The 72,089-nt window shown below is 35.4% G+C and overlaps 1 protein-coding gene and 3 long non-coding RNA genes across 6 annotated transcripts; 2 read left to right on the top strand and 2 right to left on the bottom strand.

Moving 5' to 3' along the window:
• Positions 1-17,497: 17,497 nt before the first annotated feature.
• Positions 17,498-18,741, top strand: LOC110709932. Its single transcript, XR_002509065.1, has 3 exons — positions 17,498-17,750; positions 17,888-18,031; positions 18,174-18,741. It is a non-coding gene; the product is annotated as an uncharacterized LOC110709932 (long non-coding RNA).
• Positions 18,742-21,454: 2,713 nt separating this feature from the next.
• Positions 21,455-29,258, bottom strand: LOC110709899. The gene is made up of 10 exons (XM_021888159.1): positions 29,217-29,258; positions 26,616-26,692; positions 26,089-26,119; positions 24,440-24,655; positions 23,261-23,386; positions 22,640-22,985; positions 22,216-22,457; positions 21,888-22,103; positions 21,702-21,793; positions 21,455-21,469 (listed from the first exon to the last, which is right to left on the bottom strand). Exons 1-8 carry the CDS (start codon positions 29,256-29,258, stop codon positions 22,035-22,037), a joined length of 1,149 nt encoding a protein of 382 aa, XP_021743851.1. The 3' UTR covers positions 21,455-21,469; positions 21,702-21,793; positions 21,888-22,034.
• A 15,516-nt stretch (positions 29,259-44,774) lies between these two features.
• On the top strand, positions 44,775-50,099 carry LOC110709919. Of its 3 annotated transcripts, none has more exons than XR_002509058.1 (6): positions 44,775-44,863; positions 45,024-45,061; positions 45,283-45,379; positions 46,141-46,211; positions 47,090-48,312; positions 48,590-50,099. It is a non-coding gene; the product is annotated as an uncharacterized LOC110709919 (long non-coding RNA). The 3 variants fall into 3 exon arrangements; XR_002509057.1 differs by having other exon boundaries at positions 46,141-46,243; XR_002509059.1 differs by lacking the exon at positions 45,024-45,061 and having other exon boundaries at positions 46,141-46,243.
• Positions 50,100-50,603: 504 nt separating this feature from the next.
• On the bottom strand, positions 50,604-52,705 carry LOC110709918. The gene is made up of 3 exons (XR_002509056.1): positions 52,127-52,705; positions 51,669-51,714; positions 50,604-51,050 (listed from the first exon to the last, which is right to left on the bottom strand). It is a non-coding gene; the product is annotated as an uncharacterized LOC110709918 (long non-coding RNA).
• Between the last annotated feature and the right edge of the window lie 19,384 nt (positions 52,706-72,089).

Raw genomic sequence — 72,089 nt, 5'->3', positions numbered from 1 at the left:
ATTCATGTGCCCTTTCTAACAAACATGCAATCAATAGGTTTACCCTAAACCTGTTTAATTTATGTTGGTTGAATTTAATGCACATATAAATCTATTATTGGCGACCACTTGAATTATAATCAAATTAACCCTAAACAAGATTATTAATTATCTTATTAAGCGTGATTACAAGTACAAATTCCCTTTAAACATGCATAAAAGGCGTGATCAAGCAATAATAATAAATATATAATCAAGCAACATAATAATAATCATAAAAGTTATTATAATAATTATAAAAATAATCATAATAATAATCACACTCATAATCATGTTAAAGCATAATAATAGCAAGATCCTAGGCATGATACTAACAATATTAATAACAAACCCTAGCATGTCACTAAACATCAAAGATCAAATATATAGCCCTAACATGATACTATTAGGAACTTATTTTTTGTCATTCTAAACATCAAATTAAGAAAAGCATCCTAACATGATACTAGGAATCATAATAACAACCTAGACATGAACTCTATATCATAATATCAATAAAACAATTAAAGCACTTACTTGGATGTCTCGTATCTCTTTCTAATAACAAAACACACACGTTAGTAACTTCAAGGAAAATAATAAAATAAACAATTAAATTAAATAATTGAAATAGAGATTAAGAAATTTAGACTAGATTTGGGACCAAACCCTCAGAAATTAAAACCTTCACGTCTAGGGAAAAGGCAAATTCGAATTAAGCTAGGTGTGTCTAGTGCTAATGTATGAGGAATTGTGTTTGTAAAAATCTAGGCTTAGAAACAGAGAGAGAATCAAGAATTTCTTGATGAGAGTTGGTGATAGAGATATTTGATGATATTTTGATGATTGAAAACGGAGTTTTTAACAGGGTATTTATAGAGAAAATCAGCCAAAAATATAGAAAATTGAACCAGATTTCTGACGTGAAAAAACGGAGTTAGCGCCAAACGCTGACATTAGCGCCAAAAGCTGACGCTAGCGCCATGACAGGGTAAAGTCGTATCTCCTAATAAAAAGTAAATACCTAAATCCTCTAACTAAAGTAGATAGGGAAGTAGGGTCGATCTCCACAGGGAAACAAGTCGTTTTACTCCTAATTAATTATTATAATCTAAATTATCTAAGTAACCAATATTTATATTTGAGTATGAAATTAACTAAACTACAAAGAATAGGAATAGGGAGAAAACAATATATAAAAGGATCTAGGGCATAGGTTCACCAATAAATAATACTCCATGGTAAAACATAGTAATCAATCATTGACATTGCATAAATAACATGATTAACAGGCTCTCGTAATTTATTAATCAACATAGATCTAACAGGCTCTCACAATTTACTAGATCTAAGTTCTTATTGAAAATAGCCTTTAATATCAAATTAACATCTGCTCGATTCATCAATTCAATATTGCTATAATTTTACAAGCCGCAATTGTAAAGCGTTAAAACAATTCAATAAGAAATTATCATGTAATACCAATAATCAATAATAGTCAATCATCAATGCATCAATTAACCAGATTGTAAAGGGCTTTCGCTACGTATTACAATCACATAATTAATCTACCGGTATTAAATCTCATCTCTCGAATCTCGACTTAACCATTTATAAATTAATCTGCCTATTGAAACTAGACCTAAACATCAATTCTCATCTGTCGAATCTCGAATCAATATTGTTAAACTCATGTATAAAAGATCTGCGCAAATCTAGTCACAGAGCATTAAACCAATCAATAGGAAATTAATCTAGCATTGATAATTAACAACAATGAATTACCCCTTCATATTATTTATGGATCCCCATAAACCCTAGAAATAAAACTACTCACACATAATTAAAACTAAACTAATCAAGACAATTAGAGGAGACATGATCAAAGAAAGAGAATAAATTACTGAAATTAAACCAAGAGTTATATAGAGAGAAAATAATACTAAGAGTTTAAGAGGAGAGAGAAAGTCTCAGAAAAAATAAGAAAGAGTAAAAAGAAGGTAAAGAAGTACGAAATTCGTTTTACGGAGAAGTATTTATACTCCGTAAGAATCCTTAACTAAAACAAACTTAAACGACGCTAATCGTCTCCTAACAATAACACGCGCGCGATCGGGCGAGGCACCGCCCGATCGAGCGCGCCTTCGGGTGCCAGCCTTTGCTTCTCTCGCCCGGCCGGGCGCGCCTCCGGGCGCCAGCCTTTTTGGCCGGGCGGCTCTCTTGGGCCACTATTTGGACTACGATTGGGCTCCAATTCTTCGGGCCAATCTGGGTTTCCTCTTTGGGTCTTGAATACTCGGTCCAAATGCCCCGGTATCACCTATACCGAGCCCTTAATCACCGGTTCGACGGCTCTAACCGGCCCTGGGCTATAAAATATGGTCGTGCTTCTCCAATGCTTGTGATTGCTCCAAAATATCTCGGGAAAATACTCCAAAAGCATAAATCCCTGCAAAAGTCAACCAAATCTACGAAAACACTAGAAAACACCAATTAGTAATAAAAGTGGCTCTAAAGAGCCAAAAACACTACTAATTATGACCAAGGGACGGGGGTAAAATACTATATAAAATAGACACATCAAACTCCCCCAAGCCAAACCTTTGCTTGTCCCTAAGCAAAGATCTCATCAATGAATCAATAAATATGCTTCACCCCAAAAAGTAAAAATCAAGCACAAACGATCCAGGGTAAATCAAATAAACATGTTTCAAAATCAACCAATCAAATCCCTCTAATTACCAATTTTCCATAACAATTGTCAAATAGAGCAAACCACAAGAGCATATAGAATTCAAGACTAGTGCTCACGCACTCAACTCTCATTTTTGTGGCGAGTAAAAGATGTACCCGATCGCTCTCCATCCAACCCTTTATGTGAACAATGCCCTCCCAACTCACACTCTCGTGTGTATAAAACAATGAACGCTCAATCCTACTAGTCGACTCGAAATATGCCAAATCATAACTTGCATTGATAAACAACACTTTCACATTCATACAATTCTATGCACAAAGGTCGGAAGGTCTTTAAAGCTTGTAATGTAAGGATAGGGTAAAGGGTAGGATAAATTTGGAAATAAGTGAGAGAAAAGCTATGCTTAAAGGAGCCATATCCTAATAAAACCCATGATCAAAATAAATAATGATCATACATCTCCTACATAACCAACTCTAACATCAACCAAATATACTCCAATCATAATAAATAATCCAACTCTTACAATTCACTCATAAGATATAATAATGAAGTACTAGAGTGAATAAACAAACTTTATTTCCAAACTTGATTTTCTTCATTGAGGCTCAAAATTATTTTTCTTTGATCAACCTCCAACTAGAACATTTAAATATTTTTTTTTCTTTTGAAGTTCACTTATTTTTTTCACATTCTTTTTTTTTTTCTTTGAACTTCTCTTATTTTTCATAATATCATGCTTTATTTTTTTTCAAGAAAATATAACTCTCAAACTCATCAAAAATAAACATGAATAACAACAAAACAACTTCTCAAAGTCCCACCCAAGTTGTACAAATAATAAGCACACTACAAACTCCCTCACCTCACTCACTAATAGCTCCCCCAAGCCAAGCTTGGGACTAATAACCAATGGGGCAAAATAAGCTTGTAATGTGGCTAATAAACAACAAAAAGTCAAGGCAACATCATGGGTAGCAAGAAGGGAACATATGTATCTACAATATCTGGAGGCTACCTAAACGAACAAATGTCTTCGTCCTCCAAAATGTGCATAATAATGAATCATATAAACATTACTTATAGTTGCAAACCAATACTCAAATTCATTGACATACCAGGAACTATGGAACTATCACACATTCCTTACCAAATCAACTAGTCAAGCACTATATTCACAAGAAGTTGGAAAAAATTGACGCATGTTAAGGTTTCAAGGCAATCAAACATCAAATCATGATCAACTAATCCACAATGCTTATCATCAAATACCAAGATTCAAAACAATTTTCTCAAGTAAGGGGCACAGGGAAGCATGATTTACTATTCATTGGAACAAAACTAACCTAATAAAGTAATAAAATTTATACTAAAAAAAATAAAAATAAAAAGAGAAGAGAGAGAGTGAAAGATGTATCATACGAACACGAAAACCTCCCCCCAAGCTAAATCAGACAATGTCCTCATTGTCTTAAAGGGAAGCTAGTAGTCAAGGTGACTACTCTTCATCATCACCACATCAATGTCACCAAAGCCTCGAGGATTGCAATTCATCTCTTTGTAACAAAATTGGGCAAGAAAGAAACAAAGTGTTAGTGGGAAAAAGTTCAAATTTGAGTCAGGTGCACTATTCTGATCATAACTTTTGATATATAAATGATAATACAGTGATTCTAATTTCATTGGAAACTAGACTTGAAGAGATTTCCAACGATAGGTTACATGCAAAAATTGGATAAGAAACGCAAAAGTTATGGCCTGTCGAAGTTGACAACGTTTGCTGACGCGTACGCGCGCCCAATCGGGCGAGCTCTGCCCGATCGAATACGAGTGCAGTTCCAGTGTGATTGAAGCCTTTTCTAGCTCAAAATCTGCACAAAAATATACTCCCACAGCATAAGTTACACTCTCCTTACCTCTCTATAAAAAAAATAAAAAATAAAATAAAATAAAACACACACACAAAAATAAGAAAAAAACTAAACTAAAAAGCAATTTAAAGTACGGGTTGCCTCCCGCAAAGCACTAGTTTATCAAGGTCCCGCTCGACCATGCTCTTTCTCTCAATCGGAAGAATTCAACGCCTTGAGTAACTTATCAAACGCTCCCGCAAACTTTTCATTAAACACTATATAGGGCTTAATTGCAAGCACATTAATTCCTACAAAGAAAAGGTTAGGAGCACATAAAGAGAACTCAAGATAGAAGGAAAAATCAAAAGAGAGAGATGAAAATACACCACAACCTTCTACTTCCTCCTTTATAAATTTAGAATTAATAGAACGAACATGGAGGTAGTCATTGTCTTTATCATCCAATAATGACTTGAAAATTTCACCCTTACGAATAACCTCATCATCATCAAAGGAATTTTCAACCACCGTTTCTACAACTAATGATTTTTCAATCACCGATTCGTCAACCAATGATTTTTCAACCACAAATTCTATAACCGATGGTTCTTCATCCTCAATAACATTCATATTATTATAGTGTCCATAAACTTTTTCATCAAGAGCCTTCCAATAACTTTCATTAGCAACTAATCGTTTCCGAATATGATCATATCTATATGGAAAGACTCTAAAATTATCCGGAGCACGCACAAAAAACTCACTATAAGGGCATTCAGGATTTTCATGACAAAGACGTTGACAACTACAATGGTAAGGTGCTGCATAAAAATTATATAATTCTTGTAGTGACATAAGCATGGATATTTTCAACTCATAAAAAAAATTAAAGATTAAAAAAAATTAAATTAAAAATAATCTAGACTCTAATAGTAATTAGAAATAAAAATAAAGTCGTTTCCCCGGCAACAGCGCCAAATTTTGACAGGGTAAAGTCGTATCCCTTAATAAAAAGTAAATACCTAAATCCTCTAACTAAAATAGATAGGGAAGTAGGGTCGATCTCCGCAGGGAAACAAGTCTTTTTACTCCTAATTAATTATTATAATCTAAATTATCTAAGTAACCAATATTTATATTTGAGTATGAAATTAACTAAACTACAAAGAATAGGAATAGGGAGAAAACAATATATAAAAGAATCTAGGGCATAGGTTCACCAATAAATAATACTCCGGGGTAAAACATAGTAATCAATCATTGACATTGCATAAATAACATGATTAACAGGCTCTCGCAATTTATTAATCAACATAGATCTAACAGACTCTCACAATTTACTAGATCTAAGTTCTTATTGAAAATATCCTTTAATATCAAATTAACATCTGCTCGATTCATCAATTCAATATTGTTATACTTTTACAAGCCGCAATTGTAAAGCGTTAAAATAATTCAATAAGAAATTATCATGTAATACCAATAATCAATAATAGTCAATCATCAATGCATCAATTAACCAGATTGTAAAGGGCTTTCGCTACGTATTACAATCACAGAATTAATCTACCGGTATTAAATCTCATCTCTCGAATCTCGACTTAACCATTTATAAATTAATCTGCCTATTGAAACTAGACCTAAACATCAATTCTCATCTGTCGAATCTCGAATCAATATTGTTAAACTCATGTATAAAAGATCTGCGCAAATCTAGTCACAGAGCATTAAACCAATCAAAAGGACATTAATCTAGCATTGATAATTAACAACAATGAATTACCCCTTCATATTATTTATGGATCCCCATAAACCCTAGAAATAAAACTACTCACACATAATTAAAACTAAACTAATCAAGACAATTAGAGGAGACATGATCAAAGAAAGAGAATAAATTACTGAAATTAAACCAAGAGTTATATAGAGAGAAAATAATACTAAGAGTTTAAGAGGAGAGAGAAAGTCTCAGAAAAAATAAGAAAGAGTAAAAAGAAGGTAAAGAAGTACGAAATTCGTTTTACGGAGAAGTATTTATACTCCGTAAGAATCCTAAACTAAAACAAACTTAAACGACGCTAATCGTCTCCTAACAATAACACGCGCCCAATCGGGCGCGCCTTCGGGCGCCAGCCTTTGCTTCTCTCGCCCGACCGGGCGCGCCTCCGGTCGCCAGCCTTTTTGGCCGGGCGGCTCTCTTGGGCCACTATTTGGACTACGATTAGGCTCCAATTCTTCGGGCCAATCTGGGTTTCCTCTTTGGGTCTTGAATACTTGGTCCAAATGCCCCGGTATCACCTATACCGAGCCGTTAATCACCGGTTCGATGGCTCTAACCGGCCCTGGGCTATAAAATATGGTCGTGCTTCTCCAATGCTCGTGATTGCTCCAAAATATCTTGAGAAAATACTCCAAAAGCATAAATCCCTGCAAAAGTCAACCAAATCTACGAAAACACTAGAAAACACCAATTAGTAATAAAAGTGGCTCTAAAGAGCCAAAAACACTACTAATTATGACCAAGGGACGGGGGTAAAATACTATATAAAATAAACACATCACGCCAGGCGCCAAGCTTAGCGCCAGGGGCTACTGTGTGGCGTTACGCGCTAATCAGGATTTTGACGCGTTTTCTAAAATTAGATAAAATTTAACCGTAAAGGAGGATAAAATCATATTTTCCTCAAAAACACTTTTTTATTCTGACTAAAATTCCAAAAAGTCAACAAAAGTCAATTTATCAATGCTAATTGAATTAGGAATGACAAAGAATCTTCTAGAAGAATCTAGAAAACTAAAACCATTCCTAATTGCATTAGGAATGATAAATCCATATTAGGCCCTCCTTTATATCATTGGGCCGCATATAAGGCTCAAACTGGGCCCAGTTTAGTAATTTTGCCATAACTTCCTCATTATTCATCGGAATTGGACTTATAATATATCGTTGGAAAGCTCTTTTCAAACCGTATCAAACTACACTATTATTTGACCCATATCATGGTTTGCTGTTTTCTTAAAATAGGTTTTTAAAAACAGAGAGAAAAGAAAAGAAATTAAAATTATCCGCAACACTAGACTTTCCACACATTCACTTCATTCGATTATGATTCGACATGAAAGGTACTCATCGCCGGGTTTGGTTTTGGGGAGACACAAATGGGTGTCTACACATGTGTGTAATGCGATTAGGCCTCAAGAATTATGCTAGATTGCATTGTAATTGCTAATGATACGAACAATTGATTTTGTAATTGCAATTATCGATTGGTTTTGATTGTGATTCTCTTAGTTTGTTATTCATAGTGAACCCTAGTTTAACAATTAGGAGATAGCTCTTTGATTCCAATTGATTGCTCTTATCATTAGTTTTTCACAACCTTTGATTGGCATGCTTTTCTCAAGTTGTTGCAATTGACATGATTACTTGTTGATCCTCGTTCCTAGTGTTTTATTACCTTAATTACTTATATCGTTAGTTGTTAGTTTTCACTCTTACCTTCATTTTTGACCTAGCTTAGGCGCATAATTGAAAGTGCTTGAACATTATCGTTCCTTTGGGTTCGACCCTTGACTTGCCTCTATACTCGTATTTAGGTTTGTTAAGTGTTTATAAATTTAGTTTGACCGAGGGAAGATTAGATAACGACCTAGTTTTCCCCTCGTCAAAATGGCGTTGTTTCCGGGGAACGGTGTCTATGTTTGAGTGTTTTTTATTACTTGAGTCTAGGTCTTTGTGTATACTTTTCTTTTATTTGATTTTTGTTTGTTTTGTATAAAATGGAAAATACCTCATTTCCTCAATTAGAGGATGAACCATTTTGGGTGTACTTTAATAGACTAGAGAACTTCATTAGTTACCATGGTTGTGATATTTGGGAGGCTTGCGAGATTTGTTATCATAATTTGATTGAGCAAACTAGAGACATTGTTGAAAGCATGTTTAATGGTGGATTTCGGGCATTGTCAATCGATTATGCTTGGGACTTTTATGTATGGTTTGCTAGAGATAGTTGTGATCGTGGTCATGGTTATTTAAATGCTTCCATTGATGATTGTTATGGTCCATGTTCCATGAATGATGAACTTGCATGCCTACTTGTGCCCCTATTCCCCAATTTGATGATGCCACTCATATCTCTAATGTTGATCCTTGCATGCTTGCACATAATTCTTTCCCCCATGATGCTCCTCAATGCTCTTCATTTTTCCAATCTTTAGATCCTACCTTTGAGTCTTCTTATAATCAAATTGGTGGTTCTTTGAGAATATTGGAGATGAATTCTAATTTGGAACCAAATGAGATGAGATATTTGGATATTGTGAGAAGCCAAATGGAAATGTTGAAAAAGTTGGAAGAGAGTAATGAGGGTATTTTTAGGAAGAATGAGGAGATTGAGAGTCAATTGTCATCAATATTGAATGTAAATGAAGTTTCTACCACATTGGTAGGTATGGAAGACGATGATGATGATTGTTTTGAAAGCTCCAAAGTATGTGTGGAGGATGTTAGAGAGCCCATGAGTGAGGAAAAGGTGTAGAGATGGATGTTCCTAAAGAGAGTTTGCATTTTGAACCTCCTTCCAAATTTGAATTTCGTTCCATTGAGCCTTTAGATGGAGTTGAATAGAAACCAAAAATGTTGGCTTCTCTTAATTTTGAGGAAATGGTAATTCAAGTTATGAAGGATGGGACATTGCAATTTTTGAAGCGTAAAGATGAAGTTGTGAGGAAAGAGAGTAAGGACGAGGAGGATGAAGTAGTCTCCATTGGAGATTGGATGTTTGAGGGTGATGAGGACCAAGAGGTTTTGAGTGTTGAAAAACCAATTGGTGAGTCAATTCTCCCACCCACCTCCCTTGATTGTGATTTCATTCCTCTATTCCTTAATTTTGAAAACCAACCTTCTTCCACCCCATCTCCTTTGATTAATAACCATGGTTGCTTTGAGGGTGAGGCCTTGATCTTAGATGATTATGATGAAGAAAACGTCCCTTATGATAAGATTGAGGAGGTAGAGCCTACTTTTGATGATTATGAAGATGAGAGTGAAGTGTTTTGGTGAGTTTGAGTCTCCAACTCCTATCTCAAATCTTAAACCATTGCTTTCTTCTTTCACCTTTGATGATCCTTTCTCTTCTACATTTTCCACCATTGAGAATGGTGAGGCCTTTTTAGAGGGAGATTGTACTTCTCATGTTTATTTTGAGCTACCTCCCAAGTTTGACCCTCAACCCTTTCATGAGCTTCCTTTGAACCTTGATGATGATTTGAAGCTTTTGAGAGCTCATTTAGGGTGTGAAGTTTATTAGGAGGGTGTGATTGAGAATGAGCTAAATTTGAATTATGACGAGTTGGAGGAGAGCCCTTTGGATGTGAGTTCATTGGATGAGAGAGCTTGTGTTTCAATAGATAGTGGTGTAAGTGAACAACCAATTCCTATTTCTTTACTTTTTGCACCTCATTTTCAAGAAATCTTGATCTTATTCCCTCCTATCCTATGTCATTACCTTATTTTCTCATATCCCCTCCTCTTGAAAAGCCTTTAGTCCCCCAAGTGCCTAATTTGATGACTTTTGAGGACGATGGTGGGATTTCCAACCAAAAATATTTTGTTGAGAAGAGTATGCCTTCTTCTTTTTCTTTTATTTCTCTTCCTTTTTCTTATATTCTTGTTTTTCCCTTATCTCTTTCTTCTTCTTGGCATACTTCTTCTCAACTCCATAGGTGCGCACTAAGCTTGTTGCATGCCTTTATTTTGTCATGTGCATACTTACTTTCCTATGAAATGTGTAGTAGTGCATTTGACAAGCTCTTGCGTTTGTTGAATTATTATTTTCTAGAGCGGTCAAACTTGGACCTTAAGCAAGCCTTTCTCGGGAAGTAACCCGTGCTCTAAATTAGATTTTATTTTATTTTTAGATTAGATTTTCTCTCATGGAAATGTTTGTGTGCCTTTTTCTAGGTACATGACTTGATATACTTTGATGCTTCGATTTGGATCTATAATCAAGAAACCTTGACACCTATTTTTGCTAGCATATGGAAACAAGGTTCAATTCTTGAGAATTTAGCTTTGAAAGGTCTAATTGGGTCATTTGCGGGTATTTACACCCACCTAAAATCCGATAATATCCTTCCTTGCTCTTTCTCTAATGGTTGATGCCATGTTGGACATATGTTGGTTGGTTGGATTGATATCCTTGTTTTCCCCTCCCATGAATTATTTGATTTATGCTTGAGTACATAGTCTCATTCAAGCTTGGGGAGGGGGTAATTTATCATGTTTGATGGGATGTTGATTCATATATGCTATGCACCTTTGTATATGCTTTTCCATGTTCTTTTATTTTGAAAAACTCCAAAAAGATTTTTGTTTTTATCAAGGCAAATTTGCAATGTGTTTTGTTTTGTTCTTGCTTTGGACATAATAACTATTGGACTTGTAAACTTGAATGCTTTTCTTCCTAAGTGGTAGTGGTGTGCACGGTTTGAGAGTACGCTTGGTTGATTCTAGGATAAATCATGCTAAGGTAGTTGTCTAGAACTAGGGGGATCATGAAGCCGGATTCCACTTTTTTGTGGCATGATTGGTAGTTGCTCCCTATAGTCGATTTGACACCCATAGTGAGTTTTTGGCTACATCCGTGTGAGGTTCATTATTTTTCAAACCTTCAACATTTACTTGCATGAGCGGCATAGATCCTTGACTATTGCGGACCTAATCTAGAATCTTGACTTATGGTTCCCAAGACCGAGACCAAACCACCTAGGGAGGACAAAGGCATATTTTCGGGGTGGTAATTTTTCTTTTCTAAGATAGTTTTCATTTTCTCCGGTTTTTGGGTTTACATTTGCCTTCTTGCTAGCCTTTTGAGGCTTTTTCCCTTCTTTTCAAGCCACATCCTTAGCTCTTGAGCCTTTTGTTTCATTTTCATTTTCATTTTTGGTTTTTGTGAAGCAATGGTCATTGTTGTTGAAGATCGTGGTCTATAAGTTTGGAACTTGGTTCAAGTTTATGAGCAAGTTTGTGTTGTATATACATTGTGAATAATGGCATATGTCTAGTAAAAAGTCGTCCCAATTCAAAAAGGCAAGGACAAAATAAATGCAAGTTTGAAAATAAAAGTCGTCTAAAGTTAAAAGAGGCGAGGACAAAGTACTAATAAAGAAATATAAATAAAAAAAAGTGAAAAATGAAAAATGCAAAAATATTTTGATGTGAGTATTCTTCCTTTTTGAGCATTGAGGACAATGCTCCATTTAAGCTTGGGGGGAAGCGTTCTCACGCCTTTTGTGTATATGTTTATGATCGTAGCTTTGAATAAGCTTGGGGGTGTTGGTATTTTTGTTTAGTGATTACTTGATTATGGTGTAAAGAAATGCGCAATCTTTGCTTCACAATTTAGGTTAAACACCAAATTTTAAATTTAGCCTACCTTAACCCTTTTTGCCTTATGTTACAACCTTTGGAAGACCTTTTAACCTAAGGGTTGAGTCATTCATCGGTGGAGGGAATCATGGGTTATAGCCTAAGGAAAGGGGATGTGTAGTCAAGACGTCGAGTAGCCATAAATTTGATCTTTTTCTGGTTCCTCCGTGGAACTTATGAGATGCTCACTAAGGGGAGATATGAGAATAGTAGGGGGAACGCGGTAAGACCATTTGGGATGAAAGTGGAGTGTGATAACTAGTTATTATGCTTAGCATATTTATGTTTCAATCAACCTTACTTATTTAGAAAGATTTGCATTCATGTGTGCTTGTGCATTTTAAAAAGTCCATTCATGAACATTTGTTTGCTTTTCTTGTATTTTGGTTTCTTTTTTTTTATTTTCCTTGTTTGTATTATTATGAGAGTTATAGGTTAATCTCTTAGGAAACCTTTACGAGAGCATCACTCGTCCTCTAGGGCGATCTAGGGGTTTAAATGACTTGTCTCTATTTGCTAAAATTGACTGTGATTCCTACGAAAGTGAGTTAGTGTATATTCTCATCTTCTGTAATTTTCTTGATTCTTTCATTGCTTGAATAATGTCTTCATTTTTCCCTTGGGTTGGATTTTGTTTTACTCGAGGACGAGCAAAATTTTGACTTGGGGGAATTTGATTCCTGCCATTTATGGCACCTTTAGGCTATGTTTTCTTTATATTTCTATGCTCGTTTTTAGTATTTTATGTCGTGTTTTTAGGGAATAATGCTTGATTTGCGTGTTTGTGTGTTAGTTTAGACAAATGTGTGCTTTTAATGGTTTTCTTATTATTTTATTCATTTCTCGACTATTTCCCTCGCTTCTCCGTTTGTTTGACTTTTTTTGTAGGTGTGTCGAGCTTCCCGGGATTTAATCATCAAGGAGGGAGCTCAAGTGCATTCAAGGAATTTAACGGAGCCAAGTTAGGGAAGCCAAGCACGCAAGTCAAGCCAATCCAAGAAACAAAGGAAAATGAAGGCTTGCAAAGTATCAAAAAGGACCTTTGTGCATTGTTTCGGCCATATCACTGGTTCTAAAGATTGGATTGAGGTGATTCAAGTTGGATTGGAAACTAGACTTGAAGAGCTTTCCAATAATAGGTCGCACGCCTTCATACGATTCCTAGATTGTGAGTTACAGCCTTCCAAAGTTGGCCCTGCAAATCTGCCGCAACCTATTTAGTGAGTAAGATTTTTCTGCAAAATTGGTAATAAAACACTAGGAACGAGGATCAACAAGTAATCATGTGAGTAAGATTCCCAGTGAAATTGGTAATCTGAAAAAGCTTGAGCAGATTTTTCTGCAAAATTCTGGGGTTTTTTTTGGGGATTTTCCTGAAACCTTTTTGGGATTAAGTACCTTAAAAGTTCTTGATCTTTCTCAAAATAGTCTATCAGGTGAGCTTCCCAAAAAACTTGGTGCTTCATTTGTAAATTTGGTGTCTTTTGATGCTTCAGTAAATAAGCTTAGTGGGTCATTTCCAAATGAAATATGTAGTGGAAGATCAATATATATGTAAGGGTAACGTTGATTGTATCTTTGATTGTGCTTTCAAGGGATTGATGAGGAACGGCTTCTTGTTTATTTGGGTTAGTCTATGTTGCGATTATTTCTATCCTTGTCATACTCGTATGTCTTTTGCTTGAATTTTAGTGTAAATTGATTTGGATTTGTATGTGTGTATATATATATATATATATATACATACAAATCCATATATATATATATATATATATATGCTGTCGTTGATTACTTTGAATTTGTATGGTACTAGAACTGCTAATGAGTATTATACACTATTGTTTAGTAGCAATATTTGGGTGCAAACATAAGAATTTTGAGAAGCCTTTATTTCAGGAGTACGGTTTTATTTTCCGAAACTCTATTTCAAGGGGTGAATAAGTGGGTGAGAGTAAATTTATATGCTTCGGAATAAGGGTTGAGGGTAGTTAATGGAATCACGTATCGAATTGTTTTGGATGCTCGACTTCGTGATTGAATTATGAAAGTTTAACATATTGGTATTGGTCATTCAATGACTTGATCATTCATTTAATCATAATGTCGTGCACATTAGGCTAGAAAAAGTATCATCATATGATCATTAGTCTTCTAGTTGATGGGACTGAAATGAGCAAGAAACATTGTTAACTCAGGTCTGCATTATTGCTAATTTGTGGTCCTTTGTGTTTTGTTTGGGTGAATTCTTGTGCGCAAAGGGATTGATGGCTAATAAAGGATGTTTGGTTGTTTCTTGTTTATAATGCTAGGAAGTTATACACACACGTATATATTTCCTTATGTGGATGATCTGTGGAAATGGGTCACTCCTTTTAAACACAGCGGTATATAGGATTATTTACGAACTTGAGTTTTGGATATGGTTGTCTACGAACTTGATGACTGTAGGTCTGAAGTCTCATATATCTGCTTTCATATTGGGATGTCTATGGTTGTACCTCAAAGATATGAGCAACAATAAACTTGGAAGGTTTATTGCCTTTGTTTGATATTTTTCCTGGACTGGGATCACTAACTTTTGTCTTGAAATGCAGATTAGATGAATCTATGGTTCAGTGGCAGAAGATATTCTGACGGGTTTTAAGATGAATGCTGGTGGTTAGCGATCAATTTACTCTATGCCAAAGTGCCCTGACTTCAAAGGTTTTGCACCTATTAATCTTAAAGGTTAGGAGCTGAGGTACTAAAAGGTTTTGTTTAGTGTTGGTAGTTGTAGGGAATATTTCAAGTATTACCCCAAACTTGAACCCCACTGTAATCATACACTAAAGTACGGTGGCGTCCAAAGAGAAGGAAGCTAGAGCAAAAGAGTCTCCAACAAGTTTTAGGAACTTGTAAACCGTTCACAGGGTGAAGGTTACACCCCTTAACAATCCTGGAGATCGTTAACTCCAATAGGTCTGGAACCAAGACTAAAAGTTCAAGGATGAACGTACAAATCCAATCTAAAAGAGAAAGAACCTGCCCTATTAATAAGCCTCTACTTTATTCTTCTCGTATTCATGTGCGCTTTCTGACTAACATGCAATCAATAGGTTAACCCTAAAGCTGTTTATCTATGTTGGTTGAATACTAATGCACAAATAAATCTATTATTGGCGATCACTTGAATTATAATCAAATTAACCTAAACAAGATTATTAAATATCTTATTAAGCGTGATTACAAGTACAAGTTCCCTTTAAACATGCATAAAAGGTGTGATCAAGCAATAACAATAATAATATAAATATCAAGCAACAATAATAATCATAATTATAACAATTATAACAATCATAATAATTAAAATAATCATGTTAAAGCATAATAATAGCAAGATCCTAGGCATGATACTAACAAGATTAATAACAAACCCTAGCATGTTACTAAACAATAAAAGATCAAAGCTTTAGCCCTAACATGATACTAACATGCTATTAGGAAAGAAAATAGGAAGCATTATAGAAATCATAATTGATATAAGGAACTTATTGTTGTCACCCTAAACATCATACTAAGAAAAGCATCCTAACATGATACTAGGAATCAAAATAACAACCTAAACATGATTTCTATATCATAATATCAATTAAACAATTAAAGTACTTAACTGGATACCTCGTACCTCTTTCTAATAACTAAATACACACGTTAGTAACTTCAAGGAAAATATAAAATCAAACAATTAAATTAAATAATTGAAAAAAGAATTAAGAAAGTTTAGACTAGATTTGGGACCAAACCCTCATAAATATCAAACCTTTCACGTCTAGGGCGAAGGCAACTTCGAACTATGCTAGGTGTGTCTAGTGCTAATGTATGAGGAATTGTGTTTGTAAAAGGCTAGGCTTAGAAAGAAGGAGAGAGAGAATAAGGTTTAGCTTGGAGAGAGAAGAGAATTAGAGAGTTTTGGTTGAGAGTTGATTAAAAAACGGAGTTCTAATGACGCTAATTATAATGAAAATAGTTCGGATTTGATAAAAAAGAATCGGAGTTTGAAGAGGAATAAAATACAACGCTGTCGCCACAACTGCACTTGTCGTCGCGCGACAGGGCTTGTCGCCGTGTGACAGAGTCTGTCGCCGCGCGACAGGCTTGTCATCTGGCGCTGCAAGACAGTTTTTGTGGATTTTGTTTTTATCATATCTTTTGATCCACAAATCCAAATAAGGAATATAATATTTCATTGGAAATATCTTGAAGTTTAATTTCTAAACCAATTGGAATCAGATTAATATCTTTTGTAGATAAAAAGATATGGCTGAAATAGTGGAAGGGTGTTAGTTTTGGATAGAGTTTCGTATTCCATTCATATCTTTTTCGTTATAGATTGGATTTAATATTATAATATATCATTGGAAAGATAATTTCAAAATCTATCCAACCATATAAGATTTGGATAAATATTATGAGGCACGAAAATAATATTTGAACATATTCCATCTCGTACAAAACAAGGATTCTCAAAAGGAGTAGTTTTATTCAATTACAAACTCTTTGAAACATAATTATCAATCCTAACTCTATTAGGTTTCAAAAGAACCTTCTAGAGTATTCTAGAAAACTATAATCAATCCTAATATCTTTAGGAATGATAATTAATAATAGGCCCTCCTCTAGATCATTGGGCCATATGTAAGAACCAACCGGACCCAGTTTAGTAATTTGGCCATAACTTCCTCATTATTCATCGGAATTGGGCTTATAATATATCATTGGAAAGCTCTTTTCGAGCCCAATCCAACTACACTACTATTGGACCATTTTCATGGACCAAACTAAACTGGATTGGCTATTTTCATAAAATAGGTTTTCGAAAACAGAGAGAAAGAAGAAAATTAAAAACTAACCGCAACACTAAACTTTCCACACTTTCACTTCATTCGATTATGATTAGACGTGAAAGGTATTCATCACGGGGTTTGGTTTTGGTTAGACACAAATGGGTGTCTACAGTAGTCATTTTCAAGTTAATTTGAAGAGTGTAACTTTGAATCTTTGATGGAAGCTGCATTAGTCAGTTTGTTTACATAGTACAAAAATTTTATATCTACAAACTGTCCTGGGACTTGGCAGTTCAGACTCTAGCATTTAGGCCTTGACCACTAGGCCATTGCAAAGTCTAAAGGAATCTATAAGCTATAGTTTATCCTTGAAGTTAGTTTTGTGATCCAGTTTCTATCTTAAGCTCTTAACCTCCTATTTTGATGTTTGATCTATAATATCCGCCTTTACTCTCTGAATACAAGTTTCTTACTTTGCTGTTATTTATCTCAGTGATGATATTGAGAATGATTCTTCGATTAGTGCTGTCTTTCTTGCTAGCCTCTATTTATACTTAAATTTTAGTACTAAAATCTAATCTAAGTCCGGCTACCTTGTTCCTATTGATATTGTTTGAAAGGCTGTGCTAAGCAATAGTCTTATGGTTTAGAAAATTTTAAGGTTTGACTACTTATGTTCAACTTATTGGCTGACTTTAAACTTTTGGATAATTATTGCTCTGTTAATTTTCAACCCCTAACTTATCTTATCTGCCTTTTTTCCCCTCTCCTCTTTGCCAAAATCCTCTTCCTCATCAACAAATGATGCTTTGAAGGCATTCCTATTGAGGTCAGCTTCCAGCAACTCCTCCTTGTCTGCCTCTGGGAAGGCTTCTGACCAACCCAAGCGAACACTAGTATCAAGTGCTGAGATGGAAGCTATACTGGTACAATCACGTTGTCCTGAAATGAAACCTTTTTATCATTAAACTCCCCTCCCCTTCTGAACTCTTTGAAATCTCAACTTCATGTTTTCCTAACTACTTTGCATTCTCTTTTGCCTTCCTGTTATTTCTCTTTGCAGTTGGGTGGCTGCATTTAATCTCACTGAGTCAATGGCTATTTCTCACAATAACATTTTGGTGAAAAAATTGGTAGATTGGATTTCTTATAAGATATTGTTGCTGCTGTTTCAACCTCAGTAAAGATTAAAGAAGAGGCAGCATAGGTAGGACTGGTCAAACCAATACCATACCCATTTGGGATCAAACTATTGACTCGAGTTTATATTGTTAATAATGCTAACATCTACACAAAGTTTAACTTATGATCTGATATTCTGAATATAAAATGTCGATTTTGGTTGACAGATCACAAATCTGGCAACTATCTGGTTTATATCCCTCTTCTTATCCATCTTTTCAACGGGTATATTGGAGATGAGGTGGAGTGGTGTGGGCATAGACGAATGGTGGAGAAACGAGCAATTCTGGGTGATCGGTGGTGTTTCTGCCCCTTTGTTTTGCAGTGTGTCAAGGTCTGCTATCTAGCAGGTATCGACGCCAATTTCACAGTGACCTCCAAGGCCTCAAATGAAGACGGTGATTATAAGAGCTATACATGTTTAAGTAAACAACCCTGCTTATCCCACCCACAACCCTTCTGATCATAAACTTGGTAGGAGTAGTTGTAGGCATCTCAAACGCAATTGACAGCGGGTTTCAGTCATGGGGTCCGTTGTTTGGGAAGCTTTTCTTTGCATTGTGGGTGATTCTACACCTTTATCGATTGCTGTTTGTTATTTCTCTTGATTGCTGCTGTTTGTGCTCCATTGTTTACTAAATTTTGAAATCAATAGCGTTTTGGACTTCTCAATAGGTAAGTTTATAATTAGCATACAAAATTGGATTTGGTGTATATATTGTGTTTGATAATATGTTTGTGGCATGAAATATTTTGATTTGTTATAAATTATTATAATAATTTGGGTGGTAAATCACTACTACAATTTCCATGTTTTTGCGACGCTTTATAGGCTGTTTTTGGACGTATAAAAGCATCGAAAATTTTATTCTCGACGCTTTTCAAAAGCGTCGAAAAAAAGTTAGTCGAGAAATTTTTTGGACGAATAAAAGCGTCGACACTACGACGCTTTTTGGTGTCCAGATTATTATACGGTATGTCCAAAAATGGGTTGGTTCACGCTATCTTTCAATTTTGCGACGCTTTTATGTGTCTACTATAAATAGGATTGTGGACGCTTCTTGGTGTCCATATGTCCTTTTGACGTCTTTTGCTAACCATATATTTTGATTTGGGCGACGCTTTTTAGCATCCAATTTTTCTTTGGCGGGAATTTTTTTAAAAAATGCAAATCAAATGTCATTAACGTAATAAAAGCGTCCACAATATTTTTTTATAGTAATTTTTTTTTACGAAATTAAAATTACAATGCATGTAAATCGAATAAACACCACAACAATAAATTTATCAAAAAAAAGACATATATATATATATATATATATATATATATATATATATATATATATATATATATATAATTCAAACATAATAATAAATATATATATACTAAAAGATAAAGCTAGCTAGCTAGCGATTAGTCAACATTGTAATTTGTTCATAGTTAATTAAACTATCCAACAAAATAATTACAAAAAAAAACATCAGCAACAGTACATAATCGTCAAAAACAAAAACTTTAATTAGCCTCAACTAAAAATAATAATAATAATAATAATAATAATAACACAAAGACTAAACCCCAATTAGTTGCACTTGATAAATCGATGATGATGATGATGATGGATGATATCTTGGTAGTCGCTAGTTTTTTATGCTCAAATATTCGCCCTAATTTATTCTCCTGTATTCATCAAATTATCTTTTTCAACCTTCAAGATAAAATTAAAAAGTAATTAGTACATATATATAAATATTAAACATACTGATGATGAACTTTTCCTTAAAAATAAATAAAAAACATACTGATGAACTTAGCTTTTTTATAAACTTTATGACTAAAAATCAATGATATTATGACTAAATCAAAAAAAAAAAAAAAAAAAAAAAAAAAAAAAAAAAACACTGCTAAATCACTCGACAAATTACAGGAAGGACCATTGAAAATCACCGGAGAGAGAATCATTTAGCTAATCCTGCGAACCAAACAGGGGATAAAGATGAAGATTTAAGCTTGGTTCAACTAAATCAGTCTATGACTCTAAGCTACCAAAAAAAAAGTACTGCATGTATAATTGACAGTTAGGTTTCAATCGTATGTATGACTTTCACTTCCTCTACAGATTCAAAATTCTATTGATCTATTATTTTTGTTTTGCATCCCAAATTTGGGATCTAATTCAACAGACAAAATTCTCTTAGAGATAACTGAAAAGCTATATATATATATATATATACTCATACTGTGGCACTTAGAGGCATATACGCCATATTCAAGACTAATCAAATGGCTGCAGGGAGATCTAATAGGAGACTTCCATGTTTGTGACAAACTTACTAGACTTAGAAACCTTCTACCCAGTTTCTTATAAAGACGACCTTGAAATAAGTCTAATATGAGTGTTATTTTCAAACTAATCAAGAGAGATCTTCAAAAACCTAATACCTCAGTTCATTGTTAAAATAATAAGTCTAATATGAGTTTTATTGTCAAAATAATAGTACCTGTTGGTTTGCCATACCCAGGAATTGAGATGTCTTGTTAAGAAGATCTGGCAATATCAGAAAACTGTCCAACAAGCATTTTAAGAAGTAAATTACTTTGTTCGACCTTATCTTTTAGCTTTCCATTTTACTTTTCAAGCGTATCATTTTTTTCATAAATTCAATTTATCAAACCAGATTACATACACACAGAATCCAATTAATTGATTACAATTTACTTTTACATACAAGCTAAGGAGATTGATATAGGAGACGATGACGAGGTGTAATGATTGAGCGTCTTGGCTAGTGGTGACGATGAGGATGTCGGTGGAGCGGTGTTGGGTTGGTATTGAGATGGAGATGTAATGTTTTTTCTGATGGGGACTTGGGGAGGCAGGAAGTGCGGGAGAGAGAAACTAAAGGAGTTAGGTTTTTTTTTTAGTTTATATATGAAAGGCCTAAAGGTATGTGACGCTGGGCTTTTATTTTTGGGCTTAAATAAACAAATGCATGTTATTAGATTTGGTTTTTAGTTTGATTTTTAGATCTTAATCAGATTTTTAAATATTCATAATTAAATTTTTAACTAAAATAAAAAAAGTTTATATTTTTCTAAAAATACACTATATGTTTATATAGTGTATTAAATTTTGGGCTTCATCTTCGAGCTCTTGTTGTGTCTTTTTAGGATACAACATCCTCAACTCTTCAACCTTAGCGTTTACATCATCCTGTACCAAGTTTAAGTAATGAACACGGGGATTAAAAACAGAGCCACACATTTAGCAGACCATCTAGCATAACCAACAACAAGAGCAATGACTTGAACTTTATTAATTCATAATTTCTACAGTGACTATGTCAGGAATCATACCACAAAATATGCAGTGACGGTGTCGGGAAGAAAGCTTCCGTCCTTACCCGTATGAGCTTTTATCCAAAGAGATAATAAGCTCATTTTTTCTCCATGTTCATCTTCCTATTAACAATAATGACAAAAAGAGCATTGTAAGAGAAATCGACAATGTCAATGAGATGCATCATAAATAACACAATGTATATGAATAAGAGAAAGAATTATATTCATTTATATGTACTTTATTAGCTTATTTATGCTACAAATCTATATTGTTATTTATTTGATTTTATATTTTTTGAGACTAACACTCTTTTAAGTTAAATAAAAGGCCACATATATAACTAATCCATACATAATCAGCTTGTTGGTTTGCAAAGCTATAAGAGCTAGATCTGTGAAGCTGATTTACGAAGGCTCGTGCTTTTTTCCAGCTATAGACAAATTCTGCACTCATATTCAACCAATTAGTATTTGTCAAATAATTGAACCAAGACTAATTAAAACTTAATATATTAGTGGTAGTGAATATTTTGTTTACTTTCGCTTTCTCTGAATCCCAGTACTTCACCAACTTTACCCAATTGTTCCTGCTTATTCCATGCGGTGGTTCCTGATTACACATCTCTTCCACTGTTTTCTCATATGGCTTGTAATGCTCTTTTTTCAAAGAGAATCTGAACTGTCTTCAGAATTTATTGGCACGCTTGAGAGCTTGGTTGTCATATTCCACACCATTAGGAATCACAAAGTGGTCCTAATTATTAAGACATTATGAAATTTGTAAGTAACTTGTAACTGGTCTTACTTGAAAAAAGCTAATAATTGATCAGAATATTTTATGCAAAGCTAGTGTTCAATGTACTTACTCTCATATCCGTAACTATCCTTCCTTTTATATGGTTGTCGATTGCATGCCAATTTTTTTCTCCAAGTGGACAATGAGTCTCCATCTTTGCAATCATACCAATGAATTTAACCAATATATGTCCACCTTTCCTAATCGGTTGGCATAGATCATTGAATTCAACATAGTACTTGAGGTCACTATTGCTCCAAACGTCAATTGGCAGAATTATACCACTCACCAATGTAGTATTACCATTGGCGTCTACAAAAACAATAAAAATAAAAAACCATTAGTTTACTAATTGAAAAACATGATTTAGGGCTCTTGAAGAACTAATTTTGCTTTTAACTAACACCATGCAACTAATACTCATCTATTTTATGTAACCACACACAGAATCTCAATGATAAAGTAAAAAAAAATAATTAAGGTAAAAAGATTACCTATGGTCAAAACCTCCTCCTTATCATCAAAATCTATGTCTACAGGCCAATCGGCAAGTGACTTTGGTTGTAGAGACTTAGTTTTTTTCGAGATATCATTGGAAGTTTCATCACTTTTTTGATGTGTTTGATTAAACTGTGGAGTTGCTGCTGAAGTTTTCTTAGAACCTCCCTTCCCAGGTTGAGGATGCTGAAGTAGTTGGTGAGAAATAGGAGTTGCTGCCGAAGTTTTCACAGCACTAGTACCAAGGTTCTGAGAACCTCCCTTCCCAGGTTGAGGATGCTGAAGTGGTTGGTGAGAAATAGGAGTTGATGCCAAAGTTTTCACAGCACTAGTACCAAGGTTCTAAGAACCTCCCTTCCCAGGTTGAGGATGCTGAAGTGGTGGGTGAGAAGTAGGAGAGGAAGCTAAAGGGTTGTTAAGGGAGTTGAGTTTATTTGAATGTGGTACAATAGGTGGAGGTTTTTTCTAAATAGATCCTAGTTTGCTAGGTGTGGTTGTGTGCATTTTGTAGTTGTATAAAGTGGAAAAAATGGCCCCCACTTATCATTCTTAAGAACCTCAACTAGTGGTGACTGAACAACTTGTTTTTTGGTTGGTTTGGAAGCAAATTCACTTACATATGATAGTGGATCATGAAACTTAGATGCAGTTGTCTTTGGTGACTGTGATGATTTTGGATCTTGTGACTTAGCTGTGGCAGCAAGTATTTCCCTTGTTCTCTTGCTTCGATAAGTCATCTTGTACTATATATAACACTGCAAGATAATTTATGCAAAAAGATCAATATATCTAAATTGATATAAAAACAATGAATAAATAGCAACATATTAGAATTGGAATAACATGATATCCAACAATAACAGAAACAAGGACGGCAAAATAAATCTTTGACTAGCTCATTCAGCAAGCCACTAATAAATCTCGCTTCTGAGAGTTCTGATCCTTAGCTTTTATTCTCATTTGAAACTGGCATAAATCATGATAATGTATGGCAGTTGATTTTGAAGACACTATCAAAGCATCTGCTGATGCCTTGGGAAAGCATGGATTCATCAACTATTTTGGTCTACAGGTATTTCTGCTGCTTTTCTGTGCTTCTGCATTATTTCTCACGAAAGTCAGGGAAGGCAAGGCTTAGAAGGTAGAGACAATAGAAGGCAAAGGGAAAAGTATAGGGTTACAGATTTATAGTAGAGAATCCATATATTAGCTCACTGGCACATAACACGAGGATATACAACCATACAAAATATGGAGTAGCACGTACTGCATTAGTTTATACAATCATGAAATAAATTCCACTTCTGAAAAATTTGATTGTTTTTGCGAACAGGGTCTTTTCATTTTACTAGTTAAGTTCTTATATACACCAGGGTTTACAAAGCACGGTGCACCCAAGGTATCTTTTGCTTAACTTGATGATTATATTAAAGGATGGTTTGAATCATCAAATTAGCAAAAAAAAAAAAAACCTTAGTGCATCTTGCACCCGGGTATATGTATAAATTTTCATCTGTTCTGAAGTGCTAGGGCTTCCAATCCACTAATAAATTATAATCATCACTTGGAAAAAACTCAGCACACGCATTTTGGGACTTTAAATTATATCACAACCACCATAGGTTCTTCCAATAGCGATTAAAGCAACAATTTATCCTACTGCTCTAAGCTAAACAAATCCATGCATGCTTATGATTTTTTCCAGATTAGCAATGGTTCCCTAGGGAAGGTGGTGTTAACGATCACCTTAATTAAGATAATACGGAAAATGAAGTAAACATGAAAAGGCATTGTACCTCAGCCAGAAGAAGATCAATTCGATTATCAGACGTGGTAAGAAGATCGATAGCATCTGATGGTGAAGTATCCAGAACTAATTTGTCTTCCTCTTCAACCAGGAAGTTTACACTTGATTCTTCAAGCCGTTTTTGGAGAATTGAACATTCATACAGCAACTTCTCATTAACAGAACTAGCATATACACTTTTTTGCTTCTCGTTTTGGAGATCTCTCTGATATCAGATAATACAAGAATAAGTTAGAACACTGAGCACACACAAAAATTAATACATAAAATTCTATCAGAAAAGAAATAGTTTGCACAACTGGTTAGCACATTTTAGTTGAAAGGATCCTGATGGAGAACTAAGAGTCCATGGTTGAATTTCACTTATTAATGTCTTTTAACCCATCTAGAAAAGAAAATAGATGAAATATTTGACTAAGAGCTGCAATTAATATGATTCTTGATCCTAAGGAGGGAGATATCCTTGCATTAATTTTTTATATTTGACTAGACTTATCTTGTGAACTTCTTTCATTTACAGTACATAGTAAATAACCTGAGTCTTCCTTGACTGAGATTTTACAAAGGGAAGCTGTTAGAAAGATTCGGGAACAATACAAGGAAAGCAACAATATTGATGGAGCACTGAGGCGATTGCCACATCATATGGTTGCTGAGAGGTCTATTGTAAGTCCATGCCTACTAGGCTACTAATTCTTTTCTAGAGGAGGTTACACTTTCGCATTACAGCCGTTCAAGGCTTTTTAATAACAGAAATACAGAATAAGCTGGGCGTTATGGATAATTAAGTATTATTATGTGTTTAAAAACAATATGATTTTATACTATATTTATTTATTGAGGAGGATAGGAACATTATCATTAATTAGCTGCCATACAACTTTAAGTATTATTATGTGTTTAAAAACAATATGGTTTTCCCGGTATTGGACTGACAGCTTTGAGCCTTATCCCTCGATATGAAACTGGCCAACTCTTTGTGTCTCGAATCATGGGTGATTGACGAGGCATTAGGTTCTATATCAACGCCATCCCCTTAGCTTTTATTCTCATTTTGTGACACTTAACAACTTTTCTCTTGTATTTTTAGTTCATTTGGTCAAAAAATCAAATTAGTTCATTTAGTCAAAATACAGTTAAGGATCAGAAGCATAAAGTATTCGAAAAAAGAGAATCATCAGTCTAATTCACAAGGAAAAAGTCCTTAGAAATCCTGGAATGTTGATGACAATGCAAGTAAAAGACCTCAGTATAGAACATATAAATTAGGTTTCCTAATTCACTATGTTGTCAATAATATGGTCAACCCTACCCAACAGATTTCAATTTCATTACTAGATCGGCCACTAATGTGACCAATGGAATGAAAGCTTCCAAGAATTGCAAGCTATGATGTAATTATAAGGGAACTGCATCAAAGCATTTGTTTAGGGTTTAAAATTTTCATAACAAAATAACATCCTCCATTAAAAGCCACATGTAAAACTCAGATTGGACTTTTTCCTATCTTGATTTTTAATGCATTTACTGTGTGAATAAAAGATTTACAACAGTCTGCAATACATTCCACTATTATAGCACCTCTTCATGGCTACAGGTCAGACACGAAGTGTGTAGTAACTAACAGCAACAACCAACCCAATTTGAACAATTTGATTGCACAAAAAGCCTACAAATAGTAATGAAAAACATAGCAGTGTCACAGGGGCCTAGTTATATTAGAAAAGACTTGTCGTTCAAGAGAACTAAAACCTTAAGGTGAGTCAACTTTACAGACACATCAGTCAATCGACAAAAAGATTGACCGAGAGGCAACTAAATTTTCTAAACAACAACAATTTGGCAATATGATCAAGGGTATATAGGACCATTGTTACCCAGTAACCATATCCATTTGAGGTGTCTGATGTCTTGGCACAGATCAAGATATCAGACACCTCAAATGGATATGGTTACTGGGTATGCACTTTGCAAGTTATAGGAAAACGTAGAATAGCAAAGCTTCATATAAAAATGACTACTTTATCTTGTACCCAATCGTCTTTTTCAAAGTTTTCTTAAAAAACAAATCTATAATGAGTAGAGCAAAAATAACTATAGTAGTATATCACTATATCGTAATTAAATTTAATTGCAAGTGTAAAGCTTGAGCATAAAATACTCACTGCGGTCTTTTTCCTCGTCTCAATACTACGTATGAAAACTTCTCCTCAATTCCACGTAAAGGTGAACCGTTTGATCTCTGCAAGACAAAACAAACACAAAAGCTTGGTCACAACATAGCTCACTTTAATATATTTCAATAATTTCACTCCTCTAGATTTGGTTTCTATAAGACACACTGCCCTACTCTTTCCATCTCAAAGACAACCATATAGGCCAAAAAAGTTCTATTTATCCCTCTATATTAGGCTAGATCTATTGTGTTACTCTGAGTTTATTTTTCAGACAGACTTAAGAATTATTAATTTCAATTGCATGTGTAATACCAACGTTCAGCCTTTACTTCAGAGAGTAGTGTTCGAAATCCATGGGTGCAAAAATAAATGCAAGTATTATAATGGTAAAAATACAGTAGGAATTAGGCAGTATAGATCAAATTGGTAAAAATACAGTAGGAATTAGGAAGTATAGGAATTAGGGAGTATAGATTTAGCCACGAAATTTCAACAAAATTAAGCAGAACAGAATCGAAATTGGCAGAACAGGCATATAATAATGAGAAATTGACAAAACCCAAAACATTTTTATTAAATCGGTTCCCAGAGTTATAGCGAATCTATTGAAAATTAGGTAAAATTAAAAGGGGAAATTAAGCTAAACTAAACAATTACTGATGAAACCTTTACCTTAGAGCAAGATTAGCCCTGTCTTATCTTAAGATTTTTTTCCCATGTCACATCATATTTTAATAACTTTTTATTATTTTATAATTATGTTAAGACTCCTTAAGATTAAACTAAATTTAGATCTTTATTCCTCATACTCATTTAAGATTTCTTAAATACGTATTATTGTAATTTCACTTTTTTATATATATTATATTTTAACAGTACAATTTCCAATGGTGTAGTAAGTTACATATCTTATATAGCTGAAAAAAATATCAAACCACTAGAAACAACATTATAAATAATAATGAAATTACATGAATTATATATACATAATACCATAGCCATAAAATTTACATTTTCTTATAATTTAAATTTGTTGATGAAAGTAATAGCAAATAATAGAATACTTTAGATTAATATAAATACAACAAAAAATAGCAAATAATGGAATAATTTATATTAAAAATACAACAAAAAAAATTTTTAAAAAAAATAAATACAACAGTCAATTACAATTAAATTTACACTTTACATTTTTTTTCAATAAAATTAAACTAAATTATTTTTAACAATAATATTTTTCAAAAAAAAAGTTGTGCTTTATTATACGTATATAGAAAAAAATACAGTATAAAGTATTAAATGAGTCTTAAGTTGGGTCTTGAATTTCAAGACTCCATTCAAGAATTTGTTAAGACATTGCTTCATAAATGCATAAATTTTGTGAAGTCTTGTCTTAAGACAATTTAAAAGTGATTTGCTGATGTCATGTATAGCTTTAATACCTAGGGCTAATCTTGCTCTTAGGCTGAAAAAATTCAGAAAATCCAAACAAAAAACCCATAAAAATCGCCATAAATTTCAGAATACTCACGACCCATTTTTATTAATTAAAAAAAAGGAAAAATTGAGGAACAACAAATTTGGAAATTGAAAGCGCAAATTATGAACTGAAAAACGTTTAAGTAATTGTATCTAATTAAGTGCAGAAAATTACTTGATGCACCGTCAATGAATTCTTCGAAGTATCGCGCGATTCTTGTTCTCCTTCAATTCAAAACCGTATAAGGGCAAAGATGTTCCGATTTCAGCCAGAGATTAAACAAACAACATGAGAAATCGAACATTATACTATACCATAGATGAAATTCGAACCAGAGATTAAGGAAAAGAAAGAAGTTTTACCTCTATAAATCGATGAATTTGACATGTTGAAGAAGAAAATTCCCACAATTTCCAGAACGAATTGGGTGAAGAATTTGAGTGGAGAACGATGGATGTAGCAAATTTGCAATCGCAATTCACTGATGACTGACCTAGAAACTAATTAGGCGGTTTAACTCTATACGTATATTTCTTCTAACCCCGCTTTTTTTTCCTTAAAAATTGAAATCGCGGGCAACCAAAAATAGTCACGTGCGGGTCATGTGACTTTGTCGATGCTTTTTAGTGTCCAAAATGACTTCGACTTGAAAAAGCGTCGACAATAAGAGGAATATAAATCCATACATTGACGCTAGTACCACAACGTCGAGAGAAAACCGTCCATAAAATACAGAAACTGTAGTAGTGAATGGAAAGTAGAATAGGGGTATTTGTAACTATCCGTATGTGGCCGTTACGGATAGCATTCCAGGTGCTAGTTACAAATGCCCCTAATTTTTTGTCTTATTCAGATATTATTTGTAACGGGCATTTTATAGTCCGTTACGAATACATAGTTATTTGTAATGGACAATATAAGTGCCCGTTAGGAATAACTACTTATTCGTAACGGACATTATAAGTGTCCGTTACGAATAACTACTTATTTGTAACGGGCACTTATACGTAACGGACATTATAAGTGCCCGTTACAAATAAGTAGTTATTCATAATGGGCATCGTAAGTGCCCGTTACGAATAACATTGTTATCCGTAACGGCCACATACGTAACGGTCATTGTCCGTTACAGATAGTCTATTTTTGTCCATTACGAATAGACATTTTTCCACTAGTGGAGCTATTGTGCTTGGTATAGAAAATTGACTCCGAAAGCTAAAAAGGATTCCATTACTTCAACGACATTTTCACAAGATTTTGAAAGAATATGGCTATATTCATCAAATGTGAACAAACTTTATCTTGAGTTGCTCAAAAGTTTGGTGAAGTATAAAATCAAATTGGCAAGATATCAAACGTCTAGATTAGATCGAGTGATATTTTCTTGAACCTAGAGTGATCATCTCAAGGTTATAAAATTGGAATTTCATAATCAACTCCACAAAGAGTATAGCATGTCTTGAAGGAGACCTCAAACCATTACAAAATGATTGTAATAATGATGGATCACATCCCTTCCTATAATGTTCTTAAAGATATACACCACTGACTAATGTTACACTAAACAAAATTGCTGAAGCTAATAAAGGACACCATATTAAGTTATGGATAGAAATATTTTCTAACGTCTTTTCAAGTATATGTCTAGGGCTCTTAGCATCAATGGAAGCTCATTGGCTCAGTGGGAGCTAAGTGGCTCAAAAGGGCTAAGAAAGCTTAGGAGGGAGCAAAATGTTTGTTTTGCAACGAACTTTTACCCAAAGACAATATACATATCTCTTTGTAAAGCATTCAAGTGGGACAAGGGACATTATTTCCACAACCAAAATGAGAACATAGAACTTGTTGCTCGAAGTGGTGTCTTTCTGGAAAGTAACACATTTCCACAATGACAAGTAGTAGGAAAATGTACTCGAGGACAATCGAGATGAGAAATAAACTAGAACTGAGAATCTCAAAAGTCTATAGAATGACTTCGTGAGAATAATTGATCAAGAATACTCAAAGGAATTTACAAGTGCCTTAAAGAGAATTCATTACTCACAAAAGTTTAAAAGTTTTGGAGTAAGTCTATAGAAGGACTTCATGAGAATAATTGATCATGAATACTAAAAGGACTTTACAAGTGCCTCAAAGAGAATTCATTACTCACAAAACTTTAAAAGTATTGGAGTAAGATCAAAATAATCAAAGGGTTTTAGAAGCGCCTTGAAACTCAGTGTTTGATGCAGTTACTCTGTATAGGTATATAATTAAATCCTATAAAGTTTCTATTAAGTTAGAAATGAACCTAACACTTACAAGTACACTATTTACTATTGGATAGTAAGGGAATATAATCTTGTAAGAAAGCTACGACAAATCCAAATTCCAAAAATAGTTATAGGCCATAAAATCTAAAATAGACTCCATGTTTGAAAACCATGTTTGAAACTTGATTAATTTTCATGAAGGGTAAAAACCCATCAAATGCATATACGTTTTCAAGAAGAAAACTAGACTTGATCAAGTCTGGCCCAGCCCGTTGACCTAGCCTAACCCGGCCTGGATTTTTCCCGGGTTTGGGCAGTACGTTTAGGCTCGAAATTTGGGTTTTGGCAAGCAAGTGTAGGCCCGAATATTTTGTGGGCGGGGTGCAGTACATCTGGCCCGTGTGCAGCCTTGGCCCGGCCTGAAATAAAACATGTGTACAACATTAAAATAAACTACAATAACAATCGTTTCTTAAAATCATATCAATAGAGTAGGCTAACACACACTAAAACGTACAAAATTTAAAGTTATCAACAAATTTAAGGGAAAAGTGTAGCATATTAGGAACCACAATAAATCTTGTATCTCTTTGAGAATAGATATTACAAATTGTTACTTGTTTGAGGTGGCTTATTATCATGAAGATGATGGCATCATCATCATCATTAATGTGTGAAATTACAGGCTTAACAAACGCTTTACATCATAATTCTATTTGGGCTTGCATTTCCTGCATACACGGGCAAGAGAAAGTTGTATCGGCCCGGTTCGGCCCAAGGTTTGATTAGGTCTAGAGAAAACTAATAAAGGAAATGTATATGTATTTATAGCTAGATTATTTGAAAAGGTTACAATTAAATTCACGACGTTAAATTAATAAAATCTATTCACTGATTGGAATGCTTAAGTCTTTTTGTGACTATTCTAGCAATGATTGCGCATATGAAATATGGCAAGCAAAATTGATATCAAAACCGCCTTTCCAAAATGAAATTTTGGAAGAAACTATGAATATAGTCTAAGGGCTTTGTAAATCTAAATAATGCTAGGTTTGAAAACAAGCTTAAGAAATCCATAAGTGGATTAAGGGTTGCATGTAGGAATTGAAATATGTTTTTTCGTAAAGTTAAAAAAAATTGGCTTATTGAGAAACATAGAAATTATGTTAGTTAAGAAGTTTAGTGGGAGCAAATGTCAATTTTGTATGGTCCAACAAGAAGTTTACGAACTTTATTGTAAAATGACTATCAAATTGGGGTTCGTTTGGCATTGTTGTGGTATTCTGTTTTTTTGGTTTTTTGTTTTTTAAAAGTATATGATATATGCCCCGTAATGAATCAAAAATTATTTAATCTTATTAAAATCATGATAATTTTTGAAAACTGACAATAGAAAAATGAAAACACCTTTTTCTTGTTTCCTGTTTTTAGTTTTTGGTTTTCAAAAAAACACAAAATTGAAAACCAAAAATGATAAATTTGAAAGTATTTTTTAATAATGGACCAAGCCAAGGAGATACTTAGTACATAGTGGGAATTAAGATCTATTAGATAGAATTAATAAAATGTTTGAAAGAGTAAAGGAATTTACCGTGTGAAATATGAAGGATTTGAAAAGGCTTTCGACCCATATGCATAAGAAATAAGTAAATGTTTGAATTAAGTATAAGCTAGGAAAACTACTAAATCAAGCATGAAAGTCTATAATAGAGACTTTCAGTCGTATCATATAGCAAACAATTTAGCAAGACTCGGTGAAACTAGATGAGCCAAAAGTCACACGACTGGGATCAAATTGGGAATAGTCCTAAAATTGAATCCATCATGTATGCTACAATATGGAATCATCACATGACTTGCATTCTTAGAGCATGACAACATAAAGTAATGATCGACTTGAAATCTAAGTAATGGATCGTTAGATTATGATCAAGAACATTCAAGGTATTTGGTTAAGTAAGAGGATGAGTTCATGATGCATGGAAACAAATATAATTTGAGTGTTGTTGTTGCGAGCACAACCTTAACAAGGATTAGATCCTTAGCACGGAAGCCATTTATAAGCACAAGCTTAAATGCGTCGTGCTGGAGAATGGCAACATGGACTTGTTTCCATATGTAATGTGCAGAAAGTTTAGGTAACTTTCCTTGATCACAAATGTTTAGAGTATCTCAAATCGTTGTGAGCCGGTTGGAGTAAAATCCAAACAAAGCATCATTAGGAAGTCTACTAAAGTATATGTTGAGAGTAGGGGGGTTCGATAAAACATTCCGGACCGAAAAAATGGACCAGACCACCTCGGATCAACCCCGGACCGGATCAAAATTAATTGGTTCGGTCTTTGGGTCTAAAATTTATTTTTTCGGTCTTGGGTCAAGTTCGATCCAAAACCCTATAAAAATCGGTCTTGAACCGGACAGATTTCTTTGATTACAAATATGCGTGAAACCTTAAATAATAGTTAAGATTATCCTTAATAAGCTTAGAAAACTTTAAATTTATGAGCTTTTTTGTACTAAATATACAAAAAAAAGATGTTATAAGTGTAGATTTTCCTATACTTTTTTGAGTTTTCCATAAAATTTTTAAAAAATTAGAATTCTTTTTTAAAAAATTCTTGAATCGGTCCAAAGCGGTTCGGTTCGGGTTTTGGACCGATTCTTTCGGTTTTGTTCGGGTTTGGTCCTAGCTTCATCGGTCCGGTCTTTGATTCATAAACTTCTAATTTTTGGTATTCGGTCCAGGTTGGGCTGGTCCGGTTCGGTCTTGGACCGATGAACAACCCTAGTTGAGAGCATTGTTGCCTTTAAGGCAATAATAAGGAAGTTGTTTGATGGATAGTTCGATGTTGAACATTGATGATTGTAGGTTGCCAAGTTGAAGATCTCAAATCATGAAAAATGAGTGGGAGCTATCACTTGCGCAATAAATCCTAAATCACATGTAATCCATAACACACTCGAATTTTATCATCTTATTTTAAAAGTATTTTATAGTGAAGGTGCTAAGATTTGCAAAGTAATGATTACTAAACCTATGTAATAAGTGAACTACAACATTCACATTTGCATAAAAGAAATCAAGCATATTAGATATGGGTGTGATTTCTATAAATTTTTTGTGAAGAGTGTTACTCTTAAAACATTTTGGGAAAACCATTTATCATTAGATGAAACGTTGAAAAGTTTCATGGTGGGATAAAATTTTACTAATTATTCCACCAACTATTTTATTGTGGTCTAGAATTAAATAATGAGTCCATTTGATTTGAGAATATTCAAAATAGGGTATCATTACAATGTCTTGGATAAAGAAACACCTATTAAGTGAACGTTGAATATCATATCAAAATTATCCCTAATCGAGGTCATTTAAAAGTTAGACGACTAATGGCCACGCGAGATTAGTGTGTAGGATGATTTATACCACTGTTTCTTAGTCTACAAGGACAAGAATGTCATAAATCATTTGCACAAGTATTAGTTGGAACTATACCGGATTGACCTATGAGAATACTTTAAAATATTTAACAATCATAATAATTATAATACTCATTATGGCTATCAGAACTTATTTCCTCAACCATGAGCATTGTAAGTTCTCTAGTTTGAGTACTATTCCGTTTTGATGTTGTCAAAAGTCTACCATACAAGGGGATTATAAAGGCAATAATCGGACGGCTAGGGCCCCTTAGTAAGGGAAGCTAACTATACAAGACTGGGAATGTCCCCTTATTAAAAATACGGAAAACGTCTTTGTTGTTTACAAGGCTTCTCGAAGAGCGAGATTGTGAAAATGCATGGTCGTATTCAAATGGATTTTAGAAATCATCTGCTTATTGACAATTGAAATCGAAAATCAAGAAATACTTCTAGAAGTAATTAGGATGATGAATAATCTTACTTTATAGTTCATGAAGAGGCATTAAGTGACATAGGAAATAGGCTATACACAAACAGCATACTTGTCCGGAAGGATAAGTGGGAGATTAAAAGGAATTGTGTCCATTGAATAAGTGTATCATTCCGATAGAGGGTTTGGAATTAATTAGGAAAGCTAATTATTTAGTGAGTTCAAGTGATCAGATTCCTAGATGGAGGCCACTTCTAATTAGTAAGATTAATGTACAATTAATATTATAGCTTGCTCTTGACTGAACCCTTCGGGTCACACTTAATCGTGTAACCGAATCAAGGAGACAAATTAATCCATAGAAAGAGATTTTATGAACTAAGACGTCAGATTTTGAGCATAAAGCGTCGAATCTGAGCGTGGAACGTCGAGTCGATTTAATGAATCGAGAAGACAAAATATGTCAAATGTCAAGTAAAACGCACAAAGACCAGCCTCGCATTGGCCTAGCCAAGCAAGGGCTAGGTGTACAAGGATAGCAAGGCTGCTAGTTGTAGACACCTACTTTTGGCCTCCTGTCCCAACAGGAAGTGCAATGATGTTACAAAAACCCGTTCTTCATGCTACGAAATGTTTATAAACTACGAAATGCATTATGAAGTAAGTTAAAACCCATATTTGAGACCATTATCTTAGATTCTTGTCTTATTACTAATTAGGCCTAAAACGTGCTCATACATATTTAATCATAATTAATTACGGACCCAAATGCGTCAAATGCAATGATTGGATCCAATGGATCTTACGTTGTTGAAAATCAAGCCAATCAGATAAAAAACCATGCAAAGCTTATACATATGGATATCCCTTTCAAAGAGATTTCAAACGGTATATTATAATCCAGATTCCGAGTTAAAACGACGAAGTTATGATCAAAATACTAAACTGCGCCTTAAAACCAACACCCTTGCACTCAAACGACCATATCTTTTGATCTATAAGATTGTTTAACCTAATTCTAACGGCATTAGAAATTAGAAATTCATATCTTTCTAATGATATCTTACATGCCTTAATCCGACTAAACAATCTAAATTTATGAAAGTTTTAAAAACGCGTTTTCATATAAGGCAAACGCGCGCAACTGTTAGAGTTGTGCGCGTCTACTGAGTGCAAGTCAAAGAGTACGTTGGGCACTCCAACGCGGCTTTGAGAGTTGCGAGCAACACCTAACACTGCGGCTCTAAAACCATATGCATGTAAATAGGGGTCTTCATTTAACCCTAAACACATAGAAAAATCATAATTCTAAACCATATGTTCTTAAATTCCTAATCTCTCAAGTCCTCTTACTATCATACTACTTTTCTTCTCTATTTCCAAATAATTTCCAACCCTAATTGAATCTATTAAAGTCCTTGGAGGTAAAAAGAATAAAGAAGGTCCATGAACATTTAAAACAGGGATTTAACATAAAAGAAGAACGGTTAGTTTCATGAGCACTTAGATAAATCATTTTTCTTTTATTTTTTAATTGAATTACTTTAAGGAAAAATACACTTTAATAATCCGAACTATTACCAATTTACTTCTAATAATCCCAACTAAGGTTTAATTTTTAATAATCTTAACTATGCACTTAGTTTACCAATACACGTGTTAACACATGATTGGTCTAAAATTTAAAAATATAAAAAATATAAAAATAAAACTAAAAACCCTAACAACCACCACCCCCTCCCTTTCTACCACCGCAAAACGCCACGGCCAAGACCCATATCATCGGAAAACGGCTAACCGTCTCCCCTAACCCCCGATAACGGCCGGTCGTCCACTCCCAACCCTAAAAACCACCTTACCCGACCTACTCCTACCCCCAAACCACCCATACTCCCTTAAAAACAAACTCCCCCCCCCCCCCCGCAATGGCGCAACCAAAGCAGCATCAACCACCGCAATGGAGCAACCAAAGCAACGGCAGCCACTACAATAATGCAACCAAAGCAGCGTTAGCCACCAACGATTGCTTTTCTTTGCCTGCGGTTGCGGTTGAATCACAAATTCGCACCAAATTCGTACCAATTGCTTCTTCTTTGCTTGCGGTTGCAGTTGCGGTTGCGGCTGTAACATGGATTATTTAGTCCGGCCTTTTCCGGAGAGTAAAAGGTGGATGGCCGCGGAATTTTTGTTGGCTGTAGGTGGCTGGAATTCACAGTGAGGGTTGGCTAAGATTCACGATGGGGGTTGGCTGGGATAGATTTCTTTTTTTTTTTTTTTTAAAATAAATTTATTTTTAATACTAGGCCAATCATGTGATGACATATGGCATTTAAAAATAAAAAAAATAGTTTACCTTGTCACATGTAACTAGATTTTGGGGAGGCAAACTTAGGGCATAGTTAGGATTACTAAAATAATAAACCTTACTTGGGATTATTAGAAGTAAACCAGTAATAGTTGGGATTATTAAAGTGTATTTTTCCTAACTTTAATTGGTTAATTAGCATTGTTTGATCACTTTAAACAAACTTCAATTAATCAATTTCACATAGTATTCTTTCGTTAATCAAAAAATAGAATTGAATAATTAATCAATTGTTATTTTATCACCTAAGTCAAGGCGAATATTGTTTATTTATTGTTCTTTTCACGAATTTGAATTAAATAAGAATAATGACTTTTGCAATGTAATTCCTACGGGATTGATGCTTGTACATAAAATTACCTAGTTTAGTTTTAGGTATAACGTTGTATATATTGTTTGGTGATGAAATTTTGGAAAGGGAAGAGCTAGTAGAGGACGCACTAGAGCTAGAATAGCGATTCCTCCTAAAGGAAACGTTATTTTAGTACACTCGCACCCAAACTCATTTCTAGTACAAGTAGACCAATTTGGGCATAGATAAATTTATGATTCATGCTAAATATCTTTTGAACCCTACTTGGGAGAAAGACATGGACAAGGTTTATGAATTTAAAAATCATTGGCGACTTCTTATTAGTTTCTTACAAAAAAGCGTAATGATATAATCAACTCTAATTCAAGGTCTCCCAAACATTTAGGAATTCAAATCCTAACACACCCTAAAAAAAGTAAAGTCGATTTTTAAAGGGCCATCGGCATAGAGGAGAAGGATCCCCTACGATGGGCACACCCTCTTCACAGTGGCGACTATTGCATAGTTTATTTAATTTAATTTAGAATTAAATTAATTGCTTACTTTCTCATTTCACCAACTCTCCCACATGGAAAGTTGATGGAAACTCTTGGGAGCATTTCCTTATAAGTACCCATCCTGTGTAATGGGGTTACTCATTTGAGTAGAACTCAAAAGGAATCTCTCCCAAAGTGTGAGAAAACCTTAAGCTCGTAAACTCTAGTAATTTTGGTCTAGCCATGTCTAAGCTACGGGGTAGGGGCCGGTTCGATGATCGAGGGTGTGAGACGTCAGAGGTCTTGCATTTAGGGGGCTTAAAGTTTTCCAAGACCAATCTCGAGTTGTGAGCGAAGCACGCGTCAAGGGTGAGCTTCTTTCTCTCTCTTCTTTTCATGTGTTTGTGTTTCTGTATTTGCATGTCATTTTGTTATGTTGTAATTATTATACATGCGATCCGCTTTTGCGGATTTTGTTTCTGCATGGTGTCGGACACCGCAAAACCCAACAAGTTACTATTTTTCTCACTTCTCTTTTGTTTTTGAACGAAATTGAGATTACGTTATTGTAAGCGTCGCTCGAAGTGCGCCTACGTTAAAACATGTGTGAATATGCTTGGCACTCATAGGAAGTGGGAATTGACATTACGATTAGGGACAACGATCCGGGACAAAGCAAAGTAGGGAGCCGCCCCAACAAGTTTTTAAGGAACTTGTAAACCGTTCACGGATCATAAAAAGGCAACCACGATAAGGGACAACGATAGACAACAACGATTGACCCATGAAGGTTACACCTCATTCATAATCCATGAGATTACTAACTCCATATGGTTCGGAACCACAAAAGGAGGATCAGGGATGATGGTACGAAGTGAGTCATGGAGTCACATTTGCCCGTATTGGCCTCTACTCGATTCTTATAGTGAAAAGTGATTCCTGCGATCTCAAAGGCATACAAACAGAGATTCAATTTGCTCCAAACTATTATTAAACTAAATTGGTTGAATATTAATGCACCATATAATTCTATAGAATTAGTGATCGCTTGATTAAACAACAAGATTAAAAAGGAACCAAAGCCGGTTGTCCAAATTATCTTATTAGGCGTGATTTTTAATTACATATTCCCTTTAAACATGCAATATGGCGATCATAAAAATAATAGAATAAACATTAATATTGGAAGCAATTCAACAATAATAGTATTAGCCAAATCAAATAATAATAAACCTAATCATGATATTAGCAATATTAAAATAAAAATAAGTAATTAAGTTAATTGCTCACATTCCGCGTGTTCCTTTAAATTGCTACATCATGAATAAATTGTTAGTAACTTCAATAAAAAATATAAATCAAATAGAAATTAAATTAAATTAAATAAAAAGTAGAGTTGATTTGGTCCAAACCCTCAGTTATGTGTACCTTTCACGCCTTGGTTTAAGGACGAAACCTCGGGTTAAGTATGGACTCCTTTGAATGCTTAAGGGAAGAATGGTGTAATTAGGAACATAGGTTTAAAGCTTAGAATATGGGAGAGAGAGAATATAATGATTTTTTGGTGTAAAAGAGAGAAAGAGAGAAGGAGTTGATGCCCCGAACTGCAGAAAGGGGGGTCCTATTTATAGGGAAAATGAGCAGAGGGAACACACGGAACCCTAAAAAGATAAAATCCCTAAAAAATAACACCGCGACACGGCAGAGAACACCGTGACACGGTGCTTGGCACCGTCAGACGGGGGAAAAATCCCGTGACGCGGGAAATATTTGACCTAACGGGGCACACTCCCGTGACACGGTGCTTTTGCACTGTGCACGGTGATTCCAGTTTTTTTACCCGTTTTTAAAATCGTCATAACTTTTGATCCGTAACTTGGAATAAGGCATATAATATATCATTGGAAAGCTTATCAAGTCAACTTTCCAACCCAATGATCAGGTCATATGATCTTTAAATTTTAAGATATGGCCGTTTTAGTGGAAGGGTGTCGGTTTTGGGCCGAGTTTAGTGTTTTGCTTATATCTTTTTCATTATAGCTCGGAATTGGGCTTATGATATATGGTTGGAAAGCTTATTTCAAGGCCTATTCAACCAAATAATAATTGTATCAAAATTATAAGACCAAAAAATCAATTTCTCGGTTTTGCAATGTGGACACGAAAAGTGGATAACAAGCTATGGTTTAGGGAAATGAGCTAGTAAATGGATTGGTTCATTAAATGTATTGGATAGAACATGGATTTAAGCACTCCAAAGATTAAATACTGAACCCGACCAATAATGGTGGTGAAAGGTATTCATCATCGGGTTTGATTTTGGGGAGACATTTTTAGGTGTCTACAGTTATATCATCAGAAAGCTTATTTCAAAATTACTCCACCCATGTATGATTCTCGTAGAAATAATGAGGTTCAAAGATCACATTAATTGGAAAATGAGATTTTTAAGTTTAAATTAATTAATATAAAATTATCTTTAGATTAGGAACTTTATCTAAATATAAAACGAATGATTTGTTAGAGGAAATTCACAATTTATTTTAAAATAAAAAAATTAAATGATATACTACGCACATCCGTAGCTAGGCCAGGGCAGCCGGAGTGGTCCCTTAGGGCTCCTTGATTAGAAGCCCAGTTTTCTTTGAAAAATATTTAATTAATATATAAAAAATAAAATTCCTACTTGATTGATAAATAATCAAAGTAGTTCAGTTATTGAGTATATTATTTAGTTTAGAATTAGTTATATACAGCCGGTTGCACGTGCACTCAACTAACTTAAGGTTAGTTTTTGCTTTTCATTTGATGATTAATTGAAAAACTAACATCAAAATGAGAACAAAACACTCATTGGTGTACGGTACATCCGCATGTATATAACAACCTCTCTATTTAGTGGAGTTTAGTTTTCCTTGTTATTTTGTGGTTCAAAACTTGTCACGGTATATTTTGTTTCAATTTTTAGTATATATATATATATATATATATATATATATATATATAATATATATATATATATATATATATATATATATATATAGGGGGAGCTCTTGTGAGAATTTTTCTTATGTGAGAACACTCTTTATGTTCTAAATTTTTACTTGTATGTTCTAAATTTTAAATCTGATGTTCTAAACTTCCTTAGGTGTTCTAAATTAAATCAAATGTTCTAATTTAGTATTCACATGTTCTAAACCATAAATTAGTTAAGTTTAATATCATAAATTTTAAATAACTTGTTCCAAAATTTTAACTTATATGTTCTAAATTTTAAAATGTGTGTTCTAAGATTTTTAATTATATGTTCCAGATTTTAAAGTGTATGTTCTATATTTTTACTCGTATGCTCTAAATTTTTTACTCACACTTTCTATATTCTATATTTATTTGTTCTAAATTTTTATTCACATGTTCATAATCTTAAATCAAATTTTCTAAATTTTACTCATATGTTTAAAATTTTCATAAAGCAGATTTTATAAATTTTTAATCACTTGTTCTAATTCTTAAATCAAATGTTCTAAACATATTACTCACTTAGATGTTCTAAATTATTACTCAGATGTTCTAAATTTTAATTTCAGACGCATGTTCTAAATTTTTACTCGTATGTTCTAAACTTTTACTCACATGTTCTAAATTTAAAATCAGTTCTCATATAAGTATGAATTCTCACATATGAACCTATAAGAGCATCATTTTGTTTTCCTTATTTGTACATGGTTCTCTTTTTGTACTTGTTTTAAATTTTTCCCTTATTTTAAAGTTTTTCTTTCCTAAATTATAATACAAATATATTGTTAGCCTATCAATTTTCTTATTTAATACCCACCTATTCCATAACATAGTACATTAATCAATTTGTGCAGCGGAGACAAAGAGAGAATGATATATATATATATATATATATATATATATATATATATATATATATATATATATATATATATATATATATATATATATATATATATATATATATATAAGGGAGGGTTCCGGTAAGAACTCATAGTTATATAAGAATCTTAGTTATATAAGAACCAATCATATCCGTAGGATTAGATTAGGATGAGCGGTCAAGATTAAAACAAAAAACCTACCCCTAAACCCTCCCCAACCGTCCAATATTTTCTCTCTCCTCAAACTTTCAACCCTCTTTACTTTCTCTCTCCACAAATCCCATAATCTAGCCCAAATTGCTGCTAAAACAAACTAAATTGCTCAAATCAGGTACATTTTCTTAGATTTTGTTCTAATATTATGAATTTCGCCTATGATTTTCATTATTGATTTTGTTCGATTTTCGCGATTTCTATACTCGATTTTGTTCGTTTGATGTTTGATTTATGTTCGATTTTACCATTTATATACGTTTTGTTCGATTTTTCCTGATTTTGTTCGAATTTTATGATTTATCATTTTTCATTGTTGATTTTGTTCGATTTTCGCGATTCACCAATTTGACTTTTTTTTTTTATTGGTGATAGTGAAATAGTGGATTTACGTGAATTATTTTGTTCGATTTTTATTTTTTTTTATTTTTTATTTATGTTCTAATTATTTTGTTCGATTTTTTGCATATTAATTAGTTCGATTTATGTTCGAATTATTTCAACGCTGCTCTTGATTATTGTATATCAGACTATTAGTGCAAAATGTATTAGACTTCTGTGATTTGTAAATAAGCTTAGCATGTTCCAAGTTATTTCTCAGCATGTTCGGAACTCTTTCTCAGCATGTTCGAAACTCTTTCTCAGCATGTTCTAAATCTTGTTTATGATACACCATTCTTTTATATATGTTTATGAAAAGATGCTATTTGCAAAATGCTGACAAGTATCTATCCAGCTTGAGACTTGTAGCTTCATTCTCTTACTCTGAAGTCTGAACTGATGTACTTTCCACTAATAAGGTTTGTGATCTGATATCAGTGTATACTGTATAGCAGTAGTGATCTGATGTCAGTGTATAGCTAAAGTTGCTTTGGTGCCAATAGTTACTGATCTTGACTGAGATCTGATTCCCAACAGTCAGAATAAATGCTTGAATCTTGCAAAAATGCTAGCTCTTTTCTATTCAGGGTGGTTTTGTATTCATATTGGAACAAGTCTCGTTGCCTTTTTTATTTTTATATGAGATCTCTTCCCTTAATTGGGAATAATTTGAGGAAGTTGGTGATTATTGGTTTAGAAATTGCTTGAATCTTGAAAGACCTTTAAATGCATTGGACTTGAATGAATCTTTCAAATAGTTAAAACTATATAATGTCTACAAAGACAACTTTTGTAGTACTTCTTGTGCGGATCAGTTAGACTTTCATCCTTAGTGACATTCCTGAACAACTTGTTTTTGTGATGCCCTTGATAAATGATGTCCATTGCAAAGGTATATTCATTTATTACGAAGTACTAATGAAGCTTATGTATACCTAGATTTAGTGCAACAAGAGAACAATAATTAAATCTACCTCTTGCTAGTGATACCTCTTGTTGTGTTCTTAATTGTTAGTGATATAAGTATGATATCATGTTCTAAACTATTTTCAGCATGTTCTAAACTATATTCAGCATTTTCTAAACTATTCTTATGTTTAAAATATATTACTAATGTTGGAATGTTACTAATGTTTTTTATTTCTTAAAATTACAGCAAAATGCAAGGCCAAAATGAAGAAAAATCAGATGAAGAAATTACTATTATACCAGATGAAACAATTACTTATGGAAGAAAAAGGTAATTAAAGTTTATGTATTATTTTTCCCTCATGTTCTAAAGTTTTCCCTTATGTTCTAAACTTTTTCCCTATGTTCTAAAGTTTTCCCTTATGTTCTAAACTTTTTCCCTTATGTTCTAAATTTTTTCGCCTTATGTTCTAAAGTTTTCCCTTATGTTCTAAAATTTAGTACATAGGGAAAAAGTTTAGAACATAAGGCGAAAAAAGTTTACAACACAGAGAAAAAATTTAGAACATAGGGTGAAAAAATTTAGTATATAGGAAAAAAAGTTTAGAACATAGGGTGAAAAATTTAGAACATAGGAAAAAAAGTTTAGAACATAAGGTGAAAAAAATTAGAACATAGGGGAAAAAATTTAGAACATAGGGTGAAAAAATTTAGAACATAGGGAAAAAAGTTTAGAATACAGGGTGAAAAAATTTAGAACATAGGGAAAAAAGTTTAGAATACAGGGTGAAAAAATTTAGAACATAGGGAAAAAAGTTTAGAACATAGGGTGAAAAAATATAGAAGTGAGAAATTTTAAGATTATAGATAGAAAAAATTTAGAATATTGGGTGAAAATTTTCAGAATATACAAAAAAATTCAAAGTATAGACGGAAAAATTTAAAGTAATGGATGAAAAAGATAGTAGGAAAATAATTTAGAACATATAAAAGGCGTAGGTATATGGAAAAAAAAATATATGCTAAAACCTATTAGCTCAATTGGTAGAGCACTATGCAAATGCATAGAGGATGTAAGTTCGATTCCTACATAGGTTATCTCTATAAAAAAATAATAATAAAACTTTCAAAAGTAAACCATAATAACTTAAGAGTAAAACATAAAAATAAATCAAATTATTTTTTCAACTTATGTTCTAAACTTTTGTTTGCTTATGTTCTAAATTTTTTTTCTATGTTCTAAATTTTTTCTGCTTATATTCTAAATTTTTTTTGAGCTTATGTTCTAAACTTTTTCCTATGTTCTAAAATTTTTAATATGTTCAAAATATAAACTCTTTAAAATTACATAAATGCTATTACTAAAAATTCATTTTAGATGGTTAGATCAAAACTAATAAAGGGCTGAGATTGGTTCTTATATAAGATTGAGTTCTTATATAGAGTAGGGTTCTTACATAAGCCTTCCTATATATATATATATATATATATATATATAGGACCAGGGTATAATGAGAACCAATCCTACAATAGAAACTATGAACTAATCTAGACCGCCAAATCTAACACAAAAAACGCGCCCGATCGACAGCTCAGATTAAATCACGCACATTCAATTCATTTCCACGCACTTTCTCTCTCCTCCATTGCAATGAGCTTTCTCTATTAAATTGGGTATAATTTGCTGCAAAATTGTCTAAATCTTGTTGATATTGCTTCAAATTCGTCAAGATCTTATTGGAAATTCAATTTTTCTTTGTTTAATTTGGTGAATTCAGGTCAAATTTCTTCAGCGACTCTGAATTTTGAACGGCATTTGAGGCAAGTTTTTTTTTCTTCTATTTCTTAAATCAACGAGCTTCATCAATTTCATAGAGAAAATTGGATTTTAATTTACAATTCAAGGTTATGATTGATTTTAAATTACTTTTAATTGTTTCATAAAAAGTTTAATTTATTTATTCTTATTGCAATTATAGCTCAATTAGCATTATTATTTCTAGGTTTATAAGCTAGCTAGCTTGTAACAATTCTTTGCAAATTTGACTGGACTGTGCTGCAAATATCACTCGAAATGAAAGTTCAAAACACGGTATTGCTCTTGCTAGGAACTTTGTTCTCATAATTTTTTATTTATTTATTTATTTATTTTTTTTGTGAAATTTGGTTAGTTTGGAATGAATATACTTTAAGTTCATTCTTTGTACAAATTTATTATTATTAAATATGTGTTATTTTTGGAATGATTTTAGGTGAATTTGCCAAGGTTTGGGAGATAGAGGATAAGTTGGTGCGTATAAATTTTTTGAGTGCACACTAACTGTTTGAGAAAATGCATCAATGAATCTTATTATTTAATCAATTGAAAATGTAGATAGAAACAAAGTAAAAGTAAATCAATTATATTGTAATGTAAATTGACATTTTGATATATAATCAGTTATTTTAGCTAATTTGGACTACTTTTGGAAGCTGGTTGGGTTGAAATGATTGTCAATGTTGTTTTTCTAGGTAAAACTATTATTTACATTGTATGTCCGTATTGCGGAGAGGCCCAGGAAACGGTAATGTATGCTCTTTTTCAGTGTACTGAAGCTCGGATGATATGGTATGTTTCCCCCCTTTGTTTAGTTGTTCCTGACAATTCTTCATGCTCTTTTTTTGAAAGGTTGAATTCCATTGTTACTATTTTCAAGAATAAGAGCTGGCGGGATTTGTTTTGGGGTTTATTGTGGGGAATTTAGCTTAAAATAAATGCTGCTATGTTTGTTTTTGTAGATGGCAGGAGGTTTTGAGGTTTAAACTTTAAAGGAGGCTAGGAGGAAGGAAGATAGTAGCTTGTAGACTATTTTGTGTTGTTGTTGTGGTGTGGTGTAGGTTAGCGTTAGTTTTGGGGTGTAGGAAAAGCTGGCAGCAAGATTTCTGAGAGGAGACTGAAGTTTTGTGTGGGCTGAATTTTTAACTTATAAGTGGCCTTTAATGTAATTCTACTTAAATTAAACTAGATATCTTTTACACTAAACCAAACTCCTCTCAAAGTAGATAATCAAATAGATTATAGTAGATAATTTTTTTTCATTAATCTTCAACCATAAATTTGAATGCCACTTGCTTATGTTCCGGTGCTGTATTCTCTACAAAACATGGCAGCTTGATTGACAACAGAAAGCCAAAAAGAGTTATCCTACTTATTTTGTTTCATTGACCTTTGCTACAATATCGCCACCATCTTTTTCTTTGATTTATTAAATTTTGGTACTATTTTAAAATTTTAATTTGAATTAGATTTATAATGCTGTGATAATCTTTGAAGATTATAAAGTTTAAACTCTTATTTATGCAATTACTAACTTATTTTAGTGTTTTCAGGTTGAAATCTGCTGAAATTTGAAGTTGTTCAAAATGAAGTTGTGAGAGATTGAGGTTGTGCGTAATTGAAGGTGTTTAAAGTTGAAATTTTACGCGAAATTGAGTAATATTTCTGAAATTTACTACGGAGTATAATTTTTCTGTTTTTTTGTTTCAGTGATTTTATTGTTTAATAATTTAATTAGTATAAATGAAGGTTCTTAATTTGTAACTTTGCATATCAACTGTTATAAATCTTAAACACATTTGATGTTCCATCAGAGGTGCATTTCATTTAGATAACTTATTTAATCAAGTATAAACCTCATAAAAGTAAACTAAATCTCTCTTAAAGTATACTAATCATCTCTTAAAGTAAACTAATGCATACAATGAGGACTTTTTTATGTTTGTTTGTGTCTTTGGTGTTGGGTGAGTGGTCTGACAGGAACTCTGTTGTGTTTAATGAGCAATGGCAGAGTTGGGATGTTGGAGTCATGGGGTCTGTTTAACAGGTTAGGGTCGCGAATTATTAAAACTGCATGTCATTGATAAAAAAGAGTTGGTTTATTTTGTGTGTTGGCTTGGGAATGAGAAAACACACCAAGGGAAGCTACGTTACGTAGCTGATCCTGTCATAGTGCTTCAAGTTATGCCAAAATGTTGCACGATTACAAGGAGTATGCAGTAAATAATATATATTTAAAAGTAGATTAAATTGCTCTTAAAGTAGATAAAATTTTAAGAGAATTTTATAGCTTACATATGTGCATAATCTGGAGATACAGGTACATAATTTAAGGTAAAGTTTATTTAGAACTAACTGATTAGCTCTTTATTAGATATGGGCAGAGTTTTGTTGACTATATTTTTTTTTTTTTTTTGGTAAAGTGAATGTTTTTATACGTAAAGTTAATGACGTTATATTTAAAGTAAATGAAATGTGTGGTTTTGTTGACATCTCTTACAGCGGCTATGCACCAGTTCTCTCCCTGTTCGTGCTCTCCTTAAACATAGACATATGATAGAGGATGATATGTGTCCATGGTGTGGGTCGAATCCTGAAACTCTCAGTCATGCTTTCTTTGAGTGTGCTGCTGTTAGAGATCTGTGGACTGAGGCTAATTGCGAAAAGCTAGTCCTTACAAACTATTTTTCTGACTTCGAGAATCTGATTGAAGCTTGGGGTAAAGAGAACGTGAAGCTCCAGCAAAAAGGCGCTGCTTTACTGTGGCTTATTTGGGCTAGACGCAATAACAAGGTATTTAACAACAATGGGACTCCCCACAATACTGTTATTGCTAGAATGCATCAGCTCGTTGAGGATTATAATAAATACAATGAGAATATTTATGGTTGCAAGAGTCCGAGCAAAAATAAAAGCCCAAAATGCTGGATAGCACCTGCCCAAGGATGTGTCAAAGTTAACTGTGATGCCTCCTTGAGCTCTGAAGGCTGGATTGGTCTTGGAGCTATAGCTCGTGACCACCTAGGCAATGTTCTCTTTGCTGGCACAAGATGTGTGAAGGGCCACTAGTCGCTAGAGATAGCAGAATGCAATGCTGCTCCATTTGCTGTCAAACTCGCTAAGCAGAATGGGTACAGGAACATTATTCTTGAGTCAGATAACAGCGGTATCATCACAAAGCTGGCGCAAGATGCCACTTATCTCTCTAACTTAGATTCATTGCTGGAAGATGACCCTGTCGATTACCCTGTACAGGTTGCTGCAGGCTATTCAAAAATGCTGTGGGATTATATGGAATATGCTGGACGAGTTCTTAAGCCACTGTCAGCAGCTTTTGGGATGGGGAGTGATCGCTGGAATCCTCCTACAGCTGGCCACATCAAAATAAACTCAGATGCACACATATCAGCAGGAAGATGGATGGGTTTGGGTGTGATCTTGAGGGACAATGCTGGCAGAATTGTTGCTGCTGCTGCAACAATGAGAATTCAAGGTCGATGGGAGGTGGAAATGGCGGAAGTTGCTGCTGCGAGGTTTGGGGTTCAAGTGGCTAGGAAATTGGGATATATGCACATAGAGCTGGAGTGTGATGCATATTCTGTGGCTCGAAAAATCGTCCAAGTGCTGATGCTCAAAGGGAAATTTTCAATAACCCAAATTCCTATTTGACCATGACATGGGAAACATTACAGGGACGTTGCTCATCTTCTCGAATATTCGCAAAAGTAAGCAAAAATAGCAATAAAGTAAATTAAATTAGCTTAAAAGATAGAAATTAGTATCTTCTGCACATTGTAAAAAAAATTTAATATGAAAGCTAACCTCTTTCCACTTACTTCAGCATCAACTATCCTACAAATTGTGTAATTGCAAAATATTTGCATACAAGAGATCTGGATATCTAGCTCAAAAGTAAATAAAAAGGCTAAAAAGTAAATTAAAACATCATTAAAAGTAAATAAATAATATTACTTCTACTCATGCTTCTGCTACTCCTCACAGGTTTTAAGGTGCACATGATGCACTCTTGCTTACAGCAACTTTTGGTTTTGCTCAACTCTAACTCTCTAAGAACTCCTGAGAAGCATTTACAGCTGCAAGTAACAGAGCACAAGTAGCATAGCAACAGTAGGCGGCAGAGCAGAAATAGCATAGCAGCAGGCAACAAAGCACAAGTAGCATAGCAGCAGCTGCAATAGTAGGCCATGTTGGGGCAGCAGAAAGTGTTTTTTCTTTTATTGATTCTAATGTTTTGCTTTTCTATATATTGCTCATTTGCTCTGATTTGTTTGATAAATGCTCCAAAAATACCTACAAAGGATTTGCAATAAAACATCGAGCACCCCCTAGCTAAAGCGTGGCTGAACACGCTAAGGTTCAGCGTAAGAAACGTGAATCATTGGCTGACCATGTTGAAGATGTAAAGGATTTGAGGCGCATCCTACAGCTGGAGTTGGTGGAAAGGTCGGTGAGAAGATAGTTTTGGTAAGAAACAAGAGGCTCCTACAGGTACATAATGTTCCAATCAACCATGAAGTCAATAAGTATATCTTAAAAAAAATTAGCTCAAACTTGTGTGTTAGTTACCATTGATGGCAAGGTTAGGTTGCTGTGACTAATCCAGTGAAGCTGGAGGCAGGTCATGTCATTAGATATCTCCAATCTATGGGCATCACAAGCATCATGATAACTGGTGAAAACTAGGGTACTGCAATAGCCATAGGAAGTGAATTGGTCTTAATCAACTTTTTGCTGAAACAGGTCCAATTGGAAAAGTTGGGAAGACAAAAAAATAGATTGTGTCTAAAAATAAATAAAAAAGACTCCAAAAGTGAATAAAAAAGACTTTAAAGTAAACCTATTAGCTCAAGTGGTAGATCACTATGCGAATGCATAGAAGTGTAGGTTTAATTCCTACATAGGTTATCTTAAACAATAATAACAAACACTCTAAAGTTATTCAAAATATCTCAAAAGTAGAAAACTAAAAATATTACATTAATATATGTCAAAAGTAAATCATAATTACTCTACAGCAAACAAATAGTGCTATAAAGTAAATAAAAAAGAATCTAAAGTAAATAAAATAGACTTAAGCTAAACCTATTAGCTCAAGTGGTAAAGCACTATGCGGATGTATAGAGGTTTAGGTTCGATTCCTATATAGGTTATCTCTAAAAATATATAATACACACTAAAGTAACTCAAATTTTCACAAAAGTAAATAAAAATAGCAATAAAGTAACTAAATTAGCTTTTAAAAAATCAGAATTTAAAAAAAATTCATACTTTGAAGTCATCCTCCAATATATCTCAAAAGTAGATACAAAATACTAAAAAGTAAATCGAAATATTCTAAAATTAAATAAAAAAAATGTCAAAATGGAGTAAATAAAAAATAATCTTATATGTAATAAATAAACCTACGTGGAAATCGAACCCACATATTTTGTCCATTGCACAATGCTCTACCTATTGAGCCAGCAGGTTAGTGTATATTAAAAAACCAAAGTACAGAAAAATAACTCAAAAGTAAATAAAAAAAGTCGTAAAAGTAAATAACTCAAAAGTAAATAAAAAAATCATAAAAGTACATAATATATCTCAAAAGTAGATACAATAAACATAAAGGTAAATAAAAATATCTATAAAGTAAACTATAATAGCTCGAAAAGAAATCAAAATAACTCAAATAGAAATCAAAAGTTGATAAATATATCTCAAAAGTAAATCATAATAATTCAAAAGTAAATAAATAATTTCCCTAAAAAAAAGTAAATATATAATTCACTTCTATATCTTTAATAACAAAGCTAGTATTAAAATTAAATAACTCACTTCTACTATCTCTGACCAAAAGAAGAAGAGTTGTACTAATAAGCTTATATGAACCTACGTGGGATTCGAACTCATATCTTTTGTGCAATTACACAATGCTATACCTGTTGAGCTAGTAGGCTTGTATTAAGAAAGTAATAAATAATTGATCTAAAGTAAACAAAAGAAAATGAAAAGTAATAAAAAAATATATAACCTGATTTATAACTGTGAATTATAAAGGTTTTTATCAAGGTGAGTTAATGCATTGATGCAAGATATATATAAACTTGGATATTTATATTAACACTCAACTTCTGTAATATTACAAAATTCATCCAAAAATATAATACGACTATACAAGGCTTTCACATATTCGCATTAGCAGGCGGTAGAGAAGAAGTAGCATAGCAGCAGTAGGCGGTAGAGAAAAAGTAGCATAGCAACAGTAGGTGGCAGAAGCAGCAAGCCATGGCAGGGCAATAGCTGCAGCAACCTTGGCAAGACAGAAGCACTCAACCACAATGCAGGGGTCAGACATTGGTTCTTGATGGACTCTCATATTCTTGCAAAACCAAGATGCCTAACTCAGAGTACAGATTAGACTCAGTTCTTTTTTGTCTAGCCTGTTTGCAGCCTACAAAAACTAATCAGTAGAGGAAGTTGGTGAATCGGCCAACAAATCATAACAGCTACTATGAGACCATATGTCTAACCATTGCATTAGTAGCAACGTTGCATTCCCTCGTAAAATCCAGATTAGCAAATTAAAGCTTTAACCATCCCACATACACCTTATTGACATATCAGGTTACAGAGATAAATGTGAAGGTTAACTATAAATGGCTAACCAGGACCAATCTACCATACTACCAAGCATCAGGGGAACTCCACAAATACAACATTAAAATACAAAAAGTTCAACACATAATCAAATAAACCAGCAGTACACCAAAAGTAGATGGTTCTAATTAAAAAGTAAATAAAGAAGCACAAAAAGTAAATAAAAAAAATAATAAGAATGTGGCAGCTAAAAAAATGAAACATAACTAAAAGAACAACATCAGCATTCTTCATTCCCTGATATCCCACCAGAATTAAGTACTAATAAAAATTTATCTCTTTTTATCAATTTTACTAATCAACACAAAGTTGGAATTAAGTACTACCCATTACAGTGAGGCACACCTAAAACAACAACATCAGCATATGAAGCTATGATATAGACAAACAAACAAAAATTAAAAAAGGAGAAAGATCTTACGCAATTGAAGTTAGTAGATTGAAGCAAATAAATCAATTTATTACACCTGCAAAGTAAACAAATGTCCTCCAAATTAATGCTTGTCAAAAAAACAATCATGAGAAGAGTTAGATTCCAAAATTCGCAATAATTTCACAAAAAAATTAGCGAAATTGTACATTACTAAATAAAAAAAAAAATGTAAAACCTGATTTTAGAAACAAAATTAAAAAAATCTCAAAACAATATAGCACCATTAGAACCCTAAAACAAAAGAAACTTCATAGAAATATCATAATAGTTAGCACTAAATCGATTAAATAAGGATATAAAGTAAAATTTCAACCAAAACCTAAAAAGGCTGCACAAATTAAGCAAATCGAACATTTTCAACCAAAAATATCGAAAACCCCCAATCTTCCAACTCGAATTAATTACACGAAACTAATTGGATAAAAAGACAAATTCAAACAAATTACCTGTTTAAAAATAGCAAGCCATGAACAAAGAAAAAATCAAAATATTCACCTCTCCAAAATAACTAGATTATAGCTAATCGAAGAATTCACAGACCGAATCAAAGATTTTCATATGCGAAATCGAAGAAGTAAAATCGCAGCAAAGAGAATTCAAGAGAAGAGAGAGAAAGCATGAAGATGAGAGAGAAAGTGAAAAGGAAACGCCGGAAATGTATGGGTGGTCATTCAAAGCGCCGATTGTTCTATTTTGCCCTTAATGAGGCGGGTAGAATTTCGGCCGTTAGATGAATCGCGATCGACGGTGTAAATTAGTTATTAGTTCTTATTATACACCTAGGTTCTCACATGATCCTGATTCTATATACTCCCTCCGTTTCATATTACTCGCAACAATTACTAAATATGGATGTTTCACATTACTCGCAACAATTTTTTTTTCCTTTTTTAGTAAGTTTTTAAGGGTGATTTTACTAAATTACCCTTACTTTTGTTTTTAAACACCTTAATTAAACTATTGTTTTTATCTCATTAACTTAAACTCTACATTTAATCATTTCCACCCAAATCATTCCCCTCCCAACTAAATTCACCACCACTACCATCACCACTACTACACATCACCACCACCATACCCAGAAATTCTCTCTTTCTTCGCCGATCTACCCTCAATTCGACCGAAACACCTCGCCGGAAATCACGCCGCTGTCGGTTGCCCTCGCTTGTGGGTTTTGGGTTCGAAATCTGGGTATGTGTGGTGGTGGTGGGTTTGAAATTTAAGTTCGTGGGTGGGGTTCGAAATTTGGGTTCGTGGGTGGTGATGGGTTATGGATTCCTTGTTGGTGGCGGATTCGTGGGTGTGATGGGTTGTGGATTTGTGAAGATGATCGGTTGTGGATTCGTGGTGGCGGATTTCGAATTATGAGTTTAGCTAGGGTTCGTCGGTTGTAATGGGTGGTGGTGGGTTGTAGTGGGTTCGATGTTCGATGGATTTGTGGGTGGTGGCGGATTCGTGGGTTGAGTTCAGGGTTGTGGGTGGTGGTGGATTGTAGTGGGTTCGGTGTTTGCTGGTTTCCTAGTGGTGGGTGCAGTGGTTTCGTGGTTCTAAATGGTGGTGTTGGGTGGTTTCGGGTGTGCTCGGTGGTGAACTGGTGGTGGTAGGTGTTGGTGGTGGTAGGTGGACTGTTGGTGGTGGGGCTAGGTGTTGGTTTTGGGTTGGAGTGTATCCCTAATTTTTCAATAATCAAGCTTAAGATCTTTTGCCTAGGAGTCCGCAACTCCCTAGTTTGTTGCGAATAACCTGAAACGGAGGGAGTATATATATATATATATATATATATATATATATATATATATATATATATATATATATATATATATAGAGAGAGAGAGAGAGAGAGAGAGAGAGAGGAAGACTCATATAAGAACCCTCTTCTATATAAGAACTCATTTTATATAAGAACCCATCTGGGCCGTAGGATGAGATTTAATCAACCGCTGAAATTGCCCTTAGTATAATGGCATTTTTGTAATATCATGTTTTTTAACTCCCTTAAGTCCCTTTCTTTCTTCCTCATTCACATTTCAATGACCCCAACATTTTCTCTCTCCTATATTTTTCTCTCTCCTAATTTTCCAAGCTTTCTCTCTCCTATTTTTCCTGTGATTATGCCGTAAATCATTGTAAGTTTATCAATTTGATCAAATTTCTTTGTATATTTCGATTATTTTGGATGTATGGTTTCTTAGCATTTGTTTATTTTTCAATTTCCGATTATATATGTTGAATATTTGTGCTGAGTTTGCAATTATATATTTTGCAAAACTATTCGTTTCTTTCGTCACATTTTCGATTTTCTGGTGTTTATTTGCGATTTTTTTTCCGATCACTTTTCAGTTTCTTTTAATTGCAATTATTTTGCTAAATTTGTGTTTGTTATTTTAGCCGAAAATCTTTGCATTTTTACGGATCTTTTCAACAAAATTGCGATTATAATCAATTTTTTCGATTATTATTGGTACGTTGTTTTATTATTGTGATTATGATTGCTAATTTGGATTATTATTGTGATTATCAGCCTCATATCGATTTTTTTTTTTAATTGCGATTTCATCTTTTGATTTTGTTCGAATTAATTAGTTCAATTTTTGCGATTTCACCAGTTTGATTTTTTGCGATTTCATCATACATATGTGTTCGATTATATGGTTGTTCATCCTATTAGTTTTTTTTTCCTCTTCTTCTTAAGGTTGATGTATTTCAAATTTAGAACATAGAAAAAATTTAGTAATTTCCTTGGACCTCTATTGTTTAAGTTTAAGGTTGATGTTTGCTGGCGGCTAGTTTAATGGTATGTTTGGGTCATAAGTGATGTTGATGGATTCCACCAGGAGCCTGGTGAGTGGTGTTATTTTGTGAAAGGGTTCTTATGGTGTTTCGATTCTTGTCTCTAATTGTTGGAAAACACTCCAAACTATGTAGCTTGAATATTAAGTTTCAATTGTATATCTTAGTTTTTTTTTTGGACATGATTTTAATTGACGTGCTGGGAGCATTTTGGATATTTCAATGTTCGATGATCATAGTGTTTGAAATGGTTTGCTATGTTAATTTTAATCAATAGTTCCTCCTGAGATGCTAAGCGCCTAAGAGGCAAGATCCTTAGTCCCAGACTAACATGTGCTTGTGTATTTTGATGTGGTTGGTGTTTTGGTGGTGTTAATCTGTTATGCATAGCGACTCATGGTAGCTTAATTGTTTTATGCATTTCAATATTTCATCTAGCGATCAAAGACAATAGCTGCTGTTCTATTTTTATTTTTATTTTTATGCAACTCCTGAAGTTCTTTATTAGTGTGACCCAAAATTTGTGAAGAGGGATCTTTATTGTTCATGTCAGTAGTGCAGATAGACATGTTGGTGTTGTGAAGGTACTTGTCGTGTAGTACCCGAGGCTGAGACTTGTGTAGCTTAGAAATTTTTTCAGTTTTCCATGATTTATTGTAGATCCGTGCAAAATGTAATCTGACTATTGTGTTTTGCAGCTAATTATGTAATTTCAAAAATTCTAAATGAATTATGTAAATTGTAAATTAGTTTAGTATGTTCTAAATTATTTAGAACAAAGCAATGGTGGATTTAATACTTATGTTCTAAAGTTTCTTTATATGTTCTAAAGTTTTTCAATCTATGTTCTAAAGTTATCTTACTATGTTCTAAAGAATATAATCAATTTTTTCGATTATTATTGGTACGTTGTTCAAACTTTTATTGCATGTGTTCTAAAATATCATTGCATATGTTCATCTAGTCATTTCTATTTCTTTGTCGTAACCTGCTTATGCATAATTTACTTTTGAGATTTTTTTATTTATTTAGTTTTTAGTAATTTTTGTAGTTTAAAGCTTTTATATACATTAGCCTACAAGCTCAACGGGAGAGCATTGTGCAAATGCACATAAGATGTGGGTTCGAATCCCACGTAGGTTCTTTTGTAAAACATAGGAAAAAAATTTAGAATATAGGTATCAAAAAAAATTCTTCCATTTTCACAATAAATAATATAGAACATAGGAAAAAAAAAATTAGAACATAGGACAAAATTTAGAACGTTGGAAAAAAATTTAGAAAATAAGAAAAAATTTAGAACATGATTCTCCTTTTTCCCCTGTTACTCATTCGGGTAATTTTAGTTGTTTTTAATGCTTTAATTTCAGTTTACTTCCTATATTCTAAAGTTTGCTTACATGTTCTAAAGTTTTTATTTTATGTTCTAAATTTTTCCAACTATATTCTAAAATTTACCTATGGTTTTTTTATATATTCGTGCTTGTGTAAGTGTGGTATACTATATATTAGTTGATGTGATGGGATTTTGTATGTGATGGTTTTTGTGTTCATGTCTCTATTTATTTTCCCACCAAGAGTTACAAAATAGAATAATATTAATACTACAAAGAAGGAAGATGATGATTTTGATAATGATAATTGGGAACTTTCTGAATGCGACCTTCCCTATTGACTAAGCTGATGCTATTGCTAGCAGAGTGACTTGATGATAAAGTGATAATGAGTTAATGACACATACAAAGCTAAATATTTAGACATGTTTTTACTGTCATGAATCTCATGATTGTCTAAAATTTCAATCTAAACCTTGTCAATATCATTCACCGGTAAAAATTGAAGTCACATGATGTAAACTCGAACATGGCCACTCTCTTATTGTCCAACAATTGCTTATATTATTTTTAATTTGATACGTTTTTTTTTTTTTTGAAAGATAATTTGATACATTAGGTAAGCTCGAGATTTATATTTATTTTAATATTTTATATACATTAGCCTACTAGCTCAACGGGTAGAGCATTGTGCAAATGCACAAAAAATGTGGGTTCGAATCCCACGTAGGTTGATTTGTGTAATGTGGAGACAAGTGTATGTTTAAGAGTTTTGTTGTAACATAGTTTCCATAGGCATTTTTTGTTCATATAACTTAGTCCTATTTAATTTTTTTATGATCTTTTTTGGTTATTTTTAGAGATAACCTATGTAGGAATCGAACCTACATCTCTATGCATCTGCATAGTGCTCTACCACTTGAGCTAATAGGTTTTAGCATGCCCAACGATTAATGCACTGTAATTCAACCCTATGTTCTAAGCTTTTTTTTCAATCTTCTAAAAAATGTTCAAAATATTTTTTCTACCTATGTTCTAAATAATTTTTCCTATGTTTATATTCCTATTTTAAAAAAAAATTCCCTTACATTCTATATATATGTTTAAGATTTTTCCTGTCTTCTAAATTTTTTTTCTATGTTCTAAACTTTTTCCTTTATTCTAATATTTTTCCCTATGTATGTTGTAATTTTTTTTTTTTTTTTTTTTTCTTATGTTCTAAATTTTTCCGCCTGAGTTCAAAATTCCTATGTTCTAAATTTTTTTCCCATGTTCTATGTTCTAAATTTTTGTCCTATGTTCTAATTTTTTTTCCCATGTTCTAATTTTTTTTGCACATGTTCTAATTTTTTTTGCTTATATTCTAATTTATTTTTCCTATGTTCCAAATTTTTTTCGGCTTATGTTCTAAAATTTTTCTACCTATGTTCTAAATTTTTTTCTATGTTCTAAACTTATACACTAATTTTTTTTTTCCATATGTACTAAATTTAGTCTACTTATGTTCTAAAGTTTATTTTTACTATGTTCTAAATTTTTTCAACCTATGTTCTAATTTTTTCCTATGTTCTAAAATTATTCTACCTATGTTCTAATTTTTTTTTTCTATGTTCTAAATATTCTTTTACCTATGTTCTAAATTCTTTTGCCTATGTTCTAAATTCAGTCTACTTATGTTCTAAAGTTTTTTTTTCCTATGTTCTAAATTATTACTACCTACATTCTAAAGTGTTTTTTTTTTTTTTTTTTTTTTTTTTTTTTTTTTTTATTATATGTTCTAAATATTCTTTTACCTATGTTCTAATTTTTTTTTTCCCATGTTCTAAATTTAGTCTACTTATGTTCTAAAGTGTTTTTTTTTTCTCTATGTTCTAAATTTTTTCAACCTATGTTCTACTTTTTTCCTATGTTCTAAATTTTTTCTACCTATGTTCTAAATATTCTTTTATCTATGTTTTAAATTCTTTTGCCTATGTTCTAAATTCAGTCTACTTATGTTCTAAAGTTTTTTTTTCCTAAGTTCTAAAGTTTTTTTTTTTTTGGACATTCCATAATCATTTTACACAATCTCAATTCATGCATTTATATCCATTGACCTCATCTATCTTTTTTTTTTTTCCAGAAAGATAAAGTATGTAAAAAAAAAAGACCAAATTGTTCTAATGGAAGAACTGACCAAACGTCTTCAACACTGCAAAAAGGTGGGTTCTAAATAAAAGTGTCCAACAACCCCTTGTTCAAATGTTCTTCTTCACTTCCTTATAACAAAAATTCATGGTGAAACAAGTAGTTCAGTGTATGATCAGAGCAGATTCATGCTCAATACACTATATAGAATAAATCCGCCCATGTCCTCCAAGCAATTGGTGACATAGGTCTCAGATGTCAGAAATTAGATCAAGAATTCACAAGCAGGGTACAATCTAAAACCAAATGCAAGGAACTCAACCCCTCTGAGTCTCTGACTTGTTGCGAAGTGCCTCGATAACACTTAGACAATCACTTTCCACCACCAAACGCCTCATGTCAGTCTCCTTCGCCATATGCAACCCCTAGAAAACAGCCTTGGCTTCCCCCACCCTCGATTCCCACTTTTCTAAGCTCTGAAATGCAGCACACCAAAGGATCTCCCCTGAACTTCCTTTGCATACCGCACCCAGCCCAGAACATCTTTAGAACATACAACAATTAAATTTAGAGCATACGACACTTAAATTTAGAACATGATCATGAACATAATAGAACATGAAGTATAATAATGCTAATCAATTAAACTAAGTATACTGATGCTGCAAATTACATTCTAATCAATAAAATACACTGTATAAATAATTTATAACATAGAACTAATTTAGAACATAGGCCAAATAATAATAATAAAAAATTCGCAGTACAAAATCGCTAAAACCTTGAATCTAAATTCGAAAAATAAAATCGATGACAGTAGAAATAAACGAAAGAACAAAAATAAATTACCTAAAATCGATAAAATCCTAAAAATCGAAAGAGTATTAAAAGAAAAACAGAAAAAGCAAAAATAAAATACCTAAAATAGAAAAAATCCTAAAAATAAAAAAAAATGTAAGAACAAAAATCGAAATAAATAGCAATTGAACTCGCTAAATTTTATTTGTATTCTAACACATGGCCTATTGTAGCTATCTAGCTTCAGCTTCGGTCACCGATAAGTCATTCATTGACCAGGATGTAGAGTTGCTCGTCAATTTATCTAAATTTTTACTCTTCAAATAGCAGCTTCTATGGCGATTTTTGTGAGTTTGAGGAGAGATAAACTGGTTTTTGAAGAGAGAGAAAATCATGAGTTGCTTTGAATTTGAGGTTAAATTGGTTTTTGTTTTGTTTTAATCCTGACCGCTCATCCCTATTTAATCCTACGGTTGACATTGGTTCTTATATAAGATTGAGTTCTTATATAAAGGAGGGTTCTTACCGGATCTCTCCCCTATATATATTATATATATATGTATATATATATATATATATTTCTTATTAATTATATAGTAACACTATTCCTTTTGATTGTTTCCTAACTACATATTTTTATTTTTATTTTTTTTAACAAACCAAGCTATGTATATCTTTTTTCTTTTTTTGCTTTTTTTTCAAGTGATTGTTTGTTGAACTATCGTGTATTCAAATCAAATTCAATACAATATTAAAGTATAGTTTTATTATTTTTTTTATTTAATTGAATGTCAATTAGTATATCATGTAAACGCCTAAATTTATAGGGCCCCTAATTGTTAGTTTGCCCTTAGGCCTCTAAAAAGTCAAAAACGGCCCTCATACTACGTACAACGAATAACAAAACACAAATACAAAAAATATTTGTCTTAAAAAATATAAACAAATCATTCATCGCACAGCCTTCATCCGGTCTTTTTATATTTTTATGTAGAATATGTTAATTAGCATGAGACATCATTGATTTATATAAGAACATTACATAATGATATCAATGTTATCTTAATTATTAGCTATTCATGAATTAGTAATCACTTAATAATTATATGTGTAATATAAAAATAAGGCTGACATGTTTAAAAATAGTCCAAAGGTTAATATATATAATACATAAAGATGGCCAAAAGGTTGACTTAAAATATACCAATTTTCCTAAAAAAATATCACTACCGTTCTTGAGAGATTTGCAATTTTGTATAAAGTTGTCAACCCTAACTTGACCCCACTCGATAAGTCGACCTGAAGTTATTAAGATAAACCCAAATCAGACCTAAATCAAACCCGAATGACTCTAACTCAACCTGATTTGACCGATTTATCCTAATTTGTAATGATATTAATGTTTACTCTATTTGAGAATCTTTTTTAGGATGACCGGAAATTTAACTAGAGCCCACCCATTAACTCGAATTGACAAGATACTAAAACTATGAAGTACAACACAAAAATGCAATTATATTGAGAATTTTACATATGTATTATGTACTCTATATAACAAATTTATCGTTTCTAATATAAAAAAGAAAAGAAAAAATTGCCGGGAATAATCCGACCTTTGGCTCATCCGCCCAAAATAATTCCACCTTTCGATTATTTTTTAATAATCCGACCTTTATACCCAATCCACTTTCAATGGTCCCAACCAGTCATTTGACTTGTTATAACAAGTTACTCTACACATATTAGCCTATGATTGGTTAAAAAAAAAAGGAAAAATACAATTTAATAATCCCAACTTTGTCCAATTTACTTTAAATAATCCAAACTTTCGATTATTATGTAATAATCCCAACTTTTACCTGTGTTTTTTTTCTTCAGTCCCGATTACTGGTAACCTGAAGAAAGGGTTAATATTTTTTTAAAAAAATGAAACTGCCACATGTCGCACGTTTTTTTGTTCAAAAAAAGAAAAATAAAATAATAAATAAAAAAAAAAATCAACCCCAAAACCAATACACAGCCATGACTACCGTCAGTGGCCAAGACCTTCCCAACTCAGCCATGACCACAGCCGGTGGCCATGACTTTTCGGCGCCTACTACCTCCTTTCTTTTCCCCTCCCTTCCCCCTTCTCCCTTCTCCCTACCCAACCTAACCCGGAAACATAACCCCCCATATTAGATATCGGTCCAACCAAGGTTTGACGGCGAAGGTCCAGTTTTCTCGGCTTCTAGGTTGCAATTTTTGGGTGAATTATCTAGGGTTTAGGCTATGGTTTCCTAGCGACGGCATAGGCGCGTTCAAGTTTCTGGAGATGTCTGTATTTCTGCCGGTTTTAGACGTATTTGGGGGACTTTTCAGGCATTTATCTCAGTTTTTGGGTGCGATATTGGTGCTGTTTCAAGTGTAGTTTTTAGGCGTCTTTAAAGTGTTTCAGGTGACTGTTGTTCGGTGGTTGTATTCTGGTGGTTTGGGGCGTTTTTTAGGTGAATATTCGGGCGGTTTTTGGGCTGTGGTTGGAGTGGGGGACTGATTTTCGGTGTTGGAAATGCGACGGGGCTGGAGGGGGTGGTTGGGGTTAGGCTGGGAAGAAAGGTGGCCACCATTGGTGGCTGGTGGCTGCTGGTTTAAGTTTTGTATTTTTTTTCTGTTTCTTTTAATATTTATTTTTATTTAGTTTTAATCTTTTTGGACCAATCACGTGTCGACACGTGTTAGGCAACTTACAATAATAAGTTGTTGACCAGTTTGGGATTGTTAGAAGAAAACGCACATCAAAGTTGAGATTAATACAGAATAATTAATAGTTGGGATTATTTAAAGTAAATTGGGCAAATTTGGAATTGTTAAATTGAATTTTTCTTAACAGAAATTTAATAAGTTTAATTTTTTAAAGAAAATAAATTAAAAAAAATAATTGAATTATTTGAAAAAGCCCCCCACCAACGCAAACCACCTCCCTACCGCCCGTTCCCGCTGGCCCAGCAGCCTCCCTCCCCTGACCTCCCAGACCACCTCTCCCTCACCCCCCCTTCATCCTCCACCGAACCATCAACCCCCTTCCACAGTCACGATTTCACCCCCTTCTCCATTAAAATTACCCCATGAAAATCCATTAAAACCACCCTAAACCCTCCAAAACCCCATACCCACCCCGACCACGGCTCCCCTCTCCTTCCCATGTTCTGATTCCGACAGATTTCCCGTTCCCCCGTTTCAATTAAGGACTCCCACCCTTTTCCCCGGAACGATTTCGACCTTCCTCACATTACCCGGCCAAGATTTCAACCTCCCACACTTTTCCCTGCCTCAATTTTGGCCGCCTAAACCACCCACATTAGCGGCGACGACGACGACGTGAGCTCCGATATGATATTTGGACCTGGTGGAGGAGGCGGTAGTGGCTAGTGGACGACGATGACGCGGTGGTGGGACTTGTGAAGGAGGCGACTGGCTGGCTACCATTTTTTATATATATATTTTTATTCAATTATTTTTAATTTAAAACTGTACACAAATTGTATGGTGACACTTGTATTTTAAACCAAAAAAAAACTTTTTTAATAGGTAACCGGTCACTTGGGACCATTGACGGCAGATTGGGTATAAAGGTCGGATTATTAAAAAATAATCAAAAGGTGGGATTATTTTAGGCGGATGAGCCAAAGGTCAGATTTTTCCCGGTAATTTTTTCAAAAGAAAAAATAAAACACTTTTCCATACGTTCTTTTTTAGTTGCAATGTTGTGCATTTTATTTGCATAATATGTGCATTTGACCTCATTTGTTGATTCTAATGTTAGGCGAAATATGATCATGTGAATTTATTTATTTATTTTTAGAAAAAGTCGGGTGAATCTTATTATCTTCGTCGTTTTAATTTAAATTTTATAATATTAATCTTTTTCAATTTATAGCTTATTTATTTTCAAAGACATAAAGTATTAATCTATGTATTAACAAGCGTACCAAAACCCTAGCCTCTATTGTTGAATTTTGAAGGGGCTTCTGTTTTGGGTGTTTTTGTCTCTCGGGAGAGTTACAACACGAAGATTGATCCGGAGTGAGCTGTACCTGCAAAACAAACGGAGACACCGGTTGGGTGGTGCTCCGCCTCCGACGCACAAGTTAGAAATTTGAAGGGAGAAAAAGGTGCGGAAATTTAGGTGGGGTTCTGCTCAGATTCCAAGCTCAGGATGTCTCTATCAAAGAGTAAATGTGTAATAAATGGAAAAAGGTGTCCTCAAAAAGAGGGACATCTCCCTATTTATAGGGTCTTTGGGATTTGTGCCCCTGATTAGGTCACTGAACCTTAATCATTGGTGGGTTGCGCCGCTTTGCGGCTTTCTTGGGATTTGGGCCTGAAGGCCGCCTTTTTCCCTTAATTTCTAGAGTGACACGTGTCAAGCAGGGATTGGTCCACTTTGGGCCCTTCTGAGGCTGACACGTCTCATCCTCTGATTGGACCACGTGGCGGGGTAAAATTACCCCAAACATTTGCCCCTCACAAATGTGACGTGGCACGCCACGTGGCATCTGTGACAAGTGTCACGCTCTGATTGGCGATAATTTTACCATTAAAGAGTAACCGTTCATCTTCCGGGTAAATTACGGAAATTCCCCCGTATTTACCCTCTATATATAGCCGTTTTACCCTCATAATCTTGTACGTTTACAAAAAATTTGCTAGAGAGAACTTTGAGAGAGCAGAAGTCATCCGTTTGAGTCAGGCGCAAGCAAGAAACCTCGTTTTCCATCGACCCAGACGGACCCGCCTAGTTCCAGATATTACATCAAAAGGTACCGTCTCTGCCTCTCTCAACTCTTTTTCTTTTTTCACCGCTTGTACATATTTCTTGCAATAAATGGATGCATCACCAACACACACGGCACAACCTAGGTTAGAGTCCAGCCGGTCACCAGGGACGGCTGAGTCTAGGACTGGGAGTGCCGTCTCGGGGTGTTGGGACCACCCTTTGCCTTGGATTCCGACCAGTTATGTGTCTGTGCAGGACACAATGGCTCGGACAATGCAGACGGCGACTGATCCAAATTACAGAAGCGAAGGCTCAGGCGGCCAAACGCTTGAGGGAGAAACGTCTGGTCAGGGAGGCCAGACGGCTCTGGAGAGATCCCCTCCGCGCGCCCCCTCAACTCCCGCTGATTCCTTTTTGGAAGAGTGTGACCAAGGCGGTGATGAGGCCGTCTCTGCCCCCTTGTCCCAAAATGAGGAGGAGACGGAGAGCGACAGCTCCGCCTCTACCTCCGAGAGCAGTGACGATTTACCCCCGCTTCAGGATAGCGAGGAGGAAGAAAGGAAAAAAATGGAACGAGAAGGACGATCCCTTCAACATCCACGTCTCCTCCAAGGACCGGATCCAAATGGAGGAAAACTTAAAGAATTTTACACAAATGCACCCGCTAGGAGACGGGTATAGGATCCGGGTGCCGCTTGAAAATGGCATCGTCGCCTGGGAGGACGATCAAAAGAACGCCAACAGCTATTTCGGCTGTTATGAGGCGGCGTTCAAGGCTGGTCTTTGCTTCCCCCTTCACCAGGCGGTGAGGGCAATTTTGAGAGGCTACGGCCTCGGAGTCTGGGAACTTACCCCCAACTCTTGGACAAACATTCTGGGGTATGTTGCCGCCTGCGAGTTCCAGGGGCTTAACCCCGGCTGGGAGGCTTTTGCTAGTATGCATTATCTTAGCAGAAGCCTAGGCGGCTGGAGGGCGTGGTATACTCTAACCACGCATCCCCAATACATGATGACCTTGGACAAGGTCTCAAAATTCGACGGCTGGAAACACAGGTTCTACCTGATGTCAGCTCCAACTAGACGGGAGAATTATGAGTTCCGTCTGTACAATAAGAAGCCCGACTTGATGGGCTGGAAGTGTGCTCTTCCCGAATCCCAGAGGAAGATTTTGACAAGATCATTGAGGCAGACTTTTTCGGCCTCACATACGCGACCTTGTCAACCGGGGAAACAATAAAAGTCCCCAAGAACTGGATCCCCAAGTGCGCCTGGTTCAGGGACGAGTGCTTCCTAGCCGCCTGCGGGCTAGGGCACATGTTTACCAAACGTATGTGCCTGAGTTTATATCCGTCTGTAGTATCTTTCTATCAGAATTGATTTATGATATTGATCAATTTCTCTTTTTGCAGAAGAAGCATTAAATATGTTGCAGACGGAGAAGACTCCCAAGCGGTCCTCTGCACTCATCCGCAAGCAACTTGCGGAAAAAGCTGTGGCTGAGGTTAAGGACAAGGTAATAAACGCCTGACCCTTTCGTAAATTGATCTTAACAATTATTTTTCCCGGATGCTAACTTTAACTTTGTTATTTTTGCAGGGAGGAGAGGTTGGAAAGGCGTTTGAGAAACAACTCAAACGGGCTAGGGAAGAGACCCCCGTATTCTCAACAAAATAAAAAAATCCACCTCCGCGTCAACTCCTGGCGCCTCAGCCGGGCATCAGCAGATGCGGATAGCGGGGCGAAACGAGAAGATAGGCGACAGCCTGTGCCTTGATCTCATCAATCCTTTATCAGCAGCCGCGGGGTTCACCATGTCTGCAAGCAGTTCCCGCTTGGCCGGCTCTGAAGGTAAGAACCCTTTTGAATCCCGCTTGAGCTGGGGTGGCCTTTGCGGGTGAAATCCCACTCTCAACAGATGTCATCTTCAGACGGTTGGCAACAAATAGGTGCTGCCTTAGTTTCGCACTCATCACGTATTGATTGTGGTGCAGATCAATCTCTCCGCTGGCCAGACGTCCAGAAGCATGCCAAGGCCATGCTTTACGCCGTCCGGAAGAGGGATAAAGACAACATCCCTGGGATAGAGACGTTCAATCTAGAACGCATCCTATCCCTTCTGGCTGAGGTAAGAAACTTGTCAATTTATTTCCAAGTGTTTTATCCCGCCTGCAATATTTATATCGCCTGCTTTTTTGCAGGCCATGCTGCGGGTGGACGGGCTCAAACGTCCTTATTCCCGCAAATGGGAAGAGGTAAAAAGGGCCAAGAAGTCCGCCTTAGACGCTGACAATATTGCTTTACACTCGACTATCGTAAATGAACTTGAAACTAAAGCAATCATTATGACACAGGCGTCTAGAATCCAGCAGCTGGAGGCGGATCTGGAGACGGCCAAACAGCGGGCGGGTGATGCTGAGACGGCCCTGAAGAAGGCAGAGGAGGGCCGGAATAAGGCGGATGAGAGCGCCAAAAAGGCTGATGAGGCGCTCAAGAAGGCCCAGACGGACCTTGGCCAACTTTAGGGTGTTTCTGAAGAGAACACCAAACTGAAGACCAAGGTTGAGAGGCTAGAGAAGGAGGCTGCTCAGGCTCAGAAGAACTTTGCAGCAACCCTGGAGTTGGAGCAAAACCGTCTAGTTGCTGAAAGTGACGCTGGCAATGATGCCCGAATGAAGATCGCCTGGGCTGCCTTGTACCCAGACGCGGATTACAGCATCTGGGCACTAGCTCACAGGTATGCCGAGGACGTGGTGTACCTGAGAGAGAAGGGTGATCCAGAGCCTGAGTCCTTCGACGCCTGGGTTAATGCTAACAATGAGCCCCCCGCGCCTCAGCTACCTGGTCCGGGTGAAGCACAGGAGATACCCTCAGATGATGAGGAGGAGGTCCAGGAGGCACCGTCTGCAGGAAATAAGTGACCTTTCAGCGACAGTATGCCAATCTCTGTTTTTTATCTTTTCTTGTATTCAGCGGCAGTATGCCAAAACTTGTTTTTCCAGCCTGCGTGCCGAGTATATTTGTATTTATCGGCTAAGGAGCCGGGTTAATTAACAATTTCTCTTTCTCCCGGACGGGGTCCGGTTAACATTTAATCCACTACAACCGTTTGGTTGGGTGGACTTTAATGAATGCACCGACTGAGTCGGTTTTGATCATTTTGCGTTTGCGTTTGAATTTCAATTTTTGCAAGAGTTAATTTTTCATTTTTGCCTAACTTATCAAAAGCATGCGGCGATTTTTTGCCTAACTAATCAATAGTCCGGCTGTCCTTGCCCCTGGACAGATGTGTGATTGGTTTCAAGTGGAGTTGGTTGATTGACTTGGAAACGTCTGATGCTGCAAAGAGCATGATACGTTTTGTAAGTCAATCAATCACAATAGTGATTGCCCCAAACCAAGTGCACAGCTGTTCACCAACAGGCGTTCCGGGCACTACCCAGGCGGCGTTTTGTCCGTCCTGGTAGGGAGTTCATAGCCATTGAACAACTCTTTTGCCCTGATTGGGATAGAAAGTGCAATTTTGGAATAAATAACCGGCGAAAACTTCAGCCGGAGACCGATTGATGCCCTAGGGCATCCGGTATTTGGTAACTTGATTGTTCATCATAGATCATTCTGGTCAGACGGCTATGAGTTGACCGATTCGGTCGTTCAATTTTTGCCGGCTGCATGAGTACGTAGAACAGACAAGTAGTCTGTTCTCTGCAACGATTGCACCCGGAGGGGTGTCGCCGGACGCCTTTGTCCATGCTGGGACAGGCGATTTTATAAAATGAGCAACCATCTGGCCATTTCAGCCTCTGGTCTTGTTTAGGACCGGTTGTATAGCCACTAAGCGTTTTTGTGCTTAGTTTTTAATCGGAGCATTGGCCGATTTACACCAAGTGTCGAACTTAGTTGTTTAAACAAACGAGCCTGTCTGGGTATTACCCAGACGGACAGGCAATTATTGAATCATACCAAGTATCAAACTTAGTTAGGTAAATGAAAAAGTACGTCTGAGTATTACCCAGGCGGATAATCAAACTTAGTTAAATAAACAAAGTATCAAACTTAAATAAACAAGGGATCCGAGTATTACCCAGGCGGTCAAACAAATGTAACCTTTACTAAGCATCGAACTTAGTTAGGTAAATGAAGAATCCGTCTGGGTATTACTCGGATGGATAATAAAAAAAACACATCAATTTTGCAAACAAAGTCTGAATCTTCATTAACTGACTCATTGTTTACAAAAAATTTGCATTCTCAGAAGTAGTACTTTTTCAGATTGTCTACATTCCAAGTTCTAGGCAGGCGCCTGCCGTCCCTTACTTCTTCATAGATCCGGTAGGGGCCTTCCCAATTTGGAGTTAGCTTCCCCAGCTCATTGGCCCTACCAGTTGCCTCCATTTTTCGTAACACTAAGTCGTCAACTTTCAAGGGACGCTTGTGTACTTTTTTGTTGTAGGCTCTCGTCATTTTCAGGCGGTAAATCTCATGACGCAAGGCGGCATTGCCCCTGCGCTCCGGGAGTGAGTCCAATGCCAGGCGCATTGCTTCCCAGTTTGCCTCTTCATCATATAGCATGACTCTCAGAGTCGGCTCGTAATGTTTAATGGGCAAGACGGCTTCAGCACCGTAAACCATGAGAAATGGGGTTTCACCGGTTGCCCCCTTTGCTGTTGTCCGGATGGCCCATAGGACATGGATTAACTCTTCTGCCCATAAGCCACGGGCTCTTTCTATTTTCTTCTTAATGCCGTCTGAGATGAGTTTATTGAAGGCTTCAACTTGGCCGTTTGCTTGGGGCCGGCCAACAGATGCAAAATAGCTTGAGATCCCCTGATCTCCCAACCAAGTTTTTAGCTGAAGCGTCTCAAACTGAGGACCATTATCAAACACCATAGACATAGGTACCCCATACCGGGTGATAATGTTTTTCCAGATGAAGGAAATCAGGTCTGAGGTTTTGATGTTTTTAACCGCCTCAGCTTCTACCCACTTGGTGAAATAATCCACAGCCACCAAGATGTAGCGCTTTCCGCCTGGAGCAGGCGTGTAAGGACCTAGAATGTCCATGCCCCATTTTGCAAACGGGATTGGGCTGTGGATGGCCGTCAGATCAGTAGCCGAACGGTGAATGAGTTTGCTAAATTTTTGGCACTTGTCACATTTCTTTACCAACTCCTTGGTGTCTGCCTCAAGAGTGGGCCAAAAATAATGTCGTCTGGCTCTGACGGCTAGGGACTTGCTGCCTATGTGGGAGGCGCAGAATCCCGAATGCAAGTCTTCGAGAACTTCTTTCCCCTTTTCTGGGGTGACACACTTCAACAAAGGCTTCAGTAACCCCGCCTTGAAGAGTTCTCCATTTTCCAACTCGAAGCTTGCAGCTCGCTTTTTCAGGACGGCTGCTTCCTGTGGCGAATCAGGAAGTGTATCGTCTGAGAGATAGGCCCGGATGCCATCCATCCAGGTAGAGCTTCGGTCTAGAATTCCAATAGGATCCTCATAGATGCTTATCTTTTCAAGAACTTCCCAAAAGACTGACCGAGGCGTATCATGGCAGGCGGAAGACGTAAGTTTTGACAATGCATCCGCCTGATTGTTTTCCGACCTAGGCACTTGACTCAATCGGAATTCCTCAAGTTCCTTGGTCTCTTCTTTGACTGCCTTAAGATATTTGATCATAGCCGGATGAGTAGCCTCGTAGCTTCCCTTATACTGGCTAACAACCAATTGAGAATCAGAGTAGGCGTCAATTTTCATGGCCCCTGTCGCCTTACACATGCGAATGCCGGCTAGCAGGGCTTCATATTCCGCCTCATTGTTAGAGGCTTGAAATTTAAAGCGTAGTGCATACTCAAATCTGTCCCCTTCAGGGGACTCGTAGATTACGCCTGCAAACGCCTGACCTTTCACTGCCTTTCTTGGTTCGTAAGTGATTTCAAGACTTTGCATTTCAATAGCCCATTTTAACATTCTCCCGGATGAGTCCAAGGTAGACATTGGCCGCTTGAGTGGCTGGTCGGTGTAAATCATCACCGGATGTGCCAAAAAGTAAGGCTTCAGTTTTTTGAAAGCCATATACAAAGCAAGGCCAAATTTTTCAACCATGGGGTACCGGAGTTCAGCATTTTTAAGAACATGGCTAATGAAGTGAACCGGGAGCTGCACGCCGTCTCGCTCAGCAAGGAGAACGACACTGAGGGCATGATTTGAGACGGCTAAATACATGTACAACGTCTCCCTAGGTAAAGGAATGACCAACCTAGGTAGAGAATGTAAATGCTCTTTCAACCTCTGGAATGCCGCCTCAGCATCATCCCCCCATTCAAATCTGGTCTTCTTCCTGATTGCTTAGAAGAAGTAGAGGCACTTGTCGCCTGACCGGCTGAGGAAACTCCCCAAGGCGGCCAGACAACCGGTGAGTCTCTGCACTTCCTTGACAGAATGGGGTGACTTCATGTCTATCACTGCCTGTATCTTTTCAGGGTTAGCCTCTATCCCCCTTTGATCAATCAGGAATCCGAGAAACTTCCCAGACTCAACACCAAAGACGCATTTGTTTGGATTTAACATGACCTTATGTCGCCTGAGGGTGGTGAATGTTTCTCGGAGATCAGCAAGGTGATCCTTCTGTAGCTTGGATTTGACTATCATGTCATCAATATACGCCTCCACATTCCTCCCAATTTGATTAATGAAGACCGTATTAATCATCCGTTGGAAAGTGGCAGGCGCATTTTTCAAGCCAAACGGCATCACAGTATAACAGAATAACCCCTGATCAGTGACGAAGGCCGTCTTCTCTTGATCCTTTTTCCACAGAGGTATCTGATGGAAGCCGGAGTAGGCATCCATAAAGCTCATCAAGGCGTGACCGGCTGTAGAATCGACCAGACTGTCGATCTTTGAACTTTTGGCAATCAACACACATGCGCCAGGTCCCATTCGGTTTCTTAACAAGGACCACATTGGCCACCCAGTCAGGAAAATTACAAGGCCGAATGAACCTGACGTCTAGCAGCCTTTTGACCTCGCCAGCTGCCGCCTGACTTCTTTCCTCACCGTGGTTTCTTTTCTTTTGCCGGATGAGCTTCTTTTTGGGGTCCATGGCAAGTTTGTGGACAGCGAGATCCGGGCTGATGCCTGGCATCTCTTCCACTTTAAAGGCAAAAATGTCTTTGAATTCCTTCAGTAGAAGGTGCAAGTCTGCACCCAAAGTAGCATGAGCAACCGTCCCAACCTTTACCGTACGTTCCGGACGACTGTCATCCAGAACGAGATCAATGCTTTCACCAGCCGGTTGGGGACGAAGCTCATCTGACCGTTCATCGGTCAGTGATTGCTATTTTTTCTCTTTCTTCACCTCCATCAGCAGAGGTGCCTTTCTTTTCTTTCCGGCTGCTGGTGGGGCAGGTGCTGGATCGGCATCCTTGACATTGTCAAGGTCAATTGGTTCCTGACCGCCTGGGGCCACGGTATCTCGGACGACTGAGAGATAGCACTCTCGAGCCGTCTTCTGATCCCCATTCAGGGAACCAACAGAGCCGTCATCCCTCTCATATTTGATGAGCATCAGAGACGGGATGATTACTGCCTTGGCTACGTTGAGGGTTGGCCGGCCAAGGATAATGTTGTAGGCGGTCAACTCCTCAACGACCAAGAATCTGACGACAATATGTCGTCCCTGGCCTTTCTCCCCCAGCCGGTGGGTAAGTCAATTCTTCCGGCTGGGTAGACCATCCCACCCCCAAAACCAACCAAGGGGTGGGTGACCGGATGCATGCTGTTGACATTGTATTTCAGCTTTTGCAGGCACCGGAGGCTGATGATGTCTGATGAGCTGTCGGTGTCAATAAGGATCCGTCCAACCAGCTGGTTGGCAACCTTACATTCAATGACAATCGGGTCATCATGCGGACGGTGGACACTGCCCCTGTCCTTCTCAGTGATCAAGACGTCTGGGAAGGACGTGCTTGCAGACGCCTTCTCATCATCATCCTTGTCCATCTTTTGAAGATGGCTCTTGGTGCCCCAGATGATAGGGCCACCACAGGAGAACTCGCCTGCTATTGTGTAGACCGACTCCTTGTCACTATCCGAGCTACTAGCAGACTGGGGGGTAGTCTTGGAGGACTGACCCTTATTCTTCTTCTTTACCCCGGCTGGGGACTTGGAAATGTAGGACTTCAGCATTCCCTTGTCAGCCAGATGGTCCAACGCCCGTTGAAGGCTGAAGCAGTCGTTGGTGTCATGGCCAACTTCCTCATGGTATTGGCAAAATTTATTTTTGTTCCTTAATTGAATGGAAATTTTCATTGGGTTCGGCTTCTCTAGGGACAGCCGGTCCTTAATTTCCATGAGGATGGAATTGTAGTCCTTGTTAAACTCGTACTTGGGGACGTACGGTTTAAACTCTTTCTTCTTCTTCTGGGACGGCTGGTCAGGATCACTAACCGCCCAGATTTCTTTTCTCTTCTTGCTGTCTTCTTTCTTTTTGGCCGGCAGGGCAGGCCGACTATCTTTCTGCTTGTCGGACCTTTTTGAGTCCGACTGGCTGCCAGGCGAGCAGAGGTCGGTAGCTTGAATGAAGCTTTCCGCCTCCCTCAGGGCCGCCTG

This window comes from Chenopodium quinoa, unplaced genomic scaffold, assembly GCF_001683475.1.
Source record: "Chenopodium quinoa cultivar QQ74 unplaced genomic scaffold, ASM168347v1, whole genome shotgun sequence".
Classification (NCBI taxonomy): domain Eukaryota; kingdom Viridiplantae; phylum Streptophyta; class Magnoliopsida; order Caryophyllales; family Amaranthaceae; genus Chenopodium; species Chenopodium quinoa.
This window is presented reverse-complemented; position numbering and strand designations above follow the sequence as displayed.

Excerpts from the sequence above, each read along its gene's own strand:
- LOC110709899 (XM_021888159.1), bottom strand. The coding sequence starts at position 29,258 with ATGGACAAAAATAGACTATCTGTAACGGACAATGACCGTTAC. Across the intron at positions 22,986-23,260 it reads TTCATGATCCACTATCATAT|AACCTTGGTACTAGTGCTGT; the intron begins GTAAGTGAATTT and ends GGAGGTTCTTAG. Across the intron at positions 22,458-22,639 it reads GGAGGAGGTTTTGACCATAG|ACGCCAATGGTAATACTACA; the intron begins GTAATCTTTTTA and ends TTGTTTTTGTAG.